The sequence below is a fragment of the Hyla sarda genome, chromosome 1 (genome assembly GCF_029499605.1).
Source record: "Hyla sarda isolate aHylSar1 chromosome 1, aHylSar1.hap1, whole genome shotgun sequence".
Taxonomy (NCBI): Eukaryota; Metazoa; Chordata; class Amphibia; order Anura; family Hylidae; genus Hyla; species Hyla sarda.
The window spans coordinates 45,875,871-45,947,959 of record NC_079189.1 but is presented as its reverse complement, the minus strand read 5'-3'; the positions used below and the strand labels follow the sequence as shown (position 1 = coordinate 45,947,959).

The 72,089-nt window shown below is 44.7% G+C and overlaps 1 long non-coding RNA gene across 1 annotated transcript; it reads right to left on the bottom strand.

The window, feature by feature from the left end:
- Positions 1-16,418: 16,418 nt before the first annotated feature.
- LOC130300804 (uncharacterized) lies at positions 16,419-68,687 on the bottom strand. The gene is made up of 3 exons (XR_008851629.1): positions 68,567-68,687; positions 18,928-19,115; positions 16,419-16,530 (listed from the first exon to the last, which is right to left on the bottom strand). It is a non-coding gene; the product is annotated as an uncharacterized LOC130300804 (long non-coding RNA).
- Between the last annotated feature and the right edge of the window lie 3,402 nt (positions 68,688-72,089).

Genomic DNA, 72,089 nt, shown 5'->3' with positions numbered 1-72,089 from the left:
GGGTGGCACAGAGGCTTGCCTGACGGGACTGGGAGGGGGGGAGAGGCACTTCCTGTGGCAGGCAGAGTCCCAGTTCCTGATCTCCCCGGTGGTCCAATCAATGGTGGGGGAATGAAGCCGGAGCCAAGGCAGACCGAGGAGAACCTCAGAGGTACAGTTGGGGAGAATGAAGAATTCAATCCTCTCAAGGTGGGGTCCAATAGACATGAGGAGGGGCTCTGTGCGGTAACGCACGGTGCAGTCCAATCTGGCTCCGTTGACCGCGGAAATGTAGAGCGGCTTGACGAGACGGGTCACCGGGATGCTGAATTTATTAACAAACGACTCCAAAATAAAATTTCCTGAGGCACCGGAGTCCAAGCAGGCCACGGCTGAGAGGGAGGAGCTGGCTGAAGAAGAAATCCGCACGGGTACCGTGAGACGTGGAGGAGCAGACTTGGAACCAAGAGACGCCACACCCACGTGAGCTGGGTGCGTGCGTGCGTTTCCCAGGCGTGGAGGACGGATAGGGCAATCCACCAAGAAATGCTCGGTACTGGCACAGTAAAGACAGAGATTTTCTTCCCTGCGGCGATTCCTCTCTTCCTGGGTCAGGCGAGACTTATCCACTTGCATGGCCTCCTCGGCGGGAGGCCCAGGCGTAGATTGCAACGGATACTGTGGGAGAGGTGCCCAGAGATCTAAGTCTTTTTCCTGGCGGAGCTCTTGGTGTCGCTCAGAAAAACGCATGTCAATGCGGGTAGCTAGATGGATGAGTTCTTGCAGATTGGCAGGAATCTCTCGTGCGGCCAGCACATCCTTGATGCGACTGGATAGGCCTTTTTTAAAGGTCGCGCAGAGAGCCTCGTTATTCCAGGATAATTCTGAAGCAAGAGTACGGAATTGTACGGCATACTCGCCAACGGAAGAATTACCCTGGACCAGGTTCAACAGGGCAGTCTCGGCAGAAGAAGCTCGGGCTGGCTCCTCGAAGACACTCCGGAGTTCAGTGAAGAAGGCCTGGACTGTGGCTGTGGCAGGATCATTGCGGTCCCAGAGCGGTGTGGCCCAAGACAAGGCCTTTCCTGAAAGAAGGCTTACTACGAACGCCACCTTAGACCGTTCTGAAGGAAACAAGTCCGACATCATCTCCATATGCAGGGAACACTGAGACAAAAATCCACGGCAGAGTCTGGAGTCCCCATCAAATTTGTCCGGCAGGGACAAGCGGAGGCTAGGAGCGGCCACTCGCTGCGGAGGAGGTGCAGGAGCTGGCGGAGGAGATGGTTGCTGCTGTAGCAGAGGCAGAAGTTGCTGTAACGTGGCGGTCAACTGCGACAGCTGCTGTCCTTGTTGGGCAATCTGCTGCGATTGCTGAGCGACCACCGTGGTAAGGTCAGCGAGACTTGGCAGGGGCACCTCAGCGGGATCCATGGCTGGATCTACTGTCACGATTCGGCTTCCAGGTAGTGGATCCTCTGTGTCAGCAAGGGATTGGCGTGGACCGTGCTAGTGGACCGGTTCTAAGAGGCTACTGGTTTTCACCAGAGCCCGCCGCAAAGCGGGATGGTCTTGCTGCGGCAGTAGCAACCAGGTCGTATCCACTAGCAACGGCTCTACCTCGCTGACTGCTGAGAAGGCGTGGGACAGAAGGACTAGGCAGAGGCAAGGTCAGACGTAGCAGAAGGTCGGGGGCAGGCGGCAAGGTTCGTAGTCAGGATGGGTAGCAGAAGTTCAGGTACACAGGCTTTGGACACACTAAACGCTTTCACTGGCACAAGGCAACAAGATCCGGCAAGGGAGTGTAAGGGAGGAGACTAGATATAGCCAGGGAACAGGTGGGAGCCAATTAAGCTAATTGGGCCAGGCACCAATCATTGGTGCACTGGCCCTTTAAGTCTCAGAGAGCTGGCGCGCGCGCGCCCTAGAGAGCGGAGCCGCGCGCGCCAGCACATGACAGCAGGGGACCGGGACGGGTAAGTGACCTGGGATGCGATTCGCGAGCGGGCGCGTCCCGCTGTGCGAATCGCATCCCCAACGGCCATGACAGTGCGGCGCTCCCGGTCAGCGGGACCGACCGGAGCGCTGCAGGGAGAAAGACGCCGTGAGCGCTCCGGGGAGGAGCGGGGACCCGGAGCGCTAGGCGTAACAGTTTATTTACCCGGCATGCAACGCGTTTTGCTGGATAACCAGCTTCATGCCTGATGAAGCTGGTTATCCAGCGAAACGCGTTGCATGCCGGGTAAATAAACCATTTTACCTTTGAAGTCTTGTGCGCTGCCTTTATCCTGGGCTGTTCCTTGGAGGGATCCGTCTGAGTGCTTCACCTGTATTACCAGGAGCGGCTGCCGTTCTTCGCCCGTTGAAGGGTTATTCTACGCTTTTACCATAGTTGTACTTGGTCGTAGTACAACTATACTTGGTGAGCAATTCTACTTGTTTATTCATCTCCTCTTCACATTACGTTATCACACTAGGAGCGCTCTCCTTGTTTGTATATTGCAAATTAAGGTTTGGGAACAGTAAATAATATAAGAAATAAATGTTTTTGTGAAACACATTTTAAGAACCAAAGGGAAATGCACATTTCTTACTGTTCTTCATCTTTATAGCATGCCATGGTTGCTGTTAGTGTTTGTTTGGTGTATGATACAATTATTGAAGGTTGCACAATGCATTCACATCCAAAGGGTAACTCATAGCATCTTATTGTCCTAACCTAAGGGTCTGCTCTGCTTTGAAAGTACTTGTGTATGCCTTGACTAGGGGATATTATAGCTGATATGTTCTCCCCACCAACCACCACCACCCTGACTACTCCTCCTCCACTTCTCCTTTATTGACACCTCCCCACAATAAAGACTGAGACAAGATGTTGGTGGAAAAAGGCTACAGAAGCCCAATTTATTAACAAACCAATTAAAACATTGAAACAATAATAATTTGTACAAAGATCATACGTCAAACAAAACCCACTCCTGGCCGTTGTTTACCTGACCAAGGAGCACCATTTGTTAAGCCCAAACACCTCCCTGGGGCCCCATGCCCTCAGAGACTTTACCGCCAGGCTGAGAACCATTCCCAGCCCACCTCCACACTCCAATCCAAAACCGCCATGTTGTCCACCAATGCCTCCAGATCCCACTCCTGATCCGCTCCTGCGACATACAGACAACAACAAGGGTGGGCAGGTGGGAACTTGATAGCTGGCCACATGCCGACTGTGTTCCCTCCCCCCGCCCCAGACTTTTAACCTCTACTTGACTCCTCCCCAGCACCTGACCTAACTTCTCTACCTTAACCCTTCCATACCTGAATAAATCCCCTGTCATGTGCCCCTCCGGTCCTATTCTATCCCCTCCAGGGCTTCCTCAACTGATAGTAGTTAGTAAACCTTCCAGGTGGCATCTGGTACACCGCTGAACATGAGAGCTAGTGGGGGCAGGGCTGCCTTCAGAAATTTTAGGGCCTCTTACACAGCTCAAGGTCAGGTGCTGCAGACCGTATAAGTGATTACAGTCACATTCTCACAGGGGGTGTCTTCTTATTGGAGTCATTCACTTTTCTTTCTTCTCCATCTGTCCTGGGTCATCATGAAGAATTCTCTCAATCATAACTCATCTTCACCGAATCTGCCAAACAAACATTTTAGGCTTCTTACAGCAAAATCCTCACCTCTATACGTACACTCTATATGTATTACACTGCCACATATAAGTATTAGATCCCTCTGTGCCTCTGTATAGTACTAGGCCCCCTTACATTGCCCCCATACAGCATTAGGTCCCTCTGTCTCTGTATAGTATTTGGAGCCCTTACATTATTCCCATATAGCATAAGGCTTTCACATTGCCCTCAGAGTAGCATGCCCCCTCACATTGCCCCCATAAAGTAGCAGGTCCCAAACATTGCCCCTATAGAGAATTATGCCCTAAACATTGTCCCCATATAGAATTAGGCACCCTTAAATTGCCCCATACTTAATTAGTCCCCCTTATATTACCCACATAGATTCTTAGGCCCATTTACATTGCCCCCCTTTTTTATTAGGCCCCCTCACATTGCCCCCATGGATTGGCGGCCTTCCCTTCACCTGCGGGCCCGGTCACAAGGAGTGCGATGGGCCTGCAGGTGAAGGGTCTGGTTACCCCACTGCAGGGACAGTGCCACCATAGTTCCTAGCATGGGAGTTACTGGCTGGATGCAGCCATAGGGCTTCGGGGCCCCCTGGGAGCAATTATTAAAAGAGGGTCCTACTCAAACTTTATGGGGGCCCCATATAGTTTGGGTAGGCCCCCATGTTCAAGTTGTAGGCCCCTTTGGCTGCACTGTAGGTGTGTAGCCAAAGGGGCCTACAACTATATGGGGGCAACTATTGACAAAAAAAAGGCCTACAAAAACTATATGGGGCAACTCGAACATGGGGGGGCCCCGATAAAGTTGCCCCTCTCTGCTAATTGTTGCTAGTTGTAGGCCTCAGAGGCCCCCCCCCCCGACTGCAGGCCCCAGCCCTACCACCCCCCCCCCAGGATGCAGGCCCCAGCCCTCCCTCCCCCAGGCTGCAGGCCTCAGCCCTACCCCCCCAGCCTACAGGCCCCAGCCCTACACCCCCCAGGCTGCAGGCCCCAGCCCTACACCCCCCTCAACCCTGACTGCAGGCACCAGCCCTATATTCCCCCAATTGTAGACCCCAGGCCCCAGTGCTCCCCCCCCAACCCAGACTGCAGACTGCAGGCCCCAGCCCTAACCCCCCCCCCCAACCCAGACTGCAGGCCCCAGCCCTACACCCCCCCCAACCCAGACTGCAGGAACTAGCCCTACACCCCCTCAACCCAACTGCAGGCCCCAGCCCCCTCCCCCAACCCAGACTGCAGGCCCCAGCCTTACACCCCCCCCCAACCCAGCCTGCAGGCCCATCCCCCCTCCCCCCAACCCAGACTGCAGGCCCCAGTCCCTCCCCCCCTAGAAGACTGCCCACCATATAGATATATATATTTTTTTTACATTAGCTAATGTTAACCCCTGTGTCGCCGTTTTCCTCAGGGCGGGCTCTTCCGTCATTGCGCCCCTGCTCCCCTCTGTAGCCAGCAAACCATTGCTCCCTGCCGCCGACCTCCTCTTCTGGAATCCACTGGTCACGTGATGTCAGGGCACAAAGCCCAGCGGACGTACCTCCCAGCGACCACTGCTGCTGTTTTAAAGTGACAACAGCCACCGGCCCCGGAGGTACGTGCTGCGCAGCTGCAGCGTGACAACAATCTGTGACTGATTGACTGACTGTCCAGCGTACAGTCAGTCAGTCAGTCAGTCAGTGTATAATGTGTTGGCCCCAGCGGTCAGTGAGTGACAGTCACTCACTGACATAGAAAAAGAAAATACCCCTGGGGGTCCGGGCCCCTTACAGGGGTATCGGTTGTACCCCCCTGATGGCGGCCCTGAGTAGGGGCACATGCTTGGGTCTCTGAACAGTCATCACAACATTCAGTTTAGTCTTGGTCTACTTCAATGACTCATAAGTATATCATAAAGCTCTTTGGCCCCATTGTAAAATCTGTAAGGCTGGGTTCACATCATGTTTTTACCAATATGGGACCGCATATGGCTGGGGGGAGCTAAAACCTTTCGCTCCCGTATCCCTGCTGTATGCCCATATGTAATTCATTTCAATGAGCAGGCCGGAGTAAGACGCTGACTCCGGTCAGCTAATTTTTGCCCCGTATGTGGTTTTTCACCACACCTCAAACCGTGGATGACTACGATTTTAGGTGTGGTGAGAAAACCGCATACGGGGCAAAAATGAGCTGACCAGAGTCAGTGTTTTACTCCGGCCGGCTCATTGAAATGAATTACATACTGGCGGCATACGGCAGGGATACGGGAGCACAAGGTTTTAGCTCCCCCCAGCCGTATGCGGTCCCGTATTGGTAAAAACATGATGTGAACCCAGCCTAACAGGGACCCTCTTGACATTTAAAATAATAGTGTTATATACTGTATAAGAAAGGTTTTTGGGCTTTTTCTTTTTTCTCTTTTTTTAAATATTTCATGGTGTTTAATTTTAAGTCTTATTTGGTTCTATCAAAATCCTAATAGAAACCTATGATAAAAGAACCAGGTTTGTCAAGTACACAAGTGAAACATCTTATGTGTCATTTTGTTTTGTTTTTTGTTTTATTTTATGTGTATTAACTTGTACTTAAAAACTTTTAATAAAAACTCTTAATAAAAACCAGATAAAAGAACCAGGAGAAAGACATTATTAGATAGTAAGGGTTCCCAGCAAACATCCATCCTTTGATGATTTGGATCAGCAAGTTAAGGTATAAGACAACATACAATCCAAGTACATGAGTGGGGCAAGACCCAGAGGTACAGATGAAAGAATAACACTTGCACACAGGATAAACTATGTGTCAACAAAGTCACATTCATAGAGTCATAGTGACCCATGGACTCCGGCTCCCTCACTCTGAATGCTTGATCTTATTCATGGGATCAAAATATTACTTTAGTTAATAAGTACTTGTTCAGACTGAGCAATACTATTACTGAAAACAACCTTCGGGTCAGACTAAGGCCAAAATTGTAACTGCTGGTAAAAGGGTAGACTTTGATGTGGCTATTAATTCTGTTGAAGTCCGTGGAGAAGAAATGTTTATTCTGTTTGTTATTTTATTTTTTTTTATTTTTTTGCTACTTAAAAAAAAATTATATTGCTTTGGTAGCTGCAATTTTGGAGACATTCATCATTTACTGTCTGTGCAGTACAACAAGGTGTGTACACTTTGACAGATGAAAATAATGGGGTCAATTGACAGAAAAATGTCATAGATTATTACAGTCTCTGGTGAATTGTGTAATACAGCTTCTCACCCAGAGGGCAAAAAGTGACAGAAGAACCACATACACAGAGTTATCTGTTTGTATAGTGTTACTCTCCTGCCATATCTAAGCTTCTAACAGTACAAGACAGCTTCTATTACTATGTCTAATGATAATGAGATCACTCTGCTTATTATGACAAAGCCTATGTAGCAAAGCTTGCAGGTGATCTTACGAAAACAGAAAGCCTCATCTTATTGTCTGTGCAGTATTGATCACTGTGAAAATTGCCATATGTGAAGAGTCACAAAAAATAAATAAATAAAATAAGTTAAAAAGCATGTACTTTCATACATCTTTAAAACAGATGCACATTGGAGGAAAAAGTCTTCTAAATCCATTGATTTTAACAGGGTCAGCCAATGTGTCCTAGCTGCTTTCTGATGGTATGATGCCTCAATGGGCTAACAGCTCTTTTTCATATATGATCAACCTCAGACTCGGATAGATCATAAATTGTTCAATCGGGAAGCTATGAAGTACAGCTCCTCCTCCAGGGGGCAGAGAGCGACAGAATAGCCGCATACAGAGACCTATGTATGTGTATAGCGTTTCTACCCTGTCTTATCTAGTCTTCCAGCAGTACAAGACAGCTGTCATTACTTTCTAATGATAATGAGATGACTCTGCTCATTCTGCCAAAGTCTATGCAGTCATGCTGGGGGAAAAGTATAGTTTAGCATGACGGATCAATTTTTCGGATATATGACCAACCTTAGACTCAGATGAAAAGAATGGTAATCCCTTCACAGAGAAATATCATAATTTTTCCAGCCAGGAAGTTATAAAGTTCAGCTCCTCCCCCAGAGGGCAGATAATGACAGAAGAGCCACATACAGAGTGCCACCTGTGTGAATAGCAGTGTTTGCCAACTAGAGTGCTTCTAGCTGTTGTAGAACTATAGCTCCCAGCATGCTCCCGGAGGCACCCTGGTTGGGGAACACTGGTGTATGGTGTTACCAACCGGCCTTATCTAGTCTTCCAACTGTACAAGATGCTGTCATTAGCACTGCTCATTGTGCCAAAGTCTACGCATTCATGTTGGGGGAAAGGAAAATTAAGGATGATTGATCAATGGAACAACAGCTTTGTCAGATATATGACCAAACTCAGACTCATTCTTAAAAAAAAAAAATATATATATATATATATATATATATATATTTTTTTTTTTTTTTAAACTGGACAACCTCTTAAATCCGAACATAAGGAGTGGGCCAGTGTGCATGTTCCAGATTGGAACTTTCCATCATCACAAAGTCCTACGAAGACAGTCTTGGAAAACTGCATTTTAGGGGAAGTTCTCAGGCTGTCTCAGAGCAATGTCCTGATTTTGGCTTCCGAAATGTGCATTTATAGACAAAGATGACTACACACTCAGCTATCTGGTAGTTTAATCTCCTCGAAGCTTAGTGATGAAGATTTAGCTCTGCCTTCAACACTTTATGTCAAGGCATCTCTATGATAACCCGTCCTCTGATAGCCTATAAAACCGAGAAAAAATGTTCAACCTGCAACGTGTCAGGACAGAAACTGCAACTTCTGAAATAAAAATAAATGTACGTAGATGGGAAGGAGAAACCCGTCTATTGACACAGATCTCAGCTGGCAGCCTGCCATCGCTACAGGTACGGATAAAGCAGATTATCTACTATAGAAGGATGTGGAATATCTGTCTGGAGCCAGCGCTTTGTTGCATATGTCATGTATGTATGTTATGTACCACGTGGGTCTGTAAATTCATATAAGATATGTAAGCGATTGCTCCCTACTCATCCTTTCCATGATCTAAGACTTGGCCATACTCTACACGGTGCATTTCAGCTTTGTTGCCTGGTATGTTGGTTGGCCGGGAGCCTCCTAGCACACCCATATCTTTTGTTTGGGCTTGCATTAGCGCACCTCGAGTCACGTATTCCTGCTTACATAAACCATTATGAATATAATACTTTGACTTGTCGACATAAAAGTAGGACGGTAGGTCACTGAGGTAATGTACAAGCATGCTGAAAAATGACACCTGTTGACATTGCGAGGCTTCAAAACCTGTCTAATATCATCCGATCAGCCTTCTGTGTAACCGAATTTCAAGAAGTGCTCCTGGATAAAAATGCTATATGGGTACAGAGGCAGTAGTCTCACCTGGGCTCTGGTGTCTGTATGGGCCCCGAAGGGGCCCATACAGACACAATGGGCACAGGCGAGACTTCTGCCTCTGAGGAAACACCAGCATTAAAAAGAAAAAGCCACGAGTAGAAAAAAAGAGGACAAAATCCTATACAATCGCATTGAGATATATCAAAACTGATGCCAAGTGGAGGTGTCGTCCATAATAACCAATCAGACTCTGTCTCTTATTTTTCTAAGACTATTTTGAAAATAAAAGAAATATCCCAATGGGTTATCAGGAGAGACTACTTTACTTTCCCAGTGTAATACATTTTCCCCATTGGGCACTGACAACTTCATATTTTGTTACCAATAAACATCTGGACATTGCGGTCTGACAAAAAAATTAAAAAAAGATTTTTAGGAACAAGAAATTAAATTAAAATGTCGTACGTATCTATCTATAATCTATTTCCTATCAATCTATCTCATATCTATCTATCTATCTATCTATCTATCTATCTAACTATCTATCATCACCTATCTCTCATATCTGTCTTCTGTCTGTCTATCTACCTATTATCCATCCATTTATTCATCCATCTATTTTTTGTCTATCTATCCATCTATCTCATATCTATCTATCTATCTATCTATCCCATATCTATCTCATATCTATCTATCTATCTATCTAGATAAAGCAAATATGATGCAGCACTCCACAGATAGCAAAGAAGGTGGTTTTATTCCATCATGTGCATAGACAACGTTTCACCAGTCTCACACTGGCTTTTTCAAGTGTGAGACTGGTGAAACGTTGTCTATGCACATGATGGAATAAAACCACCTTCTTTGCTATCTGTGGAATGCTGCATCATATTTGCTTTATCTAGATTAAGGAACCGGAGGACCCAGGTTCCAGATATGCGGGCACCCCGAATTTCTTTTCTACTCTGGATTTTGGTTGTGCCGTTTTTATTTACATTGTATCTATCTATCTAGCCATCTATTCCATGTTAATACAAAGCAAGCAAAGTTTCTGCTGCCAATAAAGAAATCTCAAGCAACCAAATATAGACCACACAGGTAATACATTTATATATATATATATATATATATATATATATATATATATATATATAAACAAAAGAAGAAGGTCTGGCACGTTAGATGGTGGATAAAATAAGCTTCCTTTATTCACAAATTTTGACACGATTCACATACAGAAAAAGGCCTGACGCGTTTCACCTACGTTGAGGCTTAATCGTAGATTAAGCCTCAACGTAGGTGAAACGCATCAGACCTTTTTCTGTATGTCAATCGTGTCAAGATTTGTGAATAAAGGAAAGCTTATTTTATCCACCACCTAACGTGCCGGACCTTCTTCTTTTGTTGATTGGACTCTTGGCCGAGGGTGGTACCGGCCGGTCCCGGGCACAGGTGAGCTACCTGGATGTTCAGAAAGCGGACTCCCCAGCCTCCATTGCATATATGTATATATATATATATATATATATATATATATATATATATATATGTGTATGTATATATATATATATATATATATATATATATATATACATATATATATGTAAATGTGCATATAAGACAGTTTGGGTATACACTTAATCAATTAATGCATACATATAAAGATAGAGTACAGAGAAGATATAGAGCACTAATGATCCTATAATACATGTGCAAATAAAGTGTTAAGTGCAATAGTAAAATCATTAAACTTCAGAAAACTGCATATCAAAGCAGATAAAAATACATAAACTTGTCAATATAATAATTGATAATTAACATGTTTACAATAAATAATCATTGACTCTTGTGGGTTTGAGACATTTTGTCAATTTGTTAAGCGTGACATTGAGAATTTGAGAACCTCCCAAACTGAATATACACACAGGAATTTCACTAGAACAGAGACCCAGGCCCTCAATGATCTGATCCATGACCACAATTTGGTGATTAAGCCTGCTGACAAGGGCGGAGCCACTGTGGTCATGGATCGGAGTAAATACACTGAGGAGCCCGAGACACAATTGAAGGATTTATCTACATACTGGATCCTTTCTAAAGATCCCACACGAGAAATCTCAATAACTGTTGGATGCAAATATTTATTGAGAATATTGCATATTCATGAATTCATGAATATTGCGCATATAGCGCTAAATATTCACAATTACGAATATTTGCATTTTTTTTCACAGTACACATCAAAGTGATCATCCCTCCCTGCTTCCAGCTTGTGGTATAAACAAGGCTCCAATACTAGTTACTGTGTCAGACTAGCCGGCGGCCAAAAATTTGCATATTCAAATATTCCAATATGCAAATTTTTTTCACGCATATTGATCACTCCCTTCTTTTAGCTCTTTTATCACGCGATATTGTGCATGTGCATGCAAATGTTATGGTGCATGCAAATTTTATGGCGAATAGTAAAAAAAAAAGGCTGCGAATATGTGAATTTTGCGACTATATAACGAATATTCGTCCATATATTTGTGAAATATCGCAAATTCAAATATGGCCTATGCCGCTCAACACTAATCTCAATCAGAGTCAAGGATATGTTGGATTCTGCCCTTGACCAGGGCCTTATTGACAAAACATTACATGATTTTTTGCATGTTGAACATCCCATCACACCTGTTCTTTATGTCTTCTTGGGGAAAAGGCTTGAGGATTAAGATGTGGAAAGAGTTCGGAATTCGCAAAGAAGGAGGCAGATGAAGTTTGTATGACACAGGATTAATGCGATGCATAACCTTGTAAGGACCCAGGAAGCGAGGACCCAACTTGTAGATAGGGACCTTAAAATGGATATATTTGGCCGAGAGCCAGACCTTGCCACCAGGAGATTAAGTTGGAGGGGGTCTTCTCTTCTTATCTGCCTGAGACTTCATACGGGAGAAAGCGAGAACTAAAGAGCGCAGGGTCTCTTGACAGATGGTCATAAAATCCCATAATTGGTCATCAACAGCGGGCACTCCAGAAGAGGAAGGAAGAGGAGGATGAGGGTGACGGCCGTGGAATATGAAGAATGGTGACGTTTGTGTAGACTCAGAATCCTCGCGGGGTTGTAAGAGAACTCTGCCCAAGGTAAAAGGTTGACCCAATCGTCCTGTTGGACTGAAACAAAATGGCGAAGATAGTCTCCAAGGATTTCATTTACTCTGTCAACCTGGCTGTTGGTCTGGGGATGGTAGGCAGTAGAAAAGTCCAGTTTGATTTCAAGGCGTGAACAGAGGGCTTGGAGACAAACTGAACTCCTCGATCAGAGACAATGTGAGTCGGAAGGCCATGTAGGCGAAAGATATGCTGAAGGAAGTGATTTGCCTCTTCTGTTTGGATGTGGCGGAAGCATGAGGAGACCATATAGTGGCTGAATGACACAGCGTGGAGGTGTTGGCAACATGAGGAGAACATATAGTGGCTGAATGACACAGCGTGGAGGTGTTGGCAGCACGAGGATACCATATAGTGGCTGAATGACACAGCGTGGAGGTGTTGGCAGCATGAGGAGACCATATAGTAGCTTAATGACCCAGCTTGGATGTGGCTAAAGCATGAGGAGACCATATAGGGGGAGATTTATCAAAACCTGTGTGGAGGAAGAGCGGTGCAGTTGTCCATAGCAACCAATCAGATTGCTTCTTTCATTTCTTACAGGCCTCTTTCAATATGAAAGAAGCGATCTGATTAGTTTCCATAGGCAACAGCTCCACTCTTCCTCTACACAGGTTTTGATAAATCTCCCCCATAGTGGCTGAATGACACAGCGTGGAGGTGTTGGCAGCATGAGGAGACCATATAGTGGCTGAATGACACAGCGTGAAGGTGTTGGCAGCATGAGGAGACCATACAGTGGCTGAATGGATGGCTGAATGAGCTTGGATGTGGCTGAAGTATGGGGAGACCATATAGTGTCTGAATGGCACAGCCTGGAGTAGGCAGCAGCATGAGTAGACACTAGCGCTTCACAATCCCTAAGATTAAAAGACCAATTTAGAAATTTTAATTGAAGATTTAGGGTAGCTAGTGCTACCATAAAAAATATTTTAGGCCAAGACCCAGGCCCACCAGCATCAGTAAACCCTATATTGGCTGAATGACACAGCCTGGAGTCGGCTGAAGTATGAAGAGACCATATAGTGGCTGAATGGTACAGCGTGGAGTTGGCTGAAGCATGAGAAGAGACCATATAGTGGCTGAATGGCACAGCCTGGAGTTGGCGGCAGATGAGGAGACAATAGGACCTCACAATCTTTAAGAATAAAAGATTAATTTTGACATTTCCATTGAAGGTGTATGGTACCTAGTGCTACTATATATATATATATATATATATATATATATAGGTAATAGGCCCAGCAGCATCACTAAACCATGTAGTTGCTGAATGACACCGACTGGAGCTGGCTGAAGCATCAGTAAACCATATATTGGATGAATGGCACAGCCCGGGGGTGGCTGAAGCATCAGTAAAACATATTTTGGATGAACGGCACAGCCTGGAGGTGGCTGAAGCATGAGGATACCATATAGTGGCTGAATGAGACAGCCTGGAGGTGGCATCAGGAGTCCTAAAGTGATCCTAATGCAAGGAATTTCTGAAACTGGGGACCAGCACCTTAATTATGTTTTGCAGTATCCATGGCAGCACAATGAGAGAGCCTGCAGGTGGTAGCATCAGCATGAATAGACCATAGAGCAGCACAATTAGTGAGCCTGGAGATGGCAGCATCAGCATGAGGAGACCATATGGCGACACAATGACAGTGCCTGGAGGTGGTAGCATCAGCATGAGGAGACCATATGGTGGCACAATGACAGAGCGTGGAGGAGGTAGCATTAGCATGAGGAGACCATAGAGCAGCATAATGAGATAGCCTGGAGGTGGCAGCATCAGCATTAGGAGACCATATGGCGGCACAATGGCAGAGCCTGGAGGTGGTAGCATTAGCATGAGGAGACCATAGAGCAGCACAATGACAGAGCCTGGAGGTGATATCATTAGCATGAGGAGACCATAGAGCAGCACATTGACAGAGCATGGAGGTGGCAGCAGCAGCATGAGGGCCATGCCAACTGAGGGTTGAGTCTGAGGAACCCACCAACTGTTGACTGGGGGTATCGGATGTCACTTGGGATGAAGTGGATGACCGAGTAAACCTCACTTGGGATTAAGTGAATGACCGAGTGAAGAGATCAATCACAGCTGCTGGGTTGCTCGTCTCGACACGACTGCTAGCTGACACCGGGAGCTCAGACCTCTCGCTTCGACTCAGGCTGCCACACACCCCTACTCTGCTGCGACCTCTGCCTGCACCAGATGAATTTAGGCCTCTGCCACTCCTCTGTGCACGTCCTGGCACTACTCTGCCTGAGATACTTATTGCATCTATGAGGGGAGTACAATACGCTTCACTATGCTTAAAACAGTATTTGTGTAGAACAGCAGCTGGTGTGTACTATTGGCTGTCCTTTCACAGTATCTACTTATGAGGGCACCTATGAGGGCAGAAAAATGCACTACCGTAAGCTTCAAAAACTATTTGAGTAAAACACCATCCGGTGATTACTTTTGGCTGTGCTTTCACAGTATGTAGGCTCTTGACAGATTAACAAGCACAAAATAGTATACCACTTAGATGTAGGTATGTGGTATGCACTTATGATGGCAACAAAATGCGGTACAGTATGCTTCAAAAATTATTTGAGTAAAACCAGCAGATGATTTGTTGTGGAACAAAGAAAGAATTGCGCTGAAAAATTATTCCTGCCTCTTCTGCTAAGGTTTATGAAGTTGAGGCAGCTTGTTGAAATGTATGAGGCAACACACAGCGTTCTGCCCCTCTCTGTAATACTATGCTGGAGAAAGTGACTGGGAGGTTAATGTCTGCAGCTGCAGTAAAATTCCTTTTCAGTGAAATAAACACTGCTCTCCTTCCACGAGAACCCTGATGTAACTAGGATGTAAAATGCTGCTGGAATGAGTTTTACTGTGTAACACACACGCACACACACAGCGATGTCCGTCCTATCTGTATGCAGTGTAATGATTGATATGACGAGCCACAAAATGGCTGCCGATTATATAGGGCTGTGACATCACAGGGTTGACTGGCTGCTGATAGGCTATATCCTGCATGTTAATCAGGGTCATCCTGCCTACTTCCCTTCCCGCCTTCCCAGCGTTCCTTGCCCCATGTACTGACTTGTGGATCCGCCATTTTAGATGCCCTGGAGCCTGCACCACAGTAAATAGACTTTAATGAAGCGATTTGCGTGATAGAATCACAGCGATATTCGCCTTCGTTGCAAATCGAATATTTCATGAAATTCGTAACGAATTTGGGTTCATCAGCTTCGATTCGCTCATCTCTAACTCTCATATTTACCTATCTATCTACCTATCTATCTACACATCCAGTAGAGCAGCACTCCAAAAAATAGAAGAGTAGAGATGAGGTGCAAGCTGTATGGGAGCCCGGGTTAGAGGATCCACTTCACATAAATTTCCAAGAAGCAGCAGCACACAAACGAAATCGTGTCAAAAAGGTGAAGGTTTATTCCATGGAACCAGTGAACAAAGTTACGAGCAACGTTTCTGTGACCTCACGTCACCGTTATCAAGCTCAAGTGCAGAATCACATGTGGAAGTTTAAATACACTTCAATGTTACATCATTAATCAATCAAATACAAGGTAAACAAAGACATGTGCTAGTAGTATATAAAAGTGATAATACGGTATTATATCAAAATGCAATATAAATTCAATACTCGTGTTAGTGTTATACAAAGTGCATGTGTTAACAGTGTGGCAATATGCCCGAAAACAGTAATGTGACCATATAAGTTATATACAGTTATGTAGGCGCTTACCCGGCAGAGCTTCCTGGGATTGCACATGTGTGTAATGAAGCGTGGAAACCCGGAACTGCGCGGCCGGCCAATCGGAAGCGCGTACACCGGGAGATTCAGCCAATCAGGCATAAGATGCTGTGTGTACTGTGCGCATGCGCACCCCTGTTTGTTGGTGAACGGGGGCCATTTTAAAGAAGGGCAAAGCTGCCAGTCTTTTATTAAAAAATATATAGTGAAAATGTATGGGATAAGGTAAAGCTGGCGAGTGTTTTGTGTTCTTAAGCATGGGTATGTGCAGTGTGAGCTGGCATGGCTCCCCTAATATTGCCAAGCGGTATGTGGGTCACGGGTGACACCAGTCCACTGTCCATGAATGAACATGGAGAGTGTCCGGTGCGGCAAATTGGTGCACGGATCCCAACCATAGGTCGTTTCCACACCAGGTACCTACCACCTCTCACAGTCGCTGTATAGGGTATACTGCAACCCGGAGAACATTGTAATACACTATCGCCACTGCAAAAAAAATATAAGAAAAGCAAAACAACTGAAATAAAACAAAATGAAATAAAATGAAGGCCCATTTATATTATAATACTTGTGAAAATGCTTCAGAAGACGTGCTAAATCTTCCAGTAGCTCTGCTGGTGGCCATACAAATCTTTCAGTCCATCTGAAAAAAGGGAAAGAAAACAATATTAAAATCTATTCCACATAGGATTCATCAATTTAAGTATACATACACATAAGGTTAAGTCAAACCGAGTGGCTATGTTGGGAGAAGCCATCTGATCATTTTAGACGTAGTTTTGAATTCTACATTGAGGCCATGGGGTTTCATTGTATTCAGATTGAATATCCATCTGAGTTCACACCTTTTTAGGGACGTGATCCTATCGCCCCCTCTTTTGGGTGGTGGGATGTGGTCCAGAATCATAAACTTTAGGTCTTTTTCTTTGTGTTTGGCCTCAGTGAAATGTCTAGAGACTGGTAAATCTAACCTTTGTTTCCGAATCGAATACCGATGTTGGTTGAGACGAGTCTTCACATCAAGGCTCGTCTCCCCAACATATAATTTGTTGCATGGACACCATAAAATGTAAATTACGTAATCTGAATTGCAGTTTAAATAGTACCTAATTTCATATTCACGTTTCGTGTCAGGGTTAATAAACTTTGAACCTTTGTTCATATAGCTACAGTTGACACAGTTAAGACAAGGGAAACAACCTGTACTTTTTACCCCAATATATTTCTGTGTTTTTACAGTTGTGGCCACATCTGTTTTTATCAATCTATCCCTGAGATTTGGTGCCCGGCGAAATGACATTAGTGGAAACTCCACAAACTCAGGGATCTGAGGAAAACTCCCTTGCACCAAATGCCAGTGTTTCCTCACTATGGATGAGATGTTCTGTGAATGTTCACTGTACGTGGTAATGAAAGGTACACGGTTGTGTGTATTCTTCTTAGGGATAGCTGTCCGACTATCGGAATGTTTTTGTGGTCTAAATTCCATAACTCGTGCAGTCTGTTGGTCTACAAGTTTTCTAGGATATCGTCTCTCTAGAAAATCAGATCTCATCTTAGATAATGCTCTTTCCAATTTTATATCATCATCTGCAATACGCTCCGCTCTCAGCAATTGGCTGTAAGGCAGTGATCGGACCATGGCTCTCGAGTGTGCCCTATCAAATCTCAATAGTGTATTTGTATCTGTTGGTTTGTGGTAAAGATCTGTGGTGATTTTTCCTCCGCTGATGCCTACCCTTACATCTAAAAAGCTCACTGAGGTGGTAGAATGGGTGAGTGTGAATTTAATGTCAGCCTCAATGTCATTAAGAAATTCATGAAATGCTAGTAATTCATGATCAGTCCCTGTCCACAGGAGGAAGATATCATCTATGAACCGTACCCACAATCGCACATTGCGAAAGTGGGGTGATCCACAGATGTATTCCTCCTCCATGTGGGCCACAAAAATGTTGGCGTACGTTGGCGCCACGTTGCTACCCATAGCGGTCCCCTTCATTTGCATAAAAAACGTATAATTAAATGCAAAGTAGTTACACTTCAAGACTATCCTTAACAGAGAAACCACAAAGTCGATTTTTTCTGTGTCATAATCAGACAATATTAAAGTGGTCTCTACTGCACGTATGCCTTTTTCATGGTTAATTGAAGTGTAGAGACTTTTGACATCAAGTGTCACAAGAATTGTATGGTCAGGTACGATGATGTTATTGATTTTTTGCAAAAAGTCTGATGTATCTTTAACATACGATTTGGTGTTAATGGCATGACTACGTAATAATTTGTCTAAAAAGATGGAAATATGGGACGTGATTGACTCTCTGCCTGAGACAATCGGTCTCCCTGGTGGATTTAAACAGTCCTTATGGATTTTTGGCAGAAGATATAACATAGGTGTTACCGGAAAATCGATAATCAGGTACTTCATAAGATTATCATCTATCAATCCATCATCAAAACCTCTTGTGACAATTTGGTGTATGCGGGTAGCAATCTCTTTCCTAGGATCCCTGTCGAGTCGTTTGTATACATTAGTATCACTGAGTTGTTTCTCAGCTTCCTGGAGATATTTGAGCCTGTCCATGACCACCAAGGCACCACCTTTGTCCGCTGGTTTAATAACCAGACGGTGGTCATGGACAAGCTCATTAATAGCTTCCATTTCTTGATGTGTCATATTTGGATGACTCAACCGTTTCTCTTTTGCCATCAGTGCCCTGAGGTCGCGTGTCACACAATCCCCAAAGGCACTGATGGCATGTGGCTCAATAGGAGGCTGAAACTCACTGGTTAATCTCAAGTCAAAATCCTTCAGTGACATTGCGGGTGCAGTCCCAATCAAGGATGCATCAGGAATGCCACTTGCTGTCTTATTTGCCTGTGTAGAAAACCAAACCTTTAACTTAAATTTCTGTATAAACTGTAATACATCAATTTCTAGATCAAACCTGTTTGTGTATGCACCAGGACAAAAACTGAGACCTTTGGATAAGACATGTAATTGGGCATCAGTAAGGGTAACAGAGGAGATATTTACCACATTGTGTGTTGTCTTGATTATTTCCTCTGATTGCGACTGGTCGGCTGTGTCTTGGGAATGGATTTCATTTTGTTTTGATATCTTGTCTTTACGCCCTCTGTGATGGTTCCTGCCTCCCCGCCGGGGTCGCTTGTAGACAGTCCTGGGACCCCTAAAAAAGGTCCCTGAGAATTATTCTCTGGGTTCTGTTTAGAAGAAAAGTCATTATTATTAGGAGAGTCTTTTTGTTTCCTGTTTATATTGTATCGCCTAGAGGAAGAAAAATTATTATTAATCCATTGGTAAACTCTCATAGTAGCATAGTCCTGGGTGTCCCTAAACCACTTGTGTCGCTTAGTTTCTTCTAATGTGGATCTAATTTTGTCAGGAAAAACATGCTGTTTTTCCAGGAAGATGTTGCACTCATCATTAGTTAGGTTCTGTTTAACCGCTGCTTCCAGTTCAGCAATCTTTGTCCGGGTGTTGTCAAGATCCTTCTGTAAAAATTCTAATTGTAACAAAATTAATTCAAGTGAATATTGGTTAGTGATCTTCTCAAAGCAATACCTGTATTCAACTGTTAGAGTATGCACAGTCTTTTGGCTGTATTCTTAATCCTCTTTGTATACGTGAGGCTTTATAATATTCACGTAGGGTCATATAATGCAACTGTAGTGTTAAGGCTTTTTTAGTTTCAGTCTCAAAATTACGCTGTAGGTCAATCTTGGACGGTATAAAAAGAAAAGAAGCCTCTCCTTCTGTACTCCCCAGGATTCGGGTAACATCGTTTTCTGTATACTTAAAAACACTGGTCGTAGGTACAGTACTCACGTCTCCAGGTAAGGTTATAGTTGAAGGCAATCCTGATGCAATGCTGTGGAATAGATTTTAATATTGTTTTCTTTCCCTCTTTTTCAGATGGACTAAAAGATTTTTATGGCCACCAGCAGAGCTACTGGAAGATTTAGCACGTCTTTTGAAGCATTTTCACAAGTATTATAATATAAATGGGCCTTCATTTTATTTTATTTTGTTTTATTTCAGTTGTTTTGATTTTCTTATATTTTTTTTGCAGTGGCGATAGTGTATTACAATGTTCTCCGGGTTGCAGTATACCCTATACAGCGGCTGTGAGAGGTGGTAGGTACCTGGTGAGGAAACCGACCTATGGTTGGGATCCGTGCACCAATTTGCCGCACCAGACACTCTCCATGTTCATTCATGGACAGTAAACTGGTGTCACCCGTGACCCACATACCGCTTGGCAATATTAGGGGAGCCATGCCAGCTCACACTGCACATACCCATGCTTAAGAACACAAAACACTCGCCAGCTTTACCTTATCCCATACATTTTCACTATATATTTTTTAATAAAAGACTGGCAGCTTTGCCCTTCTTTAAAATGGCCCCCATTCACCAACAAACAGGGGTGCGCATGCGCACAGTACACACAGCACCTTATGCCTGATTGACTGAATCTCCCGGTGTACGGCGTTTCCGATTGGCCGGCCGCGCAGTTTCGGGTTTCCACGCTTCATTACACACATGTGCAATCCCAGGAAGCTCTGCCGGGTAAGCGCCTACATAACTGTATATAACTTATATGGTCACATTACTGTTTTCGGGCATATTGCCACACTGTTAACACGTGCACTTTGTATAGCACTAACACAAGTATTGAATTTATATTGCATTTAGATATAATGCCGTATTATTACTTATATATACTACTAGCACATGTCTTTGTTTACCTTGTATTTGATTGATTAATGATGTAACACTGAAGTGTATTTAAACTTCCACATGTGATTCTGCACTTGAGCTTGATAACGGTGACGTGAGGTCACAGAAACGTTGCTCGCAACTTTGTTCACTGGTTCTATGGAATAAACCTTCACCTTTTTGACACGATTTTGTTTGTGTGCTGCTGCTTCTTGGAAATTTATACCTATCTATCTATCACCTATCTCTCATATCTATATTCTGTCTGTATTTTTATCAATTATCCATCCATCTATCTCATATCTATCTATTCATCTAGCAAAGCATAACAGCAGCACTCCGGTTTAGATGAAAGCGTGTCAGGCTTTATTCATCAGATGGCATCTGATGAATAAAGCCTGACACGCTTTCATCTAAACCGGAGTGCTGCTGTTTTGCTTTGCTGGCTGTTTGTGGGGGCTCTTGACCTGGGCCCGACCAGCTTGCACCCGTGGACACCCCTGGGAGTGCGGTCCTTTTTGTTGAACTCTTATCTATTCATCTATCTATCTAACTATCTATCCCTCTCATATCTATCTACCTCATATCTATCTATCTATCTATCTGTGGTGTCCCGGTACTGTACGTGTGCTGTACCTTGTGTAATGAGTCCCCAAAGTCAGAGTTCTTCTGTACTGATAGGAAGCTCTTAGTGGGATAACCCCTAGTTGCCTCTTCCTTCTTTAATTTTATGTATATATTTTATATATTGTTTAGTGTAAATGTTGCTTCCAGGACCTTAGGTCACATGATTAATAATTGTATTGTTCAGCTAAGGTTAAAGACCTTTCAGGTCATGTGCTTGTGTCACGTGTTGTACCACAATGCTTTGTATTAGGACTGACAGGTCTGGGGGACCAATAATCTTGAAGCCTGCCCCTTTAGATATAAGGGCGCTGTTACCCAATGATCTCTTTCTTTCCTCTCTTGGGTTCCGGACTAGCAGAGAGAGAGAGAAGCTCCGTGTATACCTTCAAGACAAATCTAGGCCTGAAGCCTGCTAACTTCAGCCGAATACAAAACCGTGAGTTCAATCTAACTCAATCCTAATCCTACGTGACTGCTGGACCTAAACTATACCCCTAAATCCAGTGGAACAGCGTAAAGCAAATCCTTCAAGGTTATTCCCTATAAGGTCCCAACCAAACCTGTGAGGAGCCCAAAGTCCGGTCCTCTGTAAAGACTGTTACTATGTTTAACCTGCATAAAATCTGCAGTAAAGTTATCTTCCGTTTACTAAAACTCCGGTTGTGGACAATCCTTTATTCCTCCCTATCGTTCCTGGGACGGGTGGCGGTAGGATACATATACAGAGAGGAACCCGCACCCTGGCGTCACGACAGTTAAGGGTTAATCCAACACCCTTTCATCACTGCACAGCTACACCCTACCTACCCTACACCCCCAAGCTACCACATATCCATCTATCTATCCCTCTCATATCTATTTATCTATCTATCTAAAATCTATCTATCTATCTCATATCTATCTATCTATCTATTTACACCCAGGGCTGTATCTATAACAAGGGGGTATCCTCTACGTTTAGAGGAAAGAAGGTTTCTACACCAGCACAGACGAGGATTCTTTACTGTAAGAGCAGTGAGACTGTGGAATTCTCTCCCAGAGGAGGTGGTCATGGTTAACTCTGAAAAAAGGGGCCTGGATGCATTTTTGGAGAATAATAACATCGCTGGTTACGTATACTAGATATATAGGGACAGAAGGTTGATTTATTCTGATGCCATATTTGGAGTCGGGAAGGAATTTTTACCTCTAATATAAGGTTATTTTGCCGTCCTCTCGATCAACTCAGTAGAGACTCATTAGGGTTATAGGTTGAACTTGATGGACTCTGGTCTTTTTTCACCCTTATGAACTATTGTCATGAGGAGCGGGGCCGCGCGTGCCGGGACAGCACAGACGGGGAACGGGTCTGGTAAGCGAGTCGGGATGCGCATCGCGAGCGGGCGCGTCCCGCATCGCGAATCGCATCCCGGCTGGGAACATTATCGCAGCGCACCCGGTCGGCAGGTCTGACCGGGGCGCTGTGAATAGGAGAACGCTATGAGCGCTCCGGGGAGGAGCGGGGACCCGGAGCGCTCGGCGTAACAGTACCCCTTGGGTCTCCCCCTCTTTTTGGAACCTGAGAATTTGAGGATAAGATTCTTGTCCAGGATGTTGTCCTCAGGTTCCCATGACCTCTCCTCTGGGCCGCAATTCTCCCAATCAACCAAAAACTTTTTTTTACCTCTGACCGTCTTGGATGCCAGAATTTCTTTCACCGAAAAAACGTCAGAGGACCCGGAAACTGGAGTGGGAGAAACACCTTTGGGAGAGAAGCGGTTAAGGATGAGTGGTTTAAGGAGAGAGACATGGAAAGCATTGGGAATACGGAGAGAAGGAGGAAGAAGGAGTTTGTAAGAGACAGGGTTGATTTGGCACTTGATTTTGAAAGGACCAAGATAACGTGGTCCCAGTTTATAACTGGGGACACGAAAGCGGACATACTTGGCGGAGAGCCATACTTTGTCTCCGGGAGAAAAAATGGGGGGGAATTCTTCTTTTCCTATCGGCATGTTTTTTCATCCGGGATGAGGCCTGTAATAGAGAATTTTGAGTCTCTTTCCATATGGTGGAGAAGTCCCGAGTCACCTCATCAACAGCGGGCAAACCAGAGGGCATGGGAGTGGGAAGGGGGGGAAGGGGGTGACGGCCGTACACCACGAAGAATGGGGATTTAGCGGAAGATTCAGAGACTCTGAAATTGTACGAGAATTCGGCCCATGGTAGAAGATCTGCCCAGTCATCCTGGCGGGAGGAAACAAAATGTCGCAAATAGTCACCCAGAACCTCATTAATTCTTTCTACTTGCCCATTGGATTGGGGATGATAAGAAGACGAGAAATGTTATTTGATTTTGAGTTGATTACAGAGGGCCCTCCAGAATTTAGACACAAATTGAACGCCTCTATCCGAGACGATATGCGTAGGCAGCCCGTGAAGGCGAAAAATGTGTATAAAAAATTGTTTCGCCAACTGAGGCGCAGAAGGAAAACCTGGAAGAGGGATAAAATGTGCCATCTTAGAGAATCGATCAACGATCACCCAAATAACTGTGTTGCCATGGGATAAAGGTAAGTCAGTAATAAAGTCCATACCAATCTGAGACCATGGTCGTTCAGGAACAGGCAGAGGATGGAGGAGACCAGCAGGCTTCTGGCGAGGGGTCTTGTCCCGGGCACAGACTGTACAAGCCCGCACGAAATCAACAACATCAGCTTCCAGGGTAGGCCACCAATAAAATTGAGAGATGAGCTGGATGGATTTTTTGATGCCAGCATGGCCTGCGAGGTGTGAGGAGTGTCTCCACTTGAGAATCCTGAGGCGCTGGCGTGGAGAGACGAAGGTCTTCCCTGGAGGAGTTTGTCTGATGGAAGCTGGAGAAGTGGAGATCAGACAGTCCGGAGGAATAATGTGTTGCGGGGAAGCTTCCACTTCAGAGGCATCCGATGAACGAGAGAGGGCGTCAGCCCTAATGTTCTTGTCAGCAGGGCGAAAATTAATTTCAAAGTTAAAACGGGAAAAGAACAACGACCACCTAGCCTGGCGAGGGTTCAGCCGTTGGGCAGACTAAAGATAAGAGAGATTCTTGTGATCAGTGTATATAATAACTGGATATTTGGATCCCTCCAGCAGGTGCCTCCATTCCTCAAGTGACAATTTTATGGCCAGTAGTTCTCGATCACCAATGGAGTAGTTTTTCTCCGCCGGAGAGAAGGTCCTAGAAAAGAAACCACAAGTAACAGCATGTCCGGAAGAATTTTTTTGTAGGGGTCCAGCTCCCACCGAGGAGGCGTCTACCTCCAGCGAGAAGGGCTTAGATGGATCAGGTCTGGAGAGTACGGGAGCAGAAGAAAAGGCAGTCTTGAGATGATTGAATGCGTCTTCCGCTTGAGGAGGCCAGGACTTAGGGTTGGCGTTTTTCTTGGTTAGGGCCACGATAGGAGCCACAATAGTGGAAAAGTGCGGAATAAATTGTCTGTAATAATTGACAAACCCCAAAAAATGTTGGATAGCACGGAGTCCGGAGGGGCGTGGCCAATCCAATACGGCTGATAGTTTATCTGGGTCCATTTGTATCCTAGGAAGGGAAGCAAGTATAGCAAGTATCCTAGGAAGGGAAGAGATTGACATTCAAAGAGACATTTTTCCATTTTGGCATACAATTGATTGTCCCGAAGTCTCTGAAGAACCATGCGGACATGCTGTTCTTCTAGGTTAGCAGAAAAAATCTAAATATCGTCTAGGTAAACCACAACACAGGTATATAGAAGATCAAGAAAAATGTCATTTACAAAGTCTTGGAAGACGGCAGGGGCGTTGCAAAGCCCAAAGGGCATAACCAGATATTCAAAGTGTCCATCTCTGGTGTTAAATGCGGTCTTCCACTCGTCCCCCTCCCTGATGCGGATGAGATTATATGCACCTCTTAAGTCCAGCTTGGTAAAGATGTGGGCGCCTCGTAGGCGATCAAAGAGTTCCGAGATAAGAGGTAGGGGATAGCGGTTTTTTACAGAGATTTTATTAAGTCCGCGGTAATCAATGCAAGGGCGTAAGGAGCCGTCTTTTTTGGAAACGAAAAAAAATCCAGCTCCGGCAGGGGAGGAAGACTTGCGGATAAACCCCTTTTTTAAATTCTCTTGGATGTACTCCAACATGGCTTGTGTTTCCGGAGCAGACAGAGGATAGATTCTGCCCCGGGGTGGAGTAGTACCAGGGAGGAGGTCAATAGGACAGTCATAAGGCCTGTGAGGAGGCAAAGTCTCTGCTTGTTTTTTGCAAAAAACATCAGCATAATCCAGATAGGCCTTGGGGAGACCACATATCGGAGGAACCACAGGGTCTTGACTGACAGTACAGGGAGCAGGCTTAAGACAGTCCTTGTGGCAAGAAGTACCCCAGTTCTTGATTTCCCCGGTGGTCCAATCGAGGGTTGGGGAATGGCGTTGAAGCCACGGTAGTCCAAGAAGAATTTCTGAAGTGCAGTTAGAGAGGACCAGAAATTAAATTTTTTCGTGATGGGGTCCGATGCACATTAAGAGGGGTTCCGTGCGGTAACGCACAGTACAGTTCAATCTTTCATTATTAACAGAGGCGATGTAGAGGGGTCTGGCGAGACTGGTCACCGGGATGTGGAACCTGTTGATGAAAGAGGCCAAAATAAAATTTCCTGCAGATCCGGAATCCAAGAAGGCCATAGCTGAGAAGGAGAAGGTAGAAGAAGAAATCCGCACAGGCACAGTAAGACGTGGAGAAGCAGAGTTCACATCAAGAGCTGTCTCAGCTTTGTGCGGAATCGGAGTGCGTCTTTCCTGACGTGGAGGTTGGATAGGACAATCCTTCAAGAAATTTTCGGTACTGGCACAGTACAGGCAAAGGTTCTCCATGCGGCGTTGTGTCCTCTCTTGAGATGTCAAGCGAGACCGGTCAACTTGCATAGCCTCCACGGCGGAAGGCACAGGAACAGATTGCAGTGGACCAGAGGAGAGAGGAGCCGGGGAGAGAAACCGCCTCGTGCGAACAAAGTCCATATCCTGGCGGAGCTCCTGACGCCTTTCGGAAAAACGCATGTCAAACGCATGTCAAGATGAATAAGTTCATGCAGGTTAGTAGGGATTTCTCGTGCGGCCAGCACATCTTTGATGTTACTGGATAGGCCTTTTTTAAAGGTCGCGCAGAGGGCCTCGTTATTCCAGGACAATTCGGAGGCGAATGTACGGAATTGGATTGCGTACTCGCCAACAGAAGAATTACCCTGGACCAGGTTCAGCAGGGCAGTCTCGGCAGAAGAGGCTCGGGCAGGTTCCTCGAAGACATTTCGAATCTCCGTGAAGAAAGAGTGTACAGAGGCAGTGACAGGATCATTGCGGTCCCAGAGCGGTGTGGCCCATGACAGGGCTTTCCCAGACAGAAGGCTGACTACGAAAGCCACCTTTGACCTTTCAGTTGGAAACTGGTCCGACATCATCTCCAAATGCAGGGAACATTGTGAAAGAAAACCAGGGCAAAATTTAGAATCCCCATCAAATTTGTCCGGCAAAGATAAACGGAGGCTGGATGCGGCCACTCGCTGCGGAGGAGGTGCAGGAGCTGGCGGAGGAGATGATTGTTGAAGTTGTGGTAGTAGCTGCTGTAGCATCACGGTCAGTTGAGACAGCTGGTGGCCTTGTTGCGCTATCTGTTGCGACTGCTGGGCAACCACCTTGGTGAGGTCAGCGACAACTGGCAGCAGGACCTCAGCGGGATCCATGGCCGGATCTACTGTCACGATTCGGCTGGCTGGAGGTGGATCCTCTGTGCCAGAGAGGGATTGGCGTGGACCATGTCGGTGGACCGGTTCTAAGTTGCTACTGGTATTCACCAGAGCCCGCCGCAAAGCGGGATGGTCTTGCAGTGGCGGTAGCAACCAGGTCGTATCCACTGGCAACGGCTCAACCTCTCTGACTGCTGAGATAAGCGCGGTAAAAGGGAGTAGACAAGAGCAAGGTCGGACGTAGCAGAAGGTCAGGGCAGGCAGCAAGGATTGTAGTCAGGGGCAACGGCAGGAGGTCTGGAACACAGGCTAGGAACACACAAGGAAACGCTTTCACTGGCACAATGGCAACAAGATCCGGCAAGGGAGTGCAGGGGAAGTGAGGTATAAGTAGGGAAGTGCACAGGTGAAGGCACTGATTAAAACTTCATGCGCCAATCAGTGGCGCACCGGCCCTTTAAATCGCAAAGACCCGGCGCGCGCGCCCTAAGGAGCGGGGCCGCGCGCGCCGGGACAGCACAGACGGGGAACGGGTCTGGTAAGCGAGTCGGGATGCGCATCGCGAGCGGGCTCGTCCCGCATCGCGAATCGCATCCCGGCTGGGAACATTATCGCAGCGCACCCGGTCGGCAGGTCTGACCGGGGCGCTGCGAAAAGGAGAACGCTGTGAGCGCTCCGGGGAGGAGCGGGGACCCGGAGCGCTCGGCGTAACAACGATGTAACTATCAATCTATCTGTTTATCGCCTATCTATCTCATATCTATCTATCTATCTCATATCTATTTATCTATCTCATATCTATCTATCTATCTATCTTAGGATAGCTAGAGCAGGAAAGCAGCACTCCAGGGTAAAAAAAAATGGCTGGGTGAGCCAGCTGAAACGTTGCCTAACACGTCTTTTGAATAAATCACCTTTTTTTTGCTGACACCTGGTGTGCCACTGTCTATTTAATTTTTCTATCTATCTATCTATAACACAAAAAAGGATAAGTTGTCCAGCACATGCTGATACCAAGCTATTGCATGGACCCGGCATACAGGAGGAACACTGCTAGGCTAAATATAAACAGAAGAATACAGCAGCAAACTGCGAGCACAAAGATACAAAACATGAAATGCTATATGAAAAATGAAAAATTGAGGTGCTTTGCTCACTATTTGGACAAATAGTTTGGACCATCCCACTGGGATAAGGTGACCTCATTGGGACGGACCCTACACTGTGAATGTGCCTCTGTGCAATCACTTACCAGGCTTGTAAGGTATGAGACATCCAGTACCTTAGGGTCTGTCCTAATGAGGTCACCTTATCGTGGTGGAATGGTCCAAACTATTTGTCCAAATGGTGAGTGAAGCACCTCAATTTTTTATTTTTCATTGTAGCAATATAGCATCTTTCTTTCTTTTCATCTATTTCATATATATCTAATATCTATCTATCTTTCTTTCCATCTTTTTCATATATATCTAATATCTATCTATCTATCTATCTATCTATTTTCCATCTATTTAATATCTATCTAATATCTATCTGCCTATCTATCTATATATATCTATCTTTCTTTCTTTCCATGTAGTTCATGTATATCTAATATCTATCTATAGAAAAAAGTCCAGATTGAGCAGCACCTCCGTATAAACATGTAGTTTGGTGCAAATCAGCAAAAAGAAAAAGCCCAGGTCAAGGGCCCACAGCTATCCATAAAAAAAGAAGGTTGGCTGCAGCACACAAAAAGTAAAGTTTCACGTGGTTTTATTTGCTTTGGAATGGAATAAAACCACTTGAAACTTTACTTTTTGTGTGCTGCAGCCAACCTTCTTTTTTTTGTGGATATCTATCTATCTATCCATCTATTTCATATATATCTAATATCTTTCTTTCTTTCTTTCTTTCTTTCCATCTATTTCATATATATCTAATATCTATCTATCTATCTATCTATATTTCCATCTAGTTCATATATATCTCATATCTATCTATCTATATTTCCATCTATTTCATATATATCTAATATCTATCTATCAATCTATATTTCCATCTATTTCATATATATCTAATATCTATCTATCTATATTTCCATCTATTTCATATATATCTAATATCTGTCTATCTTTCTTTCTTTCTTTCTTTCCATCTATTTCATATATATCTAATATCTATCTATCTTTCTTTCCATCTATTTCATATATATCTAATATCTATCTATCTATCTATCTATCTATCTATCTATCTTTCTTTCTTTCCATCTATTTCATATATATCTAATATCTATCTATCTATCTATCTATGTATCTATCTTTCTTTCTTTCCATCTATTTCATATATATCTTTCTTTCTTTCCATCTATCTATTTCATATATATATCTTTCTTTCTATCTATCCCTTTCATATCTATTTATCTATGCTTGACAATGACAACTTGAGGTTGCCGAAATGTAGCACCGTTTGGAGTGAATAAAGATCACTTTGCTCACGACCTGGAGTGCCATTGCTCTTTCCATTGATATTCCCAAGGATCCCTGAGGATTAACAGCAGCAGGCACCCGTTGACCATTGGAGTGCTGCTTTCTTTGCTTTATCTATTTATTTGTTTATCTATCTATTTAGCCATCAATTTCTTATCCATCTATTTATCCATCCATTAATCTGTTTCATATACATCTATCTGTCTATCTCCTATCTATCTATTAATTATCCATTAATCTATTTTATATCTATCTATCTGTCTAGCCATCTATTTCATACTGTATCTATGTTTCTCTATATCTATTTATATATCCATTAATCTATTTCATATCTATTTATTTATTAATTATCTATCTATTAATTATCTATTAATCTATTTCATATCTATCTACTGTATCTATCTATCTATTTCTTTGTCTATCATGGATATCTATCTTTATATCTATGCATCACTTTTCGATCTATCTATCTCTCCATCTATCTCTCCATCTATCTATCTCTCCATCTATACTATCTATCTCTCCATCTAGCTATCTATCTCTCCATCTATCTATCTCATATCTATCTATCTCTCCATCTATCTATCTCATATCTATCTATCTCATATCTATCTATCTATCTATCTATATCCAATAATATATCTCTAGATTCTCTAGAAGAAGCAGTCATTCCACAATACTGCCGTTCTCCTTTAGAAATACATCTTCTGAATATGCACACATAGCATTCTAGCTCGCTGTGGTTGGAGAACATGACCCTCCTCTATATGGGGGATTAGAAGAACAGTCCTCTTCTAGTGACATGAAGATTTCTGTCCCTATAATGTAAGGCGAGACGGATACCCGATCTTTTAATTACAATCTAGCTTTTGCCGAGCGCAGGACATATTGGGAGATGTGAAGGAGCAGATGATAAAAACACATTACGGGCTCTGTAGCCTCTATTGTAATTGGCCGTAGTCATTGAACAAATGTATATTTTATTACTTATTACCTATTCAGGCAACCGCTAATCGCAACAAACCGCCGCACTTGGCAGCCACATGACAGTAATTATTGGAAGCGCAGCCAGCTCTGTTTTCCTTCTTTTTACAACACAAGGTCTTATGTGGGTTCTTTTCTGAATTGCTTCCAGTGAAAATAATCACTTTGTGCTCATACAAGTAGCTGTTGTGAGCTAAAGAGAATATGGCCTGAACTGTGAGCTGATTTATGTAGCCTTCAGCTTGGCCTGAAAAATGGAGACCCCCTCCCTCCCCCTACTGCCATTATAAGCTATTATTTACTGATTACTGTGCCGCACCACATGGCAGGGGGGCAATTACCCGTCCGCACTTATTTATGGGTAAATTGTCCCTATGAGCTCTGTGGGAAGATGGGGGGGTCTATTTTTGTGATTTTGCTATACAAAATGCGGTGAGAACATACACATAATACACATAATGCCCATTAAAAACTGTCCCTCTCCCATCACTTTATCATTAGTGGAGATCCAACCTCTAGGACTCCACTAATCCTCAGAATTAGGGACTGCGGTACTGATGTTGTCGTGTATCCCCTTCACTCTTTGTCCTACACAGTAGTGCCCCACTGAAGCCAGGGAGTACTGATGTGTAGGAAAAATGACCCACTTAATTGTCAGGATTGGTGAGGGTCCCAGATGTCAGAGAAACATCAATCATAAATGATTTGCTATCATATTTGCTATTGATTTGCTTTATATTATATTACTATACCGTTTTTTAAATGTTTTCGATAAAATGAAAAAATAAGTGATATTCACCTACCCTGATCCCCCAACACCTGCTATTCTGATGGCTCCCAGTCCCTGTTCTTCAGAAAATACGCTGATTTGCCAAACATTGGCTGCCACAGTGTTCCAATGTGGTCAGTGACTGGCTAAGTGGGTAGCTCTTGCTGGAATGATATATCCCCAGAGCCAGGAAGAAGCAATGATGAGTGGGGACCAGGAGCAATCGAAACCGCTACTGCAGGGGATCAGGGGAGGTGAGTATCACAATTCTTTAATTTATTTTTTAAGGTCACCCCCAGCCATACTGCATATAAAAATGTTTTATCCCTAAACAACACCTTTTTAAGATAAGGTATTTTTTTTTAACACAACAATTTCTTATTCTCCTTATTTCAAGGGGTTGGACCACAGCTGGGTTGTTTACATGTACCAACACATGACTTCCTTTCCATGACTTATCTGGCCAATTACAGCACAGCATGTATTCCTCTGCTATGCCATCACATAGTGTCAATGAAAATGCTGCAAACTGAACAGACTAGCACTGTTCTGGGGAATTATTTACACGATACATTACTATAGGTAACATGTTGAGGGAGAAGGCTTAACTGATGCAATGGGTTTGCAAGGTAGCATGTGAACCGAAATATAAGAACCAACAGCAGTAGCAATGAAGAAGTTACACTAAGCACTGCTGCTGAGAAGCTAAAGGGGCAGGGGGGGGGGGGGGGAGCCGAGATACTACAGTAGATACACTGGTATTTACACAAGGGGAAAGCTTTCCTGAGCTTTATATGGGTGATGAGAAACGAAATGTAAGCCTTTATTTATCTTTTCGGAACAATGATCACCTTGAGCAGGTGGCTCAGCTTGCAGATACACAGCCCATCCCACTTTCTGTGCTTTGTCTTGCTTTTTCTAGAGACAGAATTCTCTTAACAACAGGCAGTGAACACCAGATTGCAGAGAAGGGAAACACCTTGTAGCCAATACTTTGGAGCTGTTTTTTTCTGGGGTAAAATATAATTTTTGGTAACTAAATTAGCATTACTTGACATCCATTGATTTGAATGTATGACCATATTATATGTGGTTAAGTCAGCTAGAGAGGTAGAAACTCTTTGCCTTGACTCTCCTCGTATAGCTTCTATGACATTCATATACTGTAAGATGGCCTGTTACACTTTACTGTATTATTAAACTACTGATCAGAAAAAAAAATTGCTGATAAAACTTAGATTTTTCTGATGTTTTCCCACTAGGGACTTGAACTTGTTACAGTCCAATGGCTTATATAATAAATGTAAATACTTCTGAATTGCAATGTATCATGCTTGTCAGTGTCACACCTAATTGGCTTGCAGACCAAAGGCAATCTCCATTGTCAATCTGGCAGCTTCCATGGCCACCCAAGGAGAATAGAGTGAAAGATAAGTCCTTCTCCTTCCACCTATGCACATCCATGAAGCCTGGGTGACTTTGTAACTAAATGAGAGCCCCTCAGCTATGAAACATGGCCGCTGCAGCGTAGCTTTTTTGGGTCTAGCTACAAAAATAAGAGGCAAGGAGAACAAAGTCATAAAACAAGAAGTGTTCATTGATTCAAGTAGTAACACATGACATACGGACCCTACATTTCAAAGGGTTATATCAGGTTAGATACTCCTGATAGAACCTCACACATTATATCTCTAGTCCCCAATAGACCTTCTTAAATCACATAGGGATCAGGTTCGTGGTTCCTGCTGGGGGGACAACAGTGTATATCCATATGGTGGCATAAAGCTTTCTTTATATGTCACTTCCTTGTGGTAATTGGATTATGATGATAAGGAGCGTGTATATCTTACCTCTCACTGAACCTCTATTCATCTGTACTCTACGAAAAACAGCAGTTACCCGTTTTCACGCCAAGTACGATAAACTGTGCCGGGAGATAACTTTACATGGAACTAAAATCCTTTGTCCTCTGTATAATCCATTTGTGTGGCAGATTACGTTGTTTATACAGCTACATTTATCTTAACCCTTTATGGGGGTCATATTTTTTTTTTTTTACAGATTATGTCAAACAAGTCACAGTGTCACATATCTTTTATAGGAACCAGATATCCTGACTCTCTTCTATTGGATCAGCTGTGGAAAATCGACAACAAAGACATTTGGTATTACAAAAATGTATTAAAAACCCAATTCTGTGTCCTTCCTTTTTATATGATTTTACAAGCAGTAGAAAACTGTAGGTATCCAGTTTGATACCATGAGTACCCTTTGAGGTAGGTTCCTGGTGATGCCATCTCTATCACATAAAGGAATGATCACTGACTAAACACTGCCATGTTCATAACTTTTCGCAATGCTCTCCATAGTTCATAGCTCAAAACATTTTGGGTTCCTGGAGTCTTGGGCTTTCATTTTTATTTCAGTAAGACCATGATACCATGGCCATCTAGATAATACATTCAACATTAGAAGAAGGTCATCAACCAATATCCCTAATGATAAACCTAGTCCAAAACAAATCCTTCAACAAGTGATTCTTAGTGTATATGACTTAAAGGGGTATTCTGGGATCTAAGCTTTTATCCCCTATCCAGAGGATGTCTGACAGCGGGGGGCCCACCGTTGGGACCCCCTGCGATCTCCCTGCAGCACCCGCATTGTATGCGTAGTTGCGTCTCCAGTGTCGGAAACTTCCGGGTTTTTGAGACTGGAGACATGACGTAACATCACGCCCCCCCCCCTGATGTCACGCCACACCCCCTCCATTCATGTCTATGGGAGGGGGCGTAACTGCTGTTAGGCCACCTCCCATAGACATGAATGGAGGGGACGTGACGTGACTTCACAGGGGAGAGCGTGACGTTATGACACGTCGCCAGTCTTGGAAACCAGGAAGTTTGCATCACTGGAGACGCAGCCCTGCATACAATGCAAGTGCTGCAGGGAGCTTAGATCCTGGAATATGCCTTTAAGTGGGTATTCCTTTCTATAATACACCCCTTAGCCACTATCGTGGATAAGTGTTTGATCTCAGCGGGTCCAACCATTGGGATCCACCATGATCTCAAAAATAGTATTTAACTCTCCTGTTGAAATTAAGCACCAGTTATGTGTACACCGCCAGTGCATTATTGTCTCTGGGAGCTGCCAGAGATAGCTAAGTGTTATGTCCAATGACCCTATTCTTGAAATGTTCCTCATTTGTGCAGACCCCTCTATTATCATTGGTGTAAGTGTGCCAAAGGGGGCATTTTCCTCGGTCAGTTCCCACTCCAGCTAACCTTGACAATTGCTACTTGAGGAACTACATGTTTGGTCTAGATATTCTGCAGAGGACCAACGTTATTATGTGGCCTCTATACAAAGAGGCCCAGCATCCTTAAGCTTTGCAGCCTGGGATCACTTGGGAAACATCGGCTCCCACAAAGTAAGGGTTCTATATCTCCTCCCGATGAAAATCTTTTTAGTCTATTTTGCTAGATCAGGAGAGGAGAGATGATAAGTAGACAATGACAGCAGTTTTTGGGGAAAGTTGTACCAGAAGCTCATAGCCAAAGGCCTGCCATGAAGCCAAGCTTTAAAGGGGTATTCCAGGCTTTTTTTTTATATATCAACTGGCTTCGGAAAGTTAAACAGATTTGTAAATTACTTCTATTAAAAAATCTTAATCCTTCCAATAGTTATTAGCTTCTGAAGTTTTCTTTCTAACTGCTCAATGATGATGTCACGTCCCATAGAAACTGCACAGCTCCCGGGACGTGAGTCATCATTGAGCAGTTAGACAGAAAACAACAACTCAACTTTAAAAAGCTAATATCTATTGGAAGGATTAAGATTTTTTAATAGAAGTAATTTACAAATCTGTTTAACTTTCCGGAGCCAGTTGACATATAAAAAAAAAGTTTTGTCCTGGAATACCCCTTTAAGTTTTTCAATGGATGCATCCTGCAGTGGTTGTCATTGTAATTCAGTGAGTACTACTCCTATTTATGGAATCTGCTGGGAGCCAACCAATGTGCCTCTTTCAGAGGTGTATCGGAGGACAAATACATTACCTAAAGGGCTAGAGGGGTGCATAGACAGCATCTTTGACCCTACATTCTAATTCCCTTTATATAAAGAGATCCTCTGCTTCAGCAATTTTGTTGGATCATTGTATATTAAAAGACTGCGCCTCCATTGTTTTGGATGATTTAGATGCCAAGTAAAGGCTGAGTTATAGTTTACCTCCACCTGAGTTTTGGCTCATTCCTGCACCTCACTGTCAAAGACACCTCATGGATCATCAGGCCAGATATTATTTTGGGTGTGCCCCAGGGAAAACATTACCAGCTACACCTTCTGTGCACCCTCTTCACTGCTTTAGCCAATGGAGCGTAAGAATATCTCAGGAAATCCTATGTGCCAGTGCACCAGCAAGCGTGAACAAGTGTAGAACTATTAGACCCAGCCAAAATAAGTTGAATGGCTACAAGAAAAAGAATAACTACATGATTAAAGGGGTATTCCAGGAATGCTTTTATTTGACTGTGCTACAGTGGCTATAAAGTTAGTGCAGTTCATAATATAGTGTCTGTACCGGTGTGTGATGGTGGACTCACAATTTTTCTGTGATTTTCACCCCAATATTTAACAGCAAACAAAATTACTCAGATCTTAGGTTTTCCCAGGTTGCAGTGCGGAAAGACATTACATCACCAGTCAGGTGTTCAGAGGGAGCCTGTCTGCTTCAATGGGTGGAGCAACCGCTGGGTGCGAGAGAGATCATTCTGCAACGAATTGTATTTTTGAACAGCTGTTGGCAGCCTGGTTAGAAAACACTGGTCTTTTGAATGGAATGCAGCTCATTTGTTTTTCAGTGGGTGGGGTGGCTGACGTGTGGGAGGGAGGGAAGTGACCTCACACTTACAAACTAGGAACTATGGGATTTGTAGTTCACAAAAAGATAGCCACAGCATTATGGTGGATCCTTTCTAAGCATGTCCATTACTGTGTGGCAGGTATGTACTAAAATGAACATATGGCGGATAACTCCTTTTAAGGTGTCAGTCATGGCTCCTTAGTCATGGCCTCATGACTAAGGAGCTACAGTATGTATCCTTATGCCCCATACAGATAGTATTGACATAAAGATTTACATTACTGTGTATGTATTACTTTATATTTTGTCTGTCCAATCTTTGTCTCTTGGTCTCACAGTAACAGCAATATCACCCATGTATCACTTTTTTTCTTCTTGGTTCACATGAAAAACATCATATCTCCTTATGTATATACTCTTGTGGCTTTACCCAATATAATGCCTGTTTATTTTGGACTAGTTCCAGGCTTACAATGCACCCATATATTCTCCATTAATGGGCCTCTCATGTTCCCTGGTGAATTTAAGTGTTTTGTTTTTTTTACCTGACGTAAGAAGTAGGGTTGGTATGTATTAACTCCTTCTGTTCTTCTGAGCCACAGCGTGACCTTAGCAGGCAGACTTCCATTGTACAATATTTAGGGGGTGTTATCAGTAATATTGGAAGGTCAATAGGATACACCTTAACTTCAATAGGGGCCTGAACGCTGGGGCTTGGCTATCTCTTTTACAATCTATACATCCTGTGGTCTTCAGAGGTCTTGTGAAGTCCATTCCTCGATGGGTTAAAGGGGTACTTCACTGGAAACCATTTTTTTTTTTAAATCAACTAGTGCGGAAAAGATAAACAGATTTGTAAATTACTTCTATTTAAAAATATTAACCTTCCAGTACTTATCAGCTGCTACTACAGATAAACTACAGATGAAGCTCTTTTCTTTTTGAACTTCCTTTCTGTCTGACCCCAGTGCTCTCTGGTGACACCTCTGTTTATTTTAGGAACTGTCCAGAGTAGGAGTAAATCCCCATAGCAAACCTATACTGCTCTGGACAATTCCTGACATGGACAGAGGTGTCAGCAGAGAGCACTTGTGGTCAGACAGAAAGGAAGTTCAAAAAGAAAATAACTTCCTCTGTAGTATTCAGCAGCTGATAAGTACTGGAAGAATTAAGATTTTTAAGTAGGAGTAATTTAAAAATCTGTTTAAGTTTTTGGCATCAGTTTGGTTAAAAATTTTTTTCCAGTGGAGTACCCCTTTAAGTTGTTCTAGTGGCACAAGAAACTTATCAGAATATATACATTATGGGGAAGATTTATCAAATCCTGTCCAGAGGAAATGATGCTGAGTTGCCCATAGCAACCAATCAGCTCGCTTCTTTCATTTTTGAAAAGGCCTCTGAAAAATGAAAGTGATCTGATTGGTTGCTATGGGCAACTCAGCAACCTTTCCTTTAGACAGGTTTTGATAAATCTCCCCTATATATGCACAATGTAAAATTCTGCTCAAATGTTGACATGTCCAAAACTCTTTGGTTTGTCAAGCAGGGGTCTAGGAAAGCTGTGAAAACCCCTATCGGGGTAGTTTAGGTTTTTACTCAACTTTTCCCTCACCACTGAAGAAGGTGTTTTATTTGCTAACAATTTTCGGAGCTCTTTGCACCCTTAATACGTGGAGAGCTTTCTGTTTTTAAGCTTTAGATGGGCTAGGCTTCCTATTATCCTGTTGTATCTTGTTGGCTTCAATATTCATCTGGTATAAGTTGTAATTACATTCTATATGATTAAGACTGTGCATTGCTACAGGGGATGGCGGCGCTATGAAAATAATCGCTAACAATATTATAATTTGTTTTCCCATGAGAGGAAATTCCCCAGAAACACTCCACAAAAATTACGCCACCTATGTGGTGCCCGGTGATGGGCTTGTCTTCTTGCTGGCAACCCTGGTAGCTGTTTTCATAACCTGCCCAGGAATTTGTATAGATAATAATTTCATGAAAAATTATTTGTGTGCGCTATACATGTTATTAGGGAGTCCCCAGAACAACAGGGGCTCCATAGGCGAGTCTTTGGGACTAAAATAGGTACCTTTACTCTGGGCAATAGCTGTATTGTATGATTTAGCCTGGACTATCACTTTAAGAGATGTTTTGATTTAAAGGGGTACTCCGCTACCCCAGCATTCAGAACATTTTGTTCTGAACGCTTGGAGCGGGCAGCGGGGGTTGTGATGTCACGCCCCCTCAATAAAAGTCTATGGGAGGGGGCGTGGGGATCTTGCATTGAGGGGTTGTGGTGTGAAGTAATGAGGGGGCGTGGCCATGATGTTACGACCCCCGCCGCCACCACCCAGCATTCTTTACGAACAGTGGGTGCTGCACAAAGATCGCTGGGGTTCCAGCTGCGGGACCCCCACGTTCAGACATCTTATCCCCTATCCTTTAGATAGGGGATAAGATGTCTAGGGGCAGAGTACCCCTTTAAATAGCTTTTTATGCAATTGTGGTATATATATATATATATATATATATATATACCTTCTGCAAATAGAAACATGTTTGTTTCCAGATATAGTGTGGCACAGATAACCTGTATATCTGCAATTTTAAGATATCACATTGTACTTGGCTTGGCGTGTGTTCTGCATGCTCTGGCTCTATGGCAATTGTGAAATTAGTTACTACTACTCCCAGCATGCCCTAACCATGGAAATATGACTCTTAACATGCCCTGGCAGTCAGGACATGCTAGGAGCTATAGGATCACAGACTACAGACCATTATAGAACGCACTTGACTTTGCAGTATCTCAGTACCTGTGTCCCATCTGCTCAAGGATAGGATTGCCTGTGGCTGAGGAACCCCTCTCCAAAAGTTTAAACTTATAACTGGGTATCATGAATTAACATGTATAACTGTCTTTGTCAGGATACAATGAGGCATTATAGATGTGTAAAGGTTAACATCTGCATTATTTGCTGTCACCATTGGTGGATTATAAGTGTAAAGGATGAGTGGAGTATTGGTCACATGATTCGCCCACATGGTTTCTGCCTGTGCTAGGCACAGTGGAAAGAGTTTTTCCCTAGTTCAACCCTTTTTCCTGGGTTAGAACCAATCTCTGCAAGCCTTAGTTTAACTGTCTCTACCCAGAGGACTGGAACCAGTTAGTCTGGCTTTGGTCAGAGTAGTGTGAGGAAGTCCTTCAGCCCTGCTTCTGCTGGGTAGACCAATTGGTCTGGCTCAGGCCAGAGAAGTGGGCACACCTAGTAAGAGTATTATCTAGCTAGGCAGAGTCAGTAAAGTTACGGCCATGTTAACAACCTGTTAACCACTTAAGTTTGCTGCAAGCAAAGTAGCCTAAGCTTATCTTCACCAGAGAACTAAGTCCAGTTCTAGTCGCCAGAAACTTCTAACCTAAGGCTGATCAGGATCAAGATCATCGTGATCACAACATTGTGTGGAATTCCAGATTTGCACCCAAGATGGTCTTCAGTCCATACTGTAAGAGGATCTATCTTCAAGAATCCTGCTTCCAGCTCCAAGAAGGAATTTCTACAAATCAGTAGTGGAAAACCAGCTGAGCAAGGACCCTTCTTTATACACTAATTGTGTGGTTAAACATGTCACGAAAAGTTCTACAGCATACACACTTTGATAGTATATAATACCCCCAAAACTCGAGACTCTCAGTCAGTATAACTGTCTCCAAAGCCCCCTAAAGAAAACTATGACCAAAGAAACTTTGACTTTGCAACCCTATACCAAAGTGACTATAATATATGGATTCTGCACAACGACTAGAGTAAAGTGCATGTTTCAAGAATGTCTGGAGCCTCATTACTGCATTTAACTCCAAGGGTACCCACTCAGACACTACATCATGTGTACCCCGGGGTCAAGGACTCCTTATCTAGTGCAAGGACCCCCCCCAGACTAAAGTGTTGTACAAGCTCACAGGGGATTATGAAGTTAGCAGTTAGTCAGACAACTCTGCTACATGTGACACTTTAAAGGGGTACTCCACCCCTAGACACCTTATCCCCTATCCAAAGGATAGGGGATAAGATGTCTGATCAAGGGGGTCCCGCTGATGGGGAACCCCGCAATCTCCCTGCTTTACCCGGCGTCTGTTTAGAGCGTCGGTTGCAGCACCGGAGGCTTGTGACATCATGGCCATGCCCCACTCGTAATGTCACAACCACGCTCCCCTCAATGCAAGTCTATTGGAGGGGGCGTGGTTGCACCACGCCCCCTCCCATAGACTTGCATTGAGGGGGCGTGGCCGTGACATCACGAGTGGGTGTGACCCTGATGTCACAACCCTCCGCCCCACATCACCAGTCACCCGGAACGGAGCGAAGTTCGCTCCATGCTCTGGATGTCTGGGGTGCTGCAGTCGAGATCACGGGGGTCCCCAGCGGTGAGACCCCTGCGATCAGACATCTTATCCCCTATCCTTTGCAAAGGAGATAAGATGTCCAGGGGTGGAGTACCCTTTTAAGTTATAGCCAAAAAAGGACTACTACTCTCCTCATGAATACCACAACTTGACATAGGTTAATCTATGGAGAAGTGTTCTGTAGCCTCTGGCACCACGATGGTCTTGAAACTATTATTGTGGTAACATCATTGAAACATGGAATTATGGTCAGTTATCAGATATCACTTATCTGTGCATTTTATTGTATGGGATGGTTGCAGATTTCTCCCATTGTAAATAAAGAAATTGTTGAGTATAAAGCAATGGGCTTCTTTGCTTGTATGGTATTTCAGATGAGGCTGCATTGTTAGCATCTTAATATTGGCATGTGAACAAACCCTTATAGGGACATGTTGACCATGGTTGTCATAATGAGTTTGCCGGTTGGCACATGAACCCTCAACTTTACTTTGACCATCATTTCTTCAATGGTCAACATGGAGCCCCTGTTTTATATTTCTGGTTGCACCACATGTACATTTTACATGTAAACCATATGCAGAGTGCCCGCTCCCACCAAGGAGACATATCCCTCCCTGCAGGTCTAGTTAATCCGTCCGATGAATGCAGCCAATGTCTGCCCTCTAACAGTGCACAAAGCCGGCCATTTGGAACATATTCTTTTTTTTTTTTTTTTCATCTCGTTTCCATTTCCAATATTTGGGAAGTTTTTTCAGCTCAGTGTTTGCTCTTTTGAACACGTACAGGACGGGAAGTAGAGGAGAACAAGATTCCACGTCTGTCCGCACTGACACCGGGCCCAGACTCCCAAGGAGGTCCCTTCCTCTTCCCATCTCACTTTCTATTCCACACATTTTTGGTCATTACTGAAATAATGGATCATTGAAGATGTTTTATAAAAAGAAAGAATATTCACTGTACAAGGACAAGTTCTTCCTCTTTCTAATAGACAAAAAGTGGTAAAATTTTGACCATTTTGATAATTGCCCATGGAAAACGTATTTTTTTTATTATTTTCACTGGACGAAAGCTGAAACTCAAACCTGGTAATATTTACAGCTTAGAAATAGAATTTTGTAAGGAAATCCTTCAAGCTGCATATATAGATATATAGATTTGTAAGAAAAGATTTAAGATAACTTATAATAATTTATATATTATAGTCACTGCTTATCTCTCGGCTCAAAGTGTCACTATCATTTACAACAACTTTTACCATGTTGCCCAATTATGTCAAAAGCTCAGATCTTACTGGGTCTCAGAGAAGAAATATCCAGCATCCAGGTGAGTTCCAAGGGTATACTTTATTGGAGGTTAGCAAATACACGTATAAACTCTGACGCGTTTCGCGTGTTAGCACTTAGTCATAGACTAAGCGCTAACGCGCGAAATGCGTCAGAGTTTATACGTGTATTTGCTAACCTCCAATAAAGTATACCCTTGGAACTCACCTGGATGCTGGATATTTCTTCTCTGTTCTTTCGTTGTGTGGCCGGGGGCGGAACCGTCCTATCCGAGCACGGGTGCTAATAGTCTCGAGGTGAGCTGTCTCCATTTGGATATTTGGTTTACTGGGTCTCACTCCTGAAACCTGTTGTAATCGGGAGTTATACCCTGTGAAGTGCGAAGCAGTGCTCTTCACTACCCAGTCAGCTGTTCCCTCCGACCTTTTAGACTTAATGATGGACGATGCCCTAAGCAGGTGTCACCCAAAAAAAAATGCGGTAAGCCCAAATCACAATGGGGGAGATTTATGTAAACCTGTCCAGAGGAAAAGTTGCTAAGTTGCCCCTAGCAACCAATCAGATCGCTTCTTTCATTTTTAACAAGGCCTCTGCAAAATTAAAGAAGCGATCTGATTGGTTGCTATGGGCAACTCAGCAATTTTTCCTTTGGACAGGTTTTGATAAATCTCCCCTAATATTTTTAATAGACTAATTAGTCAGTGGTGCCCCCTACAGGAGCGACAGGGGATGCACCCTTACAGTCAAACAGGTACAGCTGCAATTCTAAGCTCTTAAGAATGTTTTTTGTATTCCATTAGGCCAGTTTTTCTCAACCACCGTATAAAAACTACAACTCCCTGCATGCCTGCACAGTCTTCAGCTGTGGGAAACACTGATCTGTGAAGTGAATATTTAGTCACAGAATCCCCCAGGCTTCATAGGATTGCACAGCTCCTGGGCTTCTTTTTCAGTGGTTCTGATTTAAATTTTACAATCAATTTATTTGCAAGGCATGAATTGGCTTTGGCTGTCGGGGCATGCTGGGAATTGTAGTTTTGCGACAGTGGTTGGTGAACACTGGCCTAAAGGATTGCAAAAAACATTCTCATGAGCTTAGTATTTTTACCAGTTTGACTGTTAGGGCTCCTTCACATTACAGGATTCTAATGGGATTTTCCTGCATCATTCACACTACGTTCCCCTGTGCGAATTCCGGACCCCAGACTCCGCTGAAAAAAAATTAACATGTTGATTCTTTAGTCGGAATGCACACAGAAAAGCATTGCCATCTATTGAGATGGCGCATTTCTGAGCTGTCCTAGCGCCAACTTTTCACAGGCCCGTTGAAGCTGTAAAGAGCGAAACAGTGCTGTAGCCTAGTGGTACCCCCCCCCCCCATGTACCGTCTCCCGTCCTGTATATGTTATACGTGAGTATCCTTCAATTAAGGGGATAGAAGAGCATGGTGAGTGCCGACTTCATTTCTTCTATGAACTAGCCCTAACTTTTGCCAACGCCCGCTCCAGACAGAATCTCTGCCCAAAATATCTCCTGGTGGAGATTTTATAGTGTTCATAAGTCCTTAGGGTGCATCCCCTGTCAATCCTGAAGGGGCGCCACTGACTCTGTTGATCAGAGCATTATTAGTCTATTAAATAAATTATTATTTGGGCTGCATTTTTTTTTGGGGTGGCACTAAATGGTTCACATTAAAGGGTAACTCTCATTAGAACAAATTTTTGCTATTGCACTCCTTATGGTAAATAAAAAATATTTCTAATATACCTTGTTTAAAAAAAATGAAGTTTTCTATGTTTTATTTGTGCTTAAAAAAGCTCAAGAGCACATTTCCCCCCATCTCATACACAGACTTTGGACCGAAGCCCAAACACAGGAAGTGCAGCCTGGAGGGCTGAGGGGAGTGTGTCTAACCAACAGCATATGGCAGTTAGGTGTGAGAGGAGCTATGATTGGATGAGGCTGGACACACCCCCTCAGCACTGCAGGCTGCACTTCCTGTGTTTGGGCTTTGGTCCTAAGTCTGTGTATAAGATGGGGAAAACATGCTCTTGAGCTTTTTTTAAGCACAAATAAAACATAGAAAACTTCATTTTTTTTAAACAAAGTATATTAAAAATATTTTTTATTTACCATAAGGAGTGCCATAGCAAAAAATTGTTTTAATGAGAGTGCCCATTTAACCCCTTTCCGACCTATGACATACCTGTACGTCATGGGTGGCAAGGTGTTCCCGACCCATGACATACAGGTACGTCATGAACATTTTTGCCGCTACTCGCGGCATCCCGCAGCACCCGGAAAGATGGTGGCTATCACTGATAGCCAGCCATCTTACCATGCGACCACGGGGGGTTTAATCCCCCACCCCCCCCAGAGATCACTGCTATCAGCTAGTCAAATCTGACCAGCTGATAGTAGCGTTTCACTATGAAAATACTTAGCAGCGTGGTGGGATCGGGACACACACCGCTCTGCTAAGTGTCCCTGACTAGTGTTGCTCGCGAATATTCGCAATTCGAATATTATTCGCGAATATCGCATATTCGCGAATTCGCGAATTTCGCGAATATAGCGCTATATATTCGTAATTACGAATATTCGTTTTTTTTTTTATTTTTATTTTTTTTTTTCTTCACAGTACACATCACAGTGATCACCCCTCTCTGCTTCCAGCTTGTGTGGTGTAAAGAAGGCTCTAATACTACTGTGTGAGACTGGCGCGCAAAAGTTCGCATATGCGAAAATTAGCATATGGTAATTTTCGCATATGCGAATTTCGCGTATGCTAATTGTGTATATGCTAATTTTCACATATGTTAATTTTCGCACACGCGAATTTTCGCATATGCGAAAATAAAAGAGCATGTAACGAATATGCGAATATTCGCGAATATATGACGAATATTCGTCCATATATTCGAGAATATTCGCGAATTCGAATATGGCCTATGCCGCTCAACACTATCCCTGACCCGTCCCCCGGCGTCACTTACCCGTCTGAGCGGTGTCCCGAGCGGTCCCGGCGCGAGCGACGTCCTCCATGCGGTCCCGGCGGCGCTGCGTCCCGGAGGTGAGTTTCCGGCAGCAGTGGGGCATCTTCATTGGCAGCAGTGAGATTGCCGTAAAGCGATCTCACTGCTGCCTCTGGGAGTTTCAAAACTGCAACTCCCAGCATGCCCAGACAACCTTTGGCTTTCTGGGCATGCTGGGAGTTGTAGTTTTGCAACATCTGGAGGTCCACAGTTTGGAGACCACTGTATAATGGTCTCCAATCTGTGCTCTTCCAGATGTTGCAAAACTACAACTCCCAGCATGCTCAGTCTGTCCAGGCATGCTGGGAGTTGTAGTTCTCTAACATCTGGAAGAGCACAGATTGGAGACCATTATACAGTGGTCTCCAAACTGTGGACCTCCAGATGTTGCAAAACTACAACTCCCAGCATGCCCAGACTGCCCAAGCATGCTGGAAGTTGTAGTTCGGCAACATCTGATCCTGGGCAGTCTGGGCATGCTGGGAGTTGTAGTTTTGCAACAACTGGAGGCACACTAGTTGGGAAACATTGTCCGTTTCCTACCTCAGTGCCTCCAGCTGTTGCAATTGTTGCAAAACTATAACTCCCAGCATGCACTGACAGACCATGCATGCTGGGAGTTGTAGTTTTGCAACAGCTGGAGGCACACTGGTTTGGAAACACTAAGTTTGGTTGCAAAACACTTGAAAGTTTATTACTTAACTTAGTGTTTCCAAACCAGTGTGCCTCCAGCTGTTGCAAAACTACAACTCCCAGCATGCACGGACAGCCAAAGGGCATGCTCGGAGTTTGCAACAGCTGGATGTTTGCCCCCTCCCCCCAATGTGAATGTACAGGGTACACTCACATGGGCGGAGGTTTACAGTGAGTGCTGCAAGTTTGAGATGGCGCAAATTTTGCGCTGCAGCTCAAACTCCCAGCGGCAAACTTGCTGTGAACCTCTGCCCATGTGAATGTACCCTAAAAACACTACACTACATTAACACTAACCTAAAATAAAAAGTAAAAAACACTACATATACACATACCCCTACACAGCCCCCCTCCCCTCCCCAAAAAAATGAAAAACGTCTGGTACGCTACTGTTTCCAAAACGGAGCCTCCAGCTGTTGCAAAATAACTCCCAGTATTGCCGGACAGCTATTGACTGTCCAGGCATGCTGGGAGTTTTGCAACAGCTGGAGGCACCCTGTTTGGGAATAATTGGCATAGAATACCCCTATGTCCACCCCTATGCAAATCCCTAATTCAGGCCTCAAATGCGCATGGCGCTCTCTCACAGGGCAACAGTTTTGGGACACATATGGGGTATCGCCGTACTCGGGAGAAATTGCCTTACAAATTTTGGGGGGCTTTTTCTTCTTTAACCCCTTATGAAAAGGTGAAGTTGGGGTCTACACCAGCATGTTAGTGTAAAAAAATAAATTTTTTACACTGACATGCTGGTGTTGCCCTATACTTTTCATTTTCACAAGAGGTAAGAGGGAAAAAAGACCCTCTAAATTTGTAATGCAATTTCTCCCGAGTACGGAGATACCCCATATGTGGGCACAAAGTGCTCTGGGGCGCACAACAAGGCCCAGAAGGGAGAGTGCACCATGTACATTTGAGGCGATTTGCACAGGGGTGGCTGATTGTTACAGCAGTTCTGACAAACGCAAAACAATAAATATCCATATGTGACCCCATTTTGGAAACTACACCCCTCCCGGAATGTAATAAGGGGTGCAGTGAGAATTTACACCCCACTGGTGTATGACAGATTTTTGGAACAGTGGTCTGTGAAAATGAAAAATAACATTTTTCATTTGCACAGTCCACTGTTTCAAATATCTGTCAAACGCCAGTGGGGTGTAAATGCTCACTGTACCCCTTATTAAATTCCATGAGGGGTGTAGTTTCCAAAATGGGGTCACATGTGGGGGGGACCACTGTTCTGGCACCATAGGGGCTTCCTAAATGGGACATGCCCCCCAAAAACCCTTTCAGAAAAACTCACTCTCCAAAATCCCATTGTCGCTCCTTCCCTTCTGAGCCCTCTACTGCGCCCGCAGAACACTTTACATACGCATATGAGGTATTTCCTTACTCGAGAGAAATTGGGTTAAAAATTTTAGGGTGATTTCTCTCCTTTTACCCCTTGTAAAAATTCAAAAATTAGGTCTACAAGAACATGCAAGTGTAAAAAATGAAGATTTAGAATTCTCTCCTTCACTTTGCTGCTATTCCTGTGAAACACCTAAAGGGTTAAAACACTTACTGAATGTCATTTTGAATACTTTGGGGGGTGCAGTTTTTATAATGGGGTCATTTATGGGGTATTTCTAATATGAAGACCCTTAAAATCCACTTCCAACCTGAACTGGGCCCTGAAAAATTACGATTTTGAAAATCTTGAGAAAAATTGGAAAATTGCTGCGGAACTTTGAAACCCTCTAATGTCTTCCAAAAGTAAAAACTTGTAAAATTTTTTATGCAAACATAAAGTATATGTGAATCAATATGTAATTTATTTGGAATATCCATTTTCCTTTCAAGCAGAGACTTTCAAAGTTAGAAAAATGCTAAATTTTCAAAATTTTCATGAAATTTTTAGATTTTTTACCAAGAAAGGATGCAAATATCAGTGAAATTTTACCGATAACATAAAGTAGAATATGTCACGAAAAAACAATCTCGGAATCAGAATGATAAGTAAAAGCATCCCAGAGTTATTAATGTTTAAAGTGACAGTGGTCAGATTTTCAAAAAATGCCCAGGTCCTGAAGGTGAAAATGGGCTGGGTCATGAAGGGGTTAAAGAGGAAGCCATCACTAGAAGGAACTGCTTAGGGCATCGTCTATGGTAAGGCAATGTTGGCAATACGTATAGCAAATTACATGTTCAACCCAGACGTGTTACTGCAGCGACTAAGAGAAAGGGTGATTCTGGACTCCTTTCTAGTTCCACAGGTATAATCCCAGTACAAACCAGGCTACACCAGTGCAGACGGCACACGCTCTTGCCACCCAGTAGGCGAGGTGATGGGGACAACCAGTCTGTCTCTTGAACGTTGCCTCTTAGGACTGTACATATGAATTTCCTGCACACAATGTAAATTGATACAGTCACCTCCTGAGCTGAACTTTCCCCAAGTGCCCAGTTAGAAGTATCAACATGAAAAAACACTTTTCAGCACTTCAGGGACTTTTAAAGTGACCTTCTCCTTTAAATCACTTTGCGTATTGCTTTTATGGAAGTTTTCATCGCGATTGTGATATAACTGAGTTTGACTTTTTCTTGTGAAAAATAAAACCTCGGCTTTTTATCCCGCTTTGCACATTAGTTCTGTTTACCCTCACATCCCGGCAGCTCTGTGAAGTAATGCAGGTTGTGTTAATGTAAACTCCACGCTCCCCTCCGTGCTGTATTGTCAAAGGAAATTAATAAACAAGAACCAGGATCAAACAAACACAAACTATTGGCGCTGCGAAGGCAAAACCTCTTAGGCTAAGTTTCCACTTGGTCCAAAAAAGAAACACCACAAATGTTTGTTTTGACAAAATCTTGCTTCACGCACTGTCTATGGAAGAGAAAATATACCTAAGTGCTGTACGAGGGTATCTCTGGCGCTCAACTGCTAGCATCCCCAGCTTCCATCTGCATGAAGCGACATTGCGCATACTTAAAGGGGCACTCCATTGTCCATGCATCTGGAACATTCAGTTCCGAACAGTGGGGGTCGTGACGTTACGGCCATACCCATCGTGACGTCACGTCATGCCCCTCAATGCAAGTCTATGGAAGTCACGCCCCCTCCCGTAGACTTGCATTGAGGCGGCATGGTGTGACATCACGGGGGGCGTGGCTGTGATGTCACGACCCCTGCACCCAGCATTCGAAACCAAATGTTCCAGATGCTGGAGCAGTGGAGTACCCCTTTAACCACTGCTCCATTCATTGCCTATGGGAGGGCTGAATATAGAAGCTGGATACAGACACAATAAAAAACAGACTAAATAGCCATAAAGGATGCACACCCAATATCATATAATGCAAGAAAATGTAAACTTTATTATGAAACATATGACACAAAGCGGGGAAAAACACTCTTAAAAACACTTAAAAATGCTCAGAAGAGCCACACTAGAACAGTGGGGCCAATTGTGGTCACCAGAGGACATGGGAAGAAAATGAAAGGGATCCCTCCTGTCACTCACCAAATATGTAACAATAAATCACAAATAACAAAAAAGTAGTGGACAGTCAACAAACTGTGCATGCCAGCCCCCAAATGATAAATGGTACAATGCGATGAATGTTACTCAGGGAAGGAGGTGCAAGGATGTAATACACAGTTCACTAATATACAAACACAGTGGACGATCCACAGACGGAGGGAGGAGGGAAAGTGTCCCAGTCAGCCCATGTCCAATAGAGAAGCCCCACGCGTTCCGTCACAGATGTGACTTCCTCAGGGATGTAGTTGGATACAGAAGCTGGATACAGAGCACTCAGCACTCCCATAGAAAATAAATGGAGGGTTGGTAGAGTATGCCCACTACCACTCCATTCAGATGGATGCACTGTTCTGAAGATCACGTAGGGCCGGCAAAGTTTATACACTATATAGACTTTGCCGAACCTCTTGTCCTCCTTCTCCTCCTTGGTATTTTATCATCCCAATTTTATTTCTCCCATTTAGCGCCATAAAACTGTTTTCCTCTATTTCTTCGGTTTATAATGGACTTGCTAAGATTAAACACAATTGTCTCAAATGTGAGGCCCCAGCCCAAAGAACGCGAGGTGTGATAAGATTTAAGGGGGAAATATCACCGAGCTCTTCATGGCAGCTGTATGCAAAATATTCCTCCATGGTTCAAAGTTTCGAGCAGCCTTGTAACTCAAGCTGCTATTTTTAACTAGCGGGCTACACTACCTTTTATTGCTGTAAAGCCTGTCTTTTTTACTTAGCTGCTTTCCCGGTGTCAGACATACTGACTCCACTTAATAAACTCACATACAGTACAGCATTCTTAAAGGAACAGTGACACATTAATGAGTTATTTTAGCGGAATTGGAACAAGGCAGAAGTCACAATAGTCTCGCTGTGGTCAGTGCTTTTTTTGGCAGTGACGTCTCCGCTGGCAGATGGAAATATAAATTAGAATGTACTTGTCTGGAGAGAATAGCTTTTGTAAGGAAAGATTACCTTTCATGTGATCAAAGTGTGTACTGTTCTCACTTCAGGTCCAGGACATCACTGAATCAAGTACATTAGTGTTACTGTGCCTGAATAGGTTTTTCTTCTTTCTTGAAACACTCAGAAACAAAGTGTGCGTCCATTGCCAAGATATATTAGCTCACAGTTAATCGCAACGTAACTACTTAAATCAACACAGTGGATGTTCGCAGCACAATAGTCCCCCCCGCCTTCACCTCCTCCATTGCATTTGGCAGCGTACTCTGTGCAGGAGAACAGTGAATAAGGAGATGGGTGTCATTGATTAACACCGTCATTATAAAACATAGGGTCAGTCCAGGTAGGACGGGTGTAAGAGAGTTGGCAACGCGCTTCGGTGATTTAAAATGTAACAGTTTTGTTTATTGGTCGAGTGCTGAAATATTGTCTTGTGATGAGTATGTGTCATGAATTTGGTCTAGACGGTGACGTGTACAAAATTTCAGTTCTTCACAATACTCTAGGTATACAGTGCATTCAGAAAGTCTTCAGACCCTCCAAATTCCGGCCTTTACTGGGGAGAGGCTTCTTTCTGGCCATAAAGCCCAGGTTGTGAAGGCTGCAGTGATGGTTGACACTTCTGTGTGCATCCTGTATGACGTTCAGACTTAGGTCTGATTTTCCTTCCAAGAAAAGGATCATGGTTGGAATACTAAAAGGAAACCAACTTCATGCAGCTAGCACCTTGGTTAGGCTGGAATTCCACTTGTTTTTTTTGGGGAAAAACGCCAAGAAAAACGCCAATTCTGCCGCATGATGGTTTTTTAGCCAAAAAATGCTGCGGCCTGATGTTAGCTGTAAATCAATGAAAAAACGCAAAGTTCTTTTTCCACTTTGCGTTTTTCAGTTTGGCGTTTTTTCACTATTTTTCAGCAAAATCGCAGCATGTTGAGCCTATGGTGTTTTTCCCCCTGAAATTGTGGTGTTTTTCTCCCCTTACTTGTGCCAAGTAAAACGCCATGTGGGTTTTAACTTTGGCAATTTTGCAGGCGGTTTTTATTCTTTTTTGGACTTTAGCAATAGTGATGAAGATACCTTTTTAATAAAATTTCATAGGGTACCATAAAAAAATTATAAGAAAGATACAGTAGTGATGTAAAAAATTGTGTTTAACTAAATGTATCTTTTTTATAATGAAATTTGTATTAATTTTTAAACAGGTATCAATTTATGTGTGCGGGCAGGGCACTAAAAATGTAGCCGGCAATAATAAAAATGTAGTGTGCGTGTGTTTTTCCCTTTTTTTTCTTAATTTTTTAAATTTTTTAGGTAGTACTATTACTCCCAGCATAGAACACACTGTTCCATGATGGGAGTATTAGTGCCAGTACTAATTGACAGATCGCCCCGGGTCCATTGCGATCCTCCTGTATAATGTATAGATGCGACCAGCCGCTCTTCTATGGTCCCCTGCACTGACGTAAATATACACCTATTCATATTTCCCGCAGAGAGCTGTGATTGGCCAGATGGTTCTGTGGGAAATAGGAATAGGTGTATATATACGTCAGTGCAGGGGACCATAGAAGAGCGGCCGGCCGCATCTATACATTTTACAGGAGGATCGCAGCGGTTGTCAGGAGTGACATCCGCTGTGATCTTTCCTTAACTGCAGGTACTACTGCTCCCAACATGGAGCACACTTTGCTCCATGCTGGGAACTGTAGTAGCTGCATTAATAGACAGATCGCAACCGGTGTCAGAAGTTACACTTGCTGCGATCTGTCTATTAATGCTGGTACTACAGCCCCCAGCATGGAGCAGAGTGTGCTCCATGTTGGGAGTAGTAGTACCTGCAGTTAAGGAAAGATCATAGCAGATGTCAATCCTGACACCCGATGTAATCGTCCATAATATAGCAGAGATGCGGAGCGGCTCTATGCAGCGCATGCATCTCTGCACTATACTCCGGCCAGCCAGCGATATGAATAGAACATCACTCATTCATATTTCCCACTGAGAGCTGTGATTGGCTGCAACCATCCGGCCAATCACCACTCTGGGCATAAAATATGAATGAGTGATGTTCTATTCACAACCCTGGCCGGCCGGAGTATAGTGCAGAGATGTAAGCGCTGTATAGAGCCGCTCCGCATCTCTGCTATATTATGGACGATCACATCAGGTGTCAGGAGTGACACCCAGGGCGATCTGTCTATTAGTACAGGTACTACTACTCCCATTATGGAACAGTCTGTAGTACTACCTAAAAAGGTAAATGAAAATAGGGGAAAAAAAGTGAAACACACACACTTGCACTGGCGTTTCTTCTGTCGTTTTTTTCTGGGGAAAAAACGCATGAAAAAAAAAAAAGTGGAATCCTAGCCTTATGGATTAGCTCATTGGTCCATTGGAACAACAAGCTAATGGTGCTGGCCAAGGTGTAACTAAAGGTTCTTGGGCCCTGATGCAAAAGCTTGACACACTTGATCAGTCAGTTTATTCTGAAAGAATCCAAAGAAAAAGGACCGCATAAAGGCTAAAGTGATAATAGTGTTTACTGGATGATGTTGTACTCAGAGCACAAAATTTTTTTTCAAGCATATCAGGAAAGTATGTACAGCTCAGCCGCCTAGGATCAGCCCGGAGAATTCGACTCCCCACTCTAGCTCCCCACTCCAGCTGGCTTAGGCAGAATAAATAGGCAGCTAAGTATGGCCCCCATAGACTTATATACCTGTGCACCACCTTCTGCAGCCATTGCTCTTTTCTATATTAACTTATTGCACTTAATCCATTCTGTTCCAGGTTGGCAGGTAAGGCATATAGTTATTTTGGCAGCAGTATGCATGTCCCAGATGGACTACAAACACCAGCCATTGTCAGACAGAGGAAGATTTTGGCAATAGCCTTACAAGACGGATGACACCCAATGCATTTCTGGATTGTTGTAAGGCACATTCAGATATATTATAATTTAATAACCTACAGAAGTGACACTAGAGTTTGTTTCTATATTATTGCTTTATAAAAACCCAAAAGGATCTGTGATGACAGCCGATGTTCAGGTCCAGAAATATGTTCCCACAAACCTCTCGATATTATAAAAAGTACATCAGGGGGCAACACTGAGCACTGGAAGAAGTCATCCCCAGTATAAAGTGTGCTGCATATAGTGCTCCTGAGGAACAATGGTAGGGACAATAGATGCCATTTTTTAATGTCTCCCATTTCAAATATACTGATATATATTAATGGAATCCGGGTTTGGGGGCTCTGCTTGCTCAGCTCTACTAACTATGTATCTATGTTAGAAGGATCTTTTGCCAATAAGCTGATTTTAAAGTGTCTCCCTGCTGGGACCACCAGAGATCAGGTGTAATATGTGTGGGACAGCAAGTGTTCAGTTTCCCTACAGCGCCACCATAGGAGAAATTGGTCAGTACACAATTGATTGATTTGAATAATCCAGCTATCTTCCAAGCAGAAGCCTCCATAGAAGCATATATCAGCATCTTAAAGGGGTTTTCCAGGATTTGTTATTCTTTTTTTTTTCAAATTCAAAAAGGTTTTTATTCAGAAAAAATTAGTGAACATAAGAAAAGACAAGCAATACAATAACAATCAAGCCCTATGGCCAGGTGAGGCCGGGTATACAGAAGGCTACAAGTCACAACAATGTAGAAAAACATAAGCAGAAGCAGGTGCACCAAGCAGTCCGCAAGGTACGGAAAATATAGAAAGAACGTGACAGAAATTAGGATAGAACCGTGAGCAAGTATACATTTCAATAAACCATAGAATGAGAAGATCAAAATCAATAGCTGCTCATCAGATGCACGTGCATACACAAGCAAAATCTTAATTCAGGGGGAGAACTATTGAAAGTGAAGAAAAAACAGGAAGCACACTCATACATCGTAACACATAGAAAAGATCCCAAAGAAGGAGAACACAAGAACGTAGAGAAACAGAACATACAAAAAAAAGAGGGGGGGTGGGGAGCCAAGAAGGAGGGAGGGAGAAGGAGAGAGAACACATATCCAGAGGCTGCAGAGTCGGGTTCAGTAATGTGCGGAGGGACCAGACAGCGAACAAGAACCCGCCAAGAGGCCAGGGGCAGAGGGCTAAGGAGATGCAGAAGAGTGAGCCATGCAAGCTGACCCTCCTCATGACATGGAGCTATAGCGCCCGGACGAGCAAAACTCGCCCCAGGGGAGCCAGGTGGCACCTACTCTCTCCACGTCGGCAGGGAGAACCGCAAGCAGTTCCTCCATACGACGGGTCTGCGCTACCTCGGTCAACCATTTCTCAATAGTAGGAGAGTCAGGAGACTTCCATCGCTGGGGTATAACTGATTTGGCCGCCTGGAGGAGGTGTCTCATTAGGGACCGTTTATACCTCGCCTGCGCCATAGGAAACATAAACAGTAGTGTAGCTTCCGGAGTGTTGGGTATCCGCACCCCCGTGACCTCCGCCACCACCCGGAGAACCGCGCTCCAGAACTGAATCAATGCCGGGCAAGCCCACCATATATGCATCATTGTACCCTCCGTAGTGCCACATCTCCAACACGTGTTAGGTACGGAGGGATACCAACGATGCAACATCGAGGGCACTCGGTACCACCTAGATAGAACTTTGTAGCAGGTTTCCTGGGATTTCGAGGCGGTAACCGCTTTGTGTGTCAGATGGAAGCAGAGAATGATTTACCCAATTAGGTTTCCCAGGTCCGACAATACGCCGGAAGGGAGCGTGACCTAGGGGACAGTAATAGTCCATAGATCAGAGAAATGGCATGCCCAGGGTAGGAGGAGGCAAGACAAAGGCATTCAAAAGGTTCCAGCGGGCGGTGAGCTCTAACCTGGGACAAGATTGAAGAAAAAAAATGACGAAATTGGATATAAGCAAACGGTGCTCGTCTGGAGGATGGTCTCTCGGCAAGCAGCTCCTCTAAAATCTTCATCCTCCCCTCTGTCACAATGTGCCAGAGCCTAAGAGGTTTTGTCAGGGTGGCCCCAAAGAAGTCGCCCCCCGAGAGATCACCAGGCGGGAAAGATGGGTTGCTAGACACAGGAACCAGTGGGCCCAGGCTATCAATCAGGCATTCCTCACCACCCAACGCATGCAGGGAAGCTAAAGTGTGACGAGTGGAAAACGAAGACGGGAACATTTCTAGACGGGAGGGGGACCAGGTCCATGGCAAGGTAGCCAACATTCTTGTGGAGAGATCCTGGGCCAGTCGTACCCACAATTTGGAATCCAGGTTATGCGTCCAGTCCAAGACACGGGCATGTACACACGCCAAAAAGTACAGGCAGCAAAAAGGAAATCCAGTCCCTCCGGACAACTTAGGTCTGGAAAGAAGGATACGATTCAGTCGAGGGCGAGTCGAGGACCAGACGAATAAACCAAAGCATTTACGCACCGAGCACCAAAAGGAGGCCGGAATATGTATGGGTAATGTCTGCAAGAGGTACAGCAAGCGGGGCATAAGGGTCATTTTAAGGATGCTCATCCGACCAAACCAAGTGAACTCCCGCCTATTCCAGTCCGATAAATCTGCGTGAAAACGCGCTAGCAAGGGGGAAAAGTTGAAGGAGAACAATTGGGAAAGGTCAGATGAGATCCGGGTCCCCAGGTACGTTATCCCCCCAGAAGGCCAGGCGAAGTGAAATGCTGAACTAGGGAAGCTTCCACATACACTGGCAACGAAACACCCAGAGCCCCGGATTTAGAGAAATTGATTTTAAAATTAGACCAAGCTCCAAACTCAGTGAGCCTGCACATCAGGTTGGGTAAGGACACCATTGGATCAGTCAGGTAGACCAGAAGGTTGTCGGCAAAGGCCGAGCACTTATACTCGTGGCCACCCACCACCACACCATGAATATTGGGATCCAATCTAATAGAGGCCAGGAGATGCTCCATCACCAGGACATAGAGAAGCGGGGACAGGGGGAACCCCTGTCTGGTACCATTCTTTATATGGAAAGAGGAGGACAAGGTTCCATTAATTTTGAGGTGGGCCGAAGGGGAGTGATAAAGTGCCATGATTTTTGCGCTAAATACAGGGCCTAACTGTAACGATCACACTCTATCGGTCCAGCCAAGATATTAGAGAGAGTGTGATGGTGCAAGGGTTAAAGCCGCCAGACCTCTGGGTATCCACTACTAGCCCCAGCAAGTCACCAAATTAACCCTTAGATAAACGTGTTTCCACCAGAGTTGCCTTCAGAAAGGTGAGCTCATATATTTAGAGATCAAAGACCAGAGCTGATTAATTGAACATTTAATCTGATAAAAGGTATCACAGTGCTAAATATATAAAAATACAGGAACAAATGACATACAGGTATAACAATATATAAAAGAGTTTAGAAAACAAAAATGAAGTTCTTACAGCATGATGATATAGCAGTCCATGAGAGTGAGTTCCAGTTGTTCTTAGAATGGTCTTTTCAGCTTGTTGCACAGCATTGAACACCCATAGTCTAGCATTGTTAAATATTATATATCTGCCTTTTTTGAGGGAGACTCCATTCCCCCCTCCCCTCTGATCCCACCAGGGGGGCATCTCTGTTCCTGGCCCTCTTATCTGGTTGATTATATGATGGGACCAGAGTGTCCCTTACATCCTGCTGCTTCAAAAGAGCCTCTGACTTCAAAGGAGATACAAACAAACAGCCAGACCCCCAATAAAATGCAAAACACAAAAGGACACACCGTCCGAATGACCTCTTACCCATGTCTTGGATAATCCATCACACACAGTTATAATACACATATAGTCTTTTAATAATCAGGCCTTGGGCCTGACACTAACCCAATACGATGCAGGGTTTGCGCCAGGGAGGACCAGGAGATACGATCAAAGGCCTTTTCGGCGTCTAAAGAAAGAATCATTAAAGGCAATTTAGAAGACTTGGCTTGATGAATAATATCCACAGTATTGATGGTATTATCCCTGGCTTCCCTCCCCGGCACAAACCCCACCTGATCCAGATGGACTACTTGGGGAGGACAGAGTTCCATCGGGTCGCTAATAATTTAGAGTAAATTTTTAGGTCTACATTTAAAAGAGAAATGGGCCGGTAACTACTACAAACTTTACGGTCCTTTCCGGGCTTCGGGAGGACCACGACGTGGGCCTGGGAAGAGGAAGCAGGAATAGGTTGAGAAGGGGAAACTGAATTAAATGCACTAAGCAGAAGGGGGGCTAGGTGATCAAAAAGGGTTTTATAAAATTTAGACATGTAACAATCTGGGCCAGGGCTCTTCCCCCCCGGAAGGTCCCGAACAACACGTTCCAGTTCGTCCCGAGAGAAAGGAGCCTCTAGGGCTTCAAGCACTTCCGAGGATAAGGAAGGGAATGGGGAGGCGGGATAGTGCGAGGGAGTGGTGGAAGATGGGAGATTATAAAGATCAAAGAAGAAGGACCGGAAGGTATCTGCGACTTCATTAGTAGAGTGGACAACGTGGCTAGCAGGGGTGCGGATACATGGAATATGCGATTTTGCAATCCTAGAACGCAGTGCTCTAGCCAGCATGCGACCACTTTTATTCCCATATTCATAAAACCTGCTACGGCCTAACTGAAGCCATCGCCCCCAGGACTCCTCAAAGAGACTCTTCACCTCAAGTCTAGCCAACTGCAGGTCCCTAAGTACTGGTTGGGAAAGCGAACTTTTGTGTAGCGTTTCAAGGGAGGAGACCGCAAGTAGCGCTTTACGAAAAAAGCCTGAGCCTTGCCCTTCTTAAGGCGCGACCCGTGTTTGATAAGGACCCCCCGTTGGATAAACGGGCTGGTAGAGTCCCCTGCGTAATCTCTCACAAAATCGGCAACAGTCAATGTCAGGTAAGCCAGACAGGGCGGATCTAACAACAAGAATTCATTCAATCTCCACGACCAGGCCAACTTAGTCAGGAAAGGTAGATGGAGAGAACAATAGACGGGGCGTGGTCAGACCACAATATGTTGCCAACCGAGGAGGAGACCACCCAAGGGAGAGCATTGTGCTGGACCAGAATATAGTCCAGTCGACAGTAAGATCCGTGCGGGGAGGAGAAGAAACTATAATCTCTGTCCAGAGGATGTTGCAGGCGCCATATGTCGCCCAGCTGAAGCAAAGCCAAGGCCCGCTTCACACGTTTGATGGCCGCATAGGACAGACTAGAGCGACCCGTGGAGTTATCCATAGTAGGGTCAAGGGTTAAATTCAGATCCCCGCACAGGATCACCGTCCCCCGGACCAGAGGCAGGGCCACGTCAATGAGATTGACCAGGAAGTCCACTTGACCCTGATTAGGAGCATAAGCATTAATGATAGTAAACGGACTACCGCTCAGCAATAAGGACAAGATGATATGTCTCGCATGCGCATCAACTGTAACATCAAGAACCTAGTGAGCTAAGGACCTATGTATACCTATGGCCACCCCTTTAGTGTGAGCCAGCGGATTATTGGCACAAAACCAGGTTGGGTAATGCCTATAGCTATTAAGCGCTGGCGCATGGCCCGATTTAAAGTGGGTTTCCTGCAAACAAGCAACTTGTATCTTACGTTTGTGAAGATGGTGAAGGATTTGGGTTCTCTTCGCTGGCGCATTCAGTCCCTTCACATTGAACGAGGCCACGTTGAGATCCGCCATGGGGAGAGCAACAAGCCGTAGCTACCACCCACTTAGCACTAGAGATTCACAGATTAGCAAAGCCGCAGCCCCTGGAGAAGGGGAAAGGACAAACTAGAGAGAAAAACACTAACCAGACAAAAGAGACAAAAACAGCCACTCACCGGATGTCACCAGAGAAAAAAGAAAAGACAAACCAGAGAAAAGGGGGCAGACAAGACAATAGAGACAAAAAGACAGGCACGCACCAGAGGAGAAAAGGAGAAGAAAGGGGAGGTAGCAGTAGTAAAAAACTACCACGGCACCAACTAAACAGGGTGTGGTACAGGACCAAGAAGACCAAAGTCCGAGAAAAAAAACCCGGAGAGGTCTCCAACCTACGAGGGGAAGGTGGAAAGCAAAGCAGCAAGAGGGGAGCCGAGCCCGACACCACGAAAAAAGGGGGTCAACTGGAGAAGGACAAATGGAGGAAATACCAGGAAACATGAGACAATAATAATGTGAAAATAAAAGGGGGAAAAGGGAGAGAATGAGGGGGCAGAATAGGGCCCAGACTCAGAAAAGGTGAAGGCAAGAAAGTAAGGACTAGAGTCATATGGTAGCAATCAAATCTCACTTAAACCTGCGGAGAAAGAGAGAGAGAGAAGACAATCAAGAGGAATAAATCCAATATGCATCAATAAACAATTATCCCAGTCAATCATCAGCAGCCTGGTCAGCCCTAGAGGAGGAAGGAGCAGATTCCCAGCGTGTGACCCATTTCTGGCGGCAGCAGCCCTGTGAGGGAGCGCCTGAACGGGCCTGTTTGGGGGACCGCTGGGGAGAACGTTGCAGCTGTCTCTTGGGTGCAGAGGATGCAAGCGTGGGCCAGTCTGGAAGTGAAAGGGGAGGAATGTCCAAGTCCTGCAGAAAACCTGGCAAATCCTCCGGAGATCGCAGGGTGTACGTTCTGCCCTCCCTACAGACCAGGAGGGCGAAAGGAAATCCCCAGCGGTAAGGAACGTCTCTACCCCTAAGAACCTCAAGAAAGGGCTTCAGAGCTGCACGTTGGGCTAAAGTGTGTCAGGAGAGGTCAGGGAATAATTGGATCTCAACATCTCTATACAGAATACGCCGCCTCGCTCTGGCAAAGCGTAGGATGTCCTCTTTAAGTGCACTCTACAAATAACATCTCGGGGGCGACTGTCATCAGGATTTGGAGGCCGTAGGGCCCGGTGAGCACTATCCAGCTCTATGTGGGCATCTAGCGGTCTGTCCAGGAGATCATTGAAAATTGCCAACAATGCTGGGTACAGTTCATCAGGGCCAACCTTTTCCGGTAGACCACAAATACGGATATTATTGCGTCTGTTGCGGTTTTCCCCATCATCCAAATGCTGTTGCAATACAAAAAGTTGTTCACCATGTCTCTGGACCGTATCCTGTAGAGTTTTAACAGTAGCAGATGTAGTATCCTGAGCAGTCTCAATATCCGACACTTTAGATGATAGAGTAGACACTTGAGAGCGGAGATGAACAAACTCCTGTCTGCACTCCTCAACCATTTGTTTAGCCATAATTGAGAAGTCCTCTTTGATGGGTAAGGTGGCAAGCAAGGAGTGGAGGTCCGCCAAGGTGATCGGCCTATCAATGCCCTCAGCAGGAGGTGGCAAAACTCTAGAGGGCCCCTGAGCGCGAGGCATAGAGGGGCAATGGGACGGGTAGTCCATGGCAGGGGCACGGAAGGGAGGTGGGGTTCCTTGAAGGCTTGGGGGTAGGGCCCCATCGGCCAGGGCAGCAGGCATTGCGGGTGGAGCAGGAGAAATGGGTCCCAACCCAGGGCTGATCACCGGAGTTGGGCACAACACAGAGGGACCCCATGAGGAGCCCGAGGACCATTGAGGGGATGGCGTGCCCCCGCATACTGAGGACCCTGTGGAGGAGAGGGCCGGGTATAGAAGGCCACCATCAGTGAGGGGCAGGAAAGAGGCAATGAGGGCCATTCCATGGGGGCCAGCACAGGGCCTACAGGGGGGGTCCCTAGAGGCATATGCCCGCAGTCCCCTACATCAGCATGGGGGGTTATGATTGCAGGGCCCCACGGTGGAGCCTGAGCCCCAAGAGATGCAGGCCCCAGTCCCTGTGGAAGACTCTGCAGGAGAGAGGAGGCATCCACTCCCCCTTATGACTCCCCCTGGCTGCAAGGACGGGGGTTCTGTGGGCCAGCAGCCTCCAATTCAGTAAGGCCCAGGGCCGGTGGGGACCGCGGCATGCTCACCTGTGATGTGGGGGACGAGGGTGCGGCAGAAGCAGCGCCGCGATCCACCACTAGGCGGGAATCAGGATCCGGGGCCCGAGTCCTCTGTGTGGGCGTAGTGAGGAGCTTCTCTTCCGGCACAGTGCAGGCCGTGCAGCGCCTCCTGGCGTCTTCCCGCCGCGGCAGCGGAGGTACAGGAGGCATGTGGACAGCGCTGCCAGAAGTCTTCTGCGTCCCCGTGGAAGGCACAGGAGCCACATCGCAGGACGGGACCAGCCCGGCAGGAGAAGGAGGCGACCTGCCCGCAGGTCTAACTTCCGGAGCAGGAGAGGCAGGTAAGGAACCACGCGCTGCCGCCATTTTGGAGGGAGGCAAGGAAGAGCTTCTCCACAGCCGGGAACGGGTGAAATACCCAGAGATGTCCGTCTGGGGGGATGGAGGGCGAGTCCTGGAGCCTTGTAGGGACTTTTTGTGGTGTTTCCCCTTGGTCATGGCTGGTGTAGCAGGGTAATGCAGGGTGCCAGGCTCGGAGCTCACAGCGCGTGCAGCCTCACAGCTCCATGGCTAGCCACGCCCCCCAATTTGTGGTTCTTTAAGGTGAGACATGGCCAGTAAAGTTAGTCTAGTTACAAATATACTTCCCTTATTTTGGTTTGGTGGCTGGTATCAAATTTCTTTGTCTTTCTTCCCCCCCCCCCCCCCCCCCAGAAGTTCATATTCTGCAGCCTACAAAGTGTTGTCTGGGACCTTTCCCAGTATGATGTACAGTCCTAGACAATACATCACAAGTCATGCGCTAAAAGGGGGCTTGGCTGCTTTGTCTGATGTGTGTCAAGCCAGCCCCCTGATGATGTTAACGGCACACATGTGCGTACATTCATGATCAAATAGATCCACAGTTTGTGTGTCAGGTGATGTTGGGCAAGTCATGTGATCCAAGGTAGCGTGGCTGTACTGCAATGGGTGGGGCGACCGATGTGTGTGAGGGGAATAAGTCACCTCCCACCTTGAAACAAAGGATCCTGGGGACTGTAGTCTGAGGGAGGCCATGAAAACTGGAAGTAGCCAGTTCCTAAAAAAAAGCCAGCAGCGTGATGGGGGACACAGGACATGGCCATTTACCACCAACCTGAGCACAGATCCTTGGTTACCATGTCTATTACTCTGTGACACTTACTCACTAAAGTCCCCTAATGTAATACAATGGCAAGCAACATACGAGACAAAATAGTGTACAATGTTGAGTACAGCCCTGGTATGGCAGTCCATGTAATGCACAACTGAAGCTGCTCTTATAGAATGGTTCTTCAATTGTGGCTCACAGAAAGATGTCCCAAGAAGTTGACCCCATACCCATGACATCCATATTACCTTATATGACATAGGCACAGCAGTCATCTTTATTTACAACTCCCCTAGGAAGTTTCTATTTGATAGAACTTGCCTTCCGAAAACAAAAAACTTCTTTGTCGATAAGGTAACTGCCATCTAATCTTTCCAAAAGAAGAGAAGTACTTTGCTATTCCTCTCGGGATCCAGGAAATAGCAGTGAATATACCTCTATACTGTGACTAGTAAGTGAGAACAGCACAGCTTCTCTGCTTCTTTTCTGAATAAACTGTTTTCCCTGGGACACACATCAAAATGTTGACTTCAAGAGAAGGAAAGTTTCAGTAAGTTCCTTGTGGGACATGCCTTCCGGACAGGACAATTTAATCTTTAATTAATCTCACCACGACCATGGGCCAAAGTGGCTTACAAAGGGGCCTCTAATGGCTGAGCAAGGGGAAATGGAGCATGAAGGGATTGAAAGGAGGCTAAACACCTAAATGTACATTTTGTACATTCAGAGCTTTTACCTATGAAGAAAAAAAAAACCTTTCTACATAGACCCCACATTGAATATATCACAAACCTTAAAGCTCTTACTAAATCAACATATTGGACATGACAAAGTTCCTGCACTTTCCCTTAATCTAGATATAGGGTCAATGATTAAGAAAAAATCACACTGCACATGATTTGCATTTAAAAATTCTTCTTTTTAGTAATATAAACCATCCGGTTATTAATTAGTGGTATTACAAAAATATTCACCCAAAGTGCTCAATGAATAGCGCGACAGTCCGTTTGGTCCCCGGTTAATATTTCACCCTTTTCCGGGCCTTCCAGAGTCCATGAGGTTCACCTTCCTCTCACAAAGGAGAAGCCACAAATGAGCGCCGTACACTTCTGACATTTCGGAGGCCACGCCTTCTTTCTCAAGCGCTTGGTTTATATTACTAAAAAGAAGAGTTTTTAAATGCAAATCATGTGCAGTGTGATTTTTTCTATATGTTTGAACACGGACTGAGCCTCCGTTCATTAAGTCGCATGATATACCCAATGTGCAGATATATTGGTACTAACATTTATTATATAGGGTCAATGATGGCAATCCCAGTAATAAAAACACAGGGAAACAGACACGTGTGGGTTGGGGGTGTTTGGGCCACGGACCGTCACACAAGGTCATTGCAAGAAGAGTAAAGAAGAATAGGAGGATCAGCAGCTATTTGAATAGATGCAAAATATATTTTGGCCATACTACAATATACTACAATTATTTGATCCCCTGCTGATTTTGTACATTTTCCTACTGGCAAAGAAATGATCAGTCTATAATTTTAATGGTCAGTTTTTTTGAATAGTGAGGGACAGATTTCAGAATTTAAAATCCAGAAGACGCATTTGTAATAAGTTATGAGTTGATTTGCAATAAGTACTTGTTCAAGCAGCAAGATTTCTGGCTCCCAGGTGTCTTTTATACAGAAAACTATCTGAGATTAAGAACACTCTCTTCAAGGGAGTGCTCCTAATCTAAGCCTATTACCTTTAGTAAAAACACCTGTGCACAGAAGCGAAAAACTCTCCACCCACCATGGCCAAAACCAGAGCTGTCCATGGATGTCAGGGATAAGATTGTAGACCTACTCAAGGCTGGAAGCGGCTACAAGACCAATGACAGACAGCTTGGGGAGAAGTTTACAATAGTTAGTGTGATTATTCGCAAATGGAAAAAACACAAAATCAGTGTCAGTCTCCCTTAATAGGGGCTCCATGTAAGATCTCACCCCATGGAGCTTCAGAGACCATGATAACAGTGAGGAATCAGCGCAGAAATACACAGGAGGATCTTGTCAATGATCTCCATCATCTCCACCATAGTCACCAAGAAAACAATTGGTAACACACTACACTGTGAAGGACTGAAATCCCGCAGCACCTGCAAATGTCCCCCTGCTCAAGAAATCACATGTACAGGACTGTCTGAAGGTTGCCAATGAACCTCTGAATCATTCAGAGTTCACAGTTTCTTTATACGTAATTCCGTTTTCATTAACTTAATTTTAATAATGATAGTGAGAGGGAGAGGGAAAGAAAGAGAGATAGAGAGAAAGGGGAGAGGAGAGTAAGCCGCTGCCAGACTTCTCTGATGGCAGTTGAAATTCAATACGCCCAATTATTCTTTCCCCTGACACAAGTTAGGAAGCCAGCATATTCTTTAGATGTTGGTCAATCTTGCCGAAATTGACAGGTCCAGCTGACATCTACAATGACCAGGAACTGTGAGAAAACTCTGTATGTGCTTGCATTAGGAATACCCTTACTAGACACAAGACAGAGAGCTTGTTCTACATAGCAATTTTAAAGGGCCAGTCAAATGTCCTTCAAGAGAAATCTCCCCATTAATCCTCTGTGTACCCCACCTTGAAGAACAGCTGTTGGGTGCAGCCCCATTCAATGAACATTCCATAGTGAATTACACTCCAGGCAGTGGTTTCTCGGTAAATGAATTTGCTTTCCAATCTACACGTCGTACAAACCAACTAAAGGGAAATCACATACATCAACTAACTTCTAATGGCACTTTTACGGTACAGTGAATATAAGTGTCAAGTGCGAAATAAAACAATAATCTCTTCCTGGCAGCGTTGTGTTATCCTGGAAGTAGCTGTGCGGGCGGCGTTACATAATTACAAGCTTTGCGCTACAAGGTAGAAATTGTTAATACGTTTTCAACACAGGTTTACATTACCTACACGGATCTTCAATTTGTAATAACATCCCCTGCACTGAACCTTATTGACTTGTGTGTCTTGCAGAAATAAAAAAGAGCTTTTGTTCATTGTTTGGAGAGAAAATGCCTTGAGCCGTCTATAGAAAACCACACAATCATTAGCTAAGCCACTTTCAGCTTCTTCGTGGGGGCTGCTTGCCAACATTCCCCAGCAGGTGTCAAATAGCACCAAATAGGAATAAGGACGCAAGGGAGAGGTCCTGCCCAAGTGCCCGCCATGGCCGAGGTCTCCTGTGGTATTCTTCACTTTGGATAAAGCACCACTTAATGCTCAGTCATTAGGCAGGATACATTTATGTGAAGGAGTGCACAATGTATCAGGATGTTGGGAAAGAACTGGTAAATGCCACCTGAGTAAACCTTAGAGGGGTAGTCCGCTGCTAGACATCTTATGCCCTATCCAAAGGCTAGGGAATAAGATGTCTAATCGTGGAGGTCACTCTGCTGGGGCCCCCTGCAATCTCCCGCAGCACCCAGCGTTCTTAACAAACGCCGGGTTCCTGCAACAGTGGTCGTAACGTCACGGCCACACCCCGTCGTGACGTCATGCCATGCCCCCTCCATTCATGTCTATGGGAGGGGGTGTGTTGGCGGCACACCCACGACATAGACATGAATGGAGGGGGCATGGTGTAACGTCACAAGGGGGCATGGCCGTGATGTCATGATCACGGCCTCCGGCTCCGAGCGGTTAGAACAAAATGTTTAAAGGGGTACTCCTCTGGAAAACATTTTTTTCCAAATCAACTGGTGCCAGAAAGTTAAACAGATTTGTAAATTACTTCTACGGTAGTGCACCTAAATTCTTGTATTGTATTATTATAATTGTTACACATCCACACTGTTTATATGTTGTAGGATGCCATTGTGGCACTTGTAGTCCTTTGCAGGCATCCTCCATTGTATGCATTTTATGCTGGGGATCGCCCTTAGCAACAGACCACAAGGGCAGGATCTGCTCCCCCAGTATAAATGCACAACCGCATTTGCGGTTGAGCACCTTCTGTCATTTGAGACCACGTCTTTGTTGTTGTTTAAATCTTATACTTGGAGGTGTGTAAACTCCACATTTAATGCACCTTGATCACTATAAAGGCAGCATTAAGGTGCACCTGTGAGGCCGGCAACATATCAGCCAACTTGGGTGGGGCTTATAGTCTGCCTCCCTCCTCATATTGTATGTGTGCCCAGTCACACTGGAGGTAACTGGGAACAGGCTGTGAGTCGGCCTAATGCTGCTGTATTTGCCCACTGGCCCCTGGTTTTGCTTATCACGCACAGGTAGGTTTAGTGTTAGGTCCCGTGCCACTTGAGAAACCTTGGCGTTGGTGTGCGGGCTCAGGTATGTCCTTCATCTAAGCATATACAGGCGAATGTCTCAATTTTAACATCAGTTTTGAGGGTTAGCCAATGTCATTGTATACATCTACCACAGTAGTGCACCACAATTATTGTATTGTAAATGACTTCTAATAAAAAATCCTTAATCCTTCCATTACTTATCAGCTGCTGTATGATCTACAGGAAGTTTTTTCCTTTTTCCTTTCTGTCTCACCACAGTGCTCTTTGCTGACACCTCTGTCCATGTCGGGAATTGTCCAGAGCAGGAAAGGTTTGCTATGGGGATTTCCTCCTACTCTGGACAGTTCCTAAAATGGACAGAGGTGTCAGCAGAGAGCACTGTGGTCAGAAAGAAAAGAAATTAAAAAATAAAAGAATTTCCTCTGTAGTATACAGCAGCTGATAAGTAATTTACAAATCTGTTTTACTTTCTGGAACCAGTTGATTTAAAAAACATGTTTTCCAGTGGAGTACCCCCTTAAATTCACTGCAACAGCACCCACTATCAACTATAAACTAACAGTATTCATACATTACAATGCATTGAATGGTTGAAAAAGTAGAGACATGAGCATATGATTTATAAATGGTGTATAGTGGAGAAAAGTGAATGAGCCAGCACTTCATGAACTTCACTTTTTGATATAGGAATATTCTTTAAAAAAAATACAACAGTAAAGTTGCAGGAATCTTGGCTACAACTTAGAATCTATCTGTAACATCCTCATCTGTCCTGAATCCTGCATCATAGTGTGGAGCTCTGGACCAATCGTATCCGACGCCAGCGCTCACCCCCCTCAAAGCAGAACAGTTCACTATGCAGGCAACCCCTGTGATAGAGGCTCTTCCCATCATTAGCTTTACTGCATTATCTATGTCTGACTAATCTTCTTGGCTCCTGTTACTTGACCTTCTGCCTGTTTTCTGACATTGCATTGTCTGTTGATTTTGTACTACGTTGCTGTCTAGGTTTTACCCTTTGGTTGTTTCCTAATGTGGCATTTGCCTTTGGATTTTGTTCCATGCTACTCTATAGGTTTGACCCAAAGCTTGTCCTGACTATGTCTTTGCTTTTGACCTTGTACCTTATTTGCCCATGTGTTTCGGACCTGGTTTGTCTGACTATTTTGATTACTCTAATACTCCTGCATGTAGTCCAGTGTAGGGACCGTTTCCAGTTAGGGGCCACCATTTAGAGTGGATTGCCCAAAAAGGTAGGGCAAGGCGTTTGGGGCAAGAGGTAGGTTGCTCTTTTCCCCTAATTTGAAACGTGTCAGACTAGCATCCTTTTCCAGCAGCTGTTCTATTTTATCTGTTTTGTCAGGCTATCTATGGTTGTCTCAAGACTATTCCTATATTAAAAGGGGAAGCCTTTGAAGCGCTGGCTTAGGCACTTTTGTTGATTTGACTATGGGAGTTGAGCTGTGCACTGAACAATGGGGAGCTGACTACCTTGCCTTCTTTTGCTTCAGTATGGCTGTGTCTGGGGCAACAACCAATGTCTATAAAAACACAGGGTCATAAGTCTGGAGTGGATGTTTAGAGTTGTGACTTACATCGATGAATTGGAATGCCAATTGTGAACCAGACCTTCTAATTTATTAGTGTCTGATCTAATAAATGCACTTTTTGGCTGAATGGGCAAAAATTCCCACATAAACACTCCAAATGGAAGTTTTAATAAGTACATTAAGTACCAACTTCCTATTAACACAAATGGTTTTAAAATGGGGGGGATGATTTATCTAGAATTAAAGTTGCTGAGTTGCCCATTACAACCAATCATATCGCTCCTTTAATTTTTCTGAGGCCTTGTTAAAAAATAAATAAGTGATCTGATTGGTTGCTATGGCCAACTCAGCAACTTTTCCTCTAGACAGGTTTTGATAAATCTCCCCCATGATGTCTAATAAGCTCGAAGAGGTAAAAAATGATATCAGGGGTCCGCATACTTTTGGCCTTTTAGTGTATATATTGGTACCTATTTGTAGTTTGAATATTGACGTCTACAGACTTAACACCAATGATTCCCTACCATTTTATCATGTGGAACCCCTTCAATTTTTTTATGTACCTCAAGGAAGTTAGCCCAGCACCATATATTAGTGATGAAATTTGTTCACCACTATAAAGGTGATAGGTCTTCCAACTGTTCAAATCCTTCTAGGAGACCCTGCAGGGAAAACTGGTCTACACAGTAAGTAGTGATATATACAATATGCCTTATATAACACTGTTCATTTATGTAGACATCACCTAGCATTTATTTATGTTTTTTACCTTAAAGGAAAAATGTTGGTACCTCGAAGAATCACATGTGAAAATTGTGGACCCCCCACAATTTTATGCAAAGTAGGTTGTCGTTCAGCTCACCACCGCCGCCTCCTTGCACGGACTTGTGTGGACACCACGTACACAGTCGAAGTAGAAAGAGATTGTCCAGCACTGTAAGCAAGATGCAAAGGATGATTTATTGTAAAATCTGACAGCAAACAGCAACAGGGATCATGAAGTGACGCGTTTCAGCGACCTTAGTCGCCTTAGTCACGACTGAGGCGACTAAGGTCGCTGAAACGCGTCACTATCCTATACTATTCTATCCTATATTTTAAGTGGACATATAAGTAACATGTGACCAAGTATTATCGAAAAATCTCCAGCCATTTGGAAGTTCTGCAGTAACATATTTCCCATAGACTTTAATGGGACGTTAAACAAAAACCAGACAAAATGGGGGTGGGTAAGGGTTAAATCACCTATCCTATGTTTGTTGTTGACATATTAGTCACATGAGTACCAAGTTTCATGTTAACATCTTAAGCCATTTGGACGTGATTCTGGAACACACACACACATTGGGGGGGATTTACCAGAACCTGTCCAGAGGAAAAGTTGCCCATAGCAACCAATCAGATTGCTTCTTTCATTTTGCAGAGGCCTTGTTAAAAATGAAAGAAGCGAGCTGATTGGTTGCTATGGGCAACTGGGCAACTTTTCCTCTGGACAGGTTTTGATAAATCTCCCCCATTGAGTTACCGTATTTATCGGCGTATAACACGCACTTTTTAGGCTAACATTTTTAGCCTAAAGTCTATGTGCGTGTTATACACCGATACACCCCCGGGAAAGGCAGGGGGAGAGAGGCCGTCGCTGCCCACTTCTCTCCCCCTGCCTTTCCTGGGGTCTAGAGCCCTGCTGCCGTCCCTTCTCTCCCCCTGGCTATCGGCGCCGCTGCCCGTTCTGTCCCCCTGACTATCGGTGCCGGCGCCCCATTGCCGGCGCCGATAGCCAGGGGGAGAGAAGCGGCGCTGACAGCCAGGGGGAGAGAAGGGGCAGCGGCACCCATTGCCGGCGCCGCTGCCCCGTTGCCTCCCCCCATCCCCGGTGGCATAATTACCTGTTGCCGGGGTCGGGTCTGCGCTGCTTCAGGCCTCCGGTGTGCGTCCCCTGCGTCGTTGCTATGCGCTGCACGGTGCGGCGCATGATGTCAGGGGGAGAGAAGGGCCGGCAGCAGGGCTCTAGACCCCAGGAAAGGCTGGGGGAGAGAAGCCGGCAGCGACGGCCTCTCTCCCCCTGCCTTTCCTGGGGGTGTATCGGGGTATACACGGGATTGATTAAAAATAGATGTCAGAGTGTTGCTTGAACAGTGAGAAATAACCAGTGGGGGACCCCCTATCTGATAATGTAACTGTTTTAGCGGCGCTGCAGCCTGCCGCAATGGCAACACTATGACGTGCGACTTAAAATATAAGCACAGCCACCCCCGACATGTTTCGCTGTTGAGACAGCGTTATCAAGAGGTAATGTGGCTACAATGTGACCCAAACATCGGCGGGGCTATTTATAAGCTGGTGTCACTCATCATCATTAGTGGACCGGTCTCCTAATCCAATCAGGAGACCTGTAACGGACCCTTGACACCCCAGCCAATGCTAGAAGCCGAACCGGAACCCTTCCGGGTCAAGACCCTACCTGCGTACCTATCCTAATACCTGTATTTGTGACGTAAGACCAAGGTGGGAGTCTCACAACAGCCGTCATCACTGCGTGACCGGATCTCGCCTCGCGCGAGAGTTCGCCGCGCCTGCGTGGTTAGCAGCGCTGAATACTAGACCATTGCGCATGCGCCGAACTCGGCGCCGTACTGCGCATGTTTCCGGACTTAGACTCAGACCGCTGGATGACGGCGCCGTCATCCAGCGGTCTGAGTCTAAGTCCGGAAACATGCGCAGTACGGCGCCGAGTTCGGCGCATGCGCAATGGTCTAGTATTCAGCGCTGCTAACCACGCAGGCGCGGCGAACTCTCGCGCGAGGCGAGATCCGGTCACGCAGTGATGACGGCTGTTGTGAGACTCCCACCTTGGTCTTACGTCACAAATACAGGTATTAGGATAGGTACGCAGGTAGGGTCTTGACCCGGAAGGGTTCCGGTTCGGCTTCTAGCATTGGCTGGGGTGTCAAGGGTCCGTTACAGGTCTCCTGATTGGATTAGGAGACCGGTCCACTAATGATGATGAGTGACACCAGCTTATAAATAGCCCCGCCGATGTTTGGGTCACATTGTAGCCACATTACCTCTTGATAACGCTGTCTCAACAGCGAAACATGTCGGGGGTGGCTGTGCTTATATTTTAAGTCGCACGTCATAGTGTTGCCATTGCGGCAGGCTGCAGCGCCGCTAAAACAGTTACATTATCAGATAGGGGGTCCCCCACTGGTTATTTCTCACTGTTCAAGCAACACTCTGACATCTATTTTTAATCAATTGAGTGGGAATATTTTATTACACCATTAAAAGTTATATTTTAGGGGATATAAGAGGGGAGTTAGTGACTCCTGGGCTTCGGCCCTGGGGTTTGTAGTTATTGTGTCTTAGGACCCCTCATTCCCCCGTTTGGGTTTTTTTGAGTTTGGGGTATACACGGGCACACACACGCACCCTCATTTTGCCATGGATATTTGGGTAAAAAACTATTTTTACCCAAATATCCTTGGTAAAATGGGGGTGCGTGTTATAGGCCGGTGCGTGGTATACCCCAATAAATATGGTATATATATATATATATATATACACAAAGATTAAGTCAGCCAGCACTTTAGTTGATACCAAACTATTATATGGACCTGGCCTACAGGTGCACGCTACTAGGCTAGATATACAGCAACAGAAGAATGCAGCAGCACACTGCCAGCACAAAGATATACCGGATTTATCAGCCTATAACACGCACCCTCATTTTACCAAGGATATTTGGGTAAAAAATATGCACGGCGCGGCCCTCTGACATCATGCACCGCGCCGTTCAGCGCATAGCAACGACGCCGGGGACGCACGACAGAGGCCTGGAGCAGCGCGGACCCGACTCAGGTAATTATGCCACCGGGGATGGGGGGAGGCAACGGGGCAGCGGCGCCGGCAATGGGTGCCGCTGCCCCTTTTCTCCCCCTGGCTGTCGGCGCCGCTTCTCTCTCCCTGGCTATCGGCGCCGGCACCGATAGTCAGGGGGACAGAACGGGCAGCGGCGCCGATAACCAGGGGGTGAAAAGGGCCGACAGCAGCGCTCTAGACCCCAGGAAAGGCAGGGGGAGAGAAGCGGGCAGCGACAGCCTCTCTCCCCTGCCTTTCCTGGGGGTGTATCGGCGTATAACACGCACACAGACTTTAGGCTAAAAATTTTAGCCTAAAAAGTGCGTGTTATACGCCGATAAATACGGTAGTTGAAACATGAATATGCAGTTAAAACATGGAGAGCTATACAGCTATGTAATAGATGCAAATGTGAAACTATGAAATAGTGAGGC